Below are 55,106 nucleotides of genomic sequence, written 5' to 3'. Positions count from 1 at the left end.
AGCTGTCAAGGGACAAAGAGCTCTGACCCACTCAATCTACCTCTCAATTGTCCGATAATGATTGTTGAAGATGCAGAAGGGAGTGGAATTATTTTCTACTGAGGTAAATGGAGGGGGCTGCCAGGAAAGACTGGAGAACTGCGTCTGAGAAATTTTGAATCACAAGACTCTTGACCTCCAGGCAGGATCCTCCATCACATTGATCTGGTCCACGTTGCAACAAACCCATTCCGACTAAGCATTGAACTGAGAGGGCAGCCAAAGAGCCCCATCTGCTGACAGACCAAGGAAGTACACATTTGGAAATTAAAAGTAAATAAAAGAAGAGGCAACAAGCAGAGTAAGGAGCTCCTAGAGTCATCTCCTGCTACAGGGCAGTTTGTAAACACCCAGAGCTATCTGGTGCTAGCTGAACCACCTGTTTGGGGGCCCCAGGAGACCAGAAGAGCATCCTGCCACATCCTTGAATGAATGGAAGGAGGAGACTGCCCATCTGCAGAGAAGATTCATAAGTAGAGCACTCCACACCATGGAGGCTGGTGCCCATCCTCCACTGGAGGCACAAGCCACCTCAGGAGCTGTTCCATGGCTGGAATTGAAAGCTCTACTTCCTGAAAATAGGGGAGGAAGAGAGTGCTGGGCACCAACTTCAGCTATTGATGAATAAATTCAGTGGGCTATAGTATAATCCTGAGAACAGCTAAAGTTTGAGCCTGTCCAAGTCAGAAAGAGGCCAGTAGCTGCTATCTTAACTCTGCGCCTGGCACAAGGGGAAGCAGGGCAAACTGAAAATCACAGTGCTGGTAGAGACCAGCTTCTTTCCATCCAGATCATATTGCAGCTCTAGCATAGGCCCCAGCCCCACCTCCCACAGGGAGGAAGCTGGTGGGACCTATGCCAGCCTATCCAGGAAATTACTGGCCAAGTTTGTGCTCATTCTGGCAGCACAAGCCACACCTGGAGCAATTCTGTGGCTGCAATTGGAAGCTCCATTTCCCAAAAACAGGGGAGGAAAAGATGGTTTGGTTGGCTACCAATTTCAGCTACTGATTAGTAGACTTGGCTGGCTAAGGTATAACCCTAGGAACAACAACGGTGTGAATCTGTCCAAATTGGAAAGAGACCAGTGGCCACCATTTTGACTCTGCTACCAGCATGAGGGGAACCCAGGCTGACCAGAAATCACAGTGATAGTGGGAACCAGTTTCTTTTACCCAGAGCAGCCTGCAGCCCTAGACTAGGCTTCAGCCCCTCCTCTAGCAAGGAAGAGGCTAGCAGGCCCTGCACCAGCCTATCCAGGTAACTGCAGGTACCTTTGGCTGGCTCAGACTGAATAATTGGAAATCTAGTGGAGCAATTGTGGTCATCTTGGACCAGCACTATATAGACAGCTGCCCACACCTGCATCTCCATCTCCACACCAGAGAGGGCAGAAATGAGTGTGACGCTTCATTAGTCTTTCTGGGTAAGCCCAGTCTAGGCCTGCACAACTTGGATTATTCCACACAGCTATAACTCTGTTCCCACCCCTGGCCAAGCAATAAATTGGGAGAAGCTTCTTTGGTCCCTGGGGCAATGAGGGAAGATGGAGCCTCTACAGTTTACAGCACCAACTATATCCTTGGCTCCTACTACAAAACCAGCAAGGGAGAAAGGACAGACAGTTCTAAACTAAGGAGAAAAACTGCACCCAGACTAAACCCATCCAGTAAGCCTAATGGTAAGACACCCACAAAAAATTACAATCTGTACCAAGAAACAGGAAGCAATGGTGCAGTTAAAGGAACAAGATCAGCCTCCAGATGTCATAAAGGAGTTGAAACAACTAATCATAAATGTTCAAACAAAGTCCTTAATAAATTCAATGAAATGGTTAAAAAGATTAAGAATATTAAGAAGACACTGGATGAGCACAAAGAAGAATTTGAAAGCATACATATAAACATAGCAGATCTTATGGGAATGAAAGGTGCACTAAATGAACTTAAAAAAACATTGGTTGACCATCTTCACTTCCCTGTTAGCTGACCTGGGTAAGTCCAATGAACCAGAAAGTAGGTGTTGCAACTCTGTTCAGGCTCAGGGCCCAGCTGGCACTTGGACAGTCCAAAGATTCAAGTCTTCTGAGTATACAACAACCACAGTACCAAACACAGGTTCAGTAAAAGTAAGAGAAGAGGCATGTGTAGAAAGGTCACATCTGAATCCAACTCCATCACATTCAGGAACACAAATTCCAAAGTAGGGCCCACTGGCAAGGCACTAAACCCCAGAGCCATCTGCCATGACCATAGAACCTGTTTCTGTAGTCCTCAGGAGCACCAGTACTTGGAGTTGTATCTACTTTGGCTATTTCTCGGATCCCACTGAGACGTGTGTAATCACAACTCCTCTGATGACCTCCCAATTCATTTTGAAGTCTCTTAGCCATATAAACTCATTTGTGTTTACCATTTACACTTTTTATTCAATGGCTTTTTCTAGTTGCATTACCAGCTGGTGATTGGTAGTAATCCCTCAACTCCAGGGAGGATCATCCCTGGGGGTTATGTCCCATACTGGGGGGAAGATAATGCATTTACATGCTGAGTTTGGCTTAGAGAGTGGCCACACTGGAGCAACATGGAGGCTCTCAGGAGGTAACTCTTATGCAACCTGCAGCTCTAGGCCTAGTTCAACTTTCTGTTACACAGGCTCATAAGCATAGTCATCAGGATCAAGGGCCCATCACTGAGTCATCCTTCATCACTGGTCTTTGTCCTTGCACTTGGGGGATTATTGCTGATCCACTAGAGTAGAGAATGTGACAGAGCTCCCCTGGCTAGGAACTCAAACCTCCCTTAGTTGTCATGTGTGTAACTCTACCTACTATGACAATACCCAATAATTATTCTAACATTTTTATGTTATATATGTGCCCTGGAGAACTCCCTCCCTACCATGGGTCCCCATCAATAACAACCCACACAGTGTTCCTCCCCTGCTATAGTTGAACCCCTTTGTGGTCTAAAACTTCTTCAAAAATGAAGCCTAATATATTGCCAAATTCTATTAGTAAGAAAATGAAATAATAAGGACAGGTTTAAAGATTAGAAATAGAATACATACTAACTTAGAAAAACTAAAATAAAGTAAAAAATAAATTAAGGTATTAAAAAATGAAAAAGGGAAACGGACTTTGGCCCAGTGGTTAGGGCGTCCGTCTACCACATGGGAGGCCCGCGGTTCAAGCCCCGGGCCTCCTTGACCCGTGTGGAGCTGGCCCATGCGCAGTGCTGATGCGCACAAGGAGTGCCGTGCCACACAGGGGTGTCCCCCGCATAGGGGAGCCCCACGCTCAAGGAGTGCACCCATAAGGAGAGCCGCCCAGCGCGAAGGAAGGAGCAGCCTGCCAAGGAATGGCGCCGCCCACACTTCCCTTGCCGCTGACGACAACAGAAGCGGACAAAGAAACAAGACGCAGCAAAAAGACACAGAAAACAGACAACCGGGGGAGGGGAGGGGAGTTAAATAAATAAAAATAAATCTTTAAAAAAAAAAATGAAAAAGATCATAAAACTTTGTTTTTGACATTTTTCCGTTCATTGCTGTAATAGGTGTTGCCCAGAATGTACAATGGCAAGGCAATCTCTTCCATTCTTTCCTGAGTGTCTACATCCTTTTATCTTTAGTTTTTACTTTTGTCTTCAAAAAAGTTTTAGATCACAGTAATTCACACATACAATATAGGGAACTCCCATATACCCAACATCAAACCTTTTTTCCCCTTCCCCAGCAATGATCTTTTTACATGTGGATGTTATATTTGCTACAGCTGATGCACAGATATTGAAACAAAGCTACTAACCATGGTTGCATTTTGGTTTAAATTATGGTTTATATTTTAGACAGTACACTTTCATAAATTTTTCATTCATTATGGTTTACATTTTAGGCTATACACATTTATAAATTTTTGGTGAAATTTAACATGGCCTATATCCATCATTGCACAACCTTGTGGAACACTTCCATTGCCCTCCAGTTACTCCCTCTTCCATCTATTCTATTCCTCTCTCCCCCTCCTCCTGGGGTCCACAATGACAACCAAGCTTCTGCTTGGAGGACCAGATTCATACATACTTGCAACAATGCTGAGGGCTTGACACACTAGACTGTCCTCCTCAGTTGGGAGCCAACAATGCTCTTGGGAAACACACTTCCCTCTGTTTGAGAACATCAGACCTCCCCTGGATGGGGGTACAACACATTCCTGCTTATTGTATGGGTCTCCACACACTGAAATAACACACTATGACAAGATGAGCACTCACACACTCCCTAGAAGCCTGCCCTAGGTGCATCTGTGCCAGATGCCCCCCGTCAAACACCTTAAACAAGTAACCCTTCCTCATTATATTTTTAAAGAGTTTTCTGAACATTATAGCTTCAACCATGTACCAAGAATCTCCCATGTGTACCTGCTCCCTCAAAACCTCACCCCAATTCCATGGACTGTCTGGCCTATGCCCCATCTTATCCCTTCCCTGCACAACTACTTACCTCCACTTTATCATAGATTTTGCCCAGGTAGGCATCAGCTCACAACCTTCCTCTCACCCCCAATTTACTGTAAGCCTGCCATCTACTCCCTAGCTCTCAGAGAAAGCTTGATTGACTTAATTCACATCAGAGAGGTCGTGTAGTATTTGTAATTCAATGCCTGGCTTGCTTCATTCAACATAAGGTCCTCACGATTCATCCATGTTATCCTATGTGTAAGCACTGCATTCCTTCTTTCAACTGAGTAGTATTCCATTGTATGTATCTACCACATTTTCTTTATCCATTCATCTGCTGATGGGCTTTTGGGTTAATTCCAATGTTTGGCAATAGTGAATAATGTCACTATGACCACTGGTGTGCATATATCTGTTTGTGTCAAGCACCACACCAGGGAACTAAGACTGTCTACAACTGCAAGCAGGAGAATTGCATCCATCAGCCATGTGGAATCTAAGCCCCCTCTAGATTTAAAGGTGGAGTTGGCATCACCATCCCAGGATCCACAGGATAGAGGAATAAAATATGGATTAGAGTGGATTTACTGGTATTCTACTATTGAACTATTGTGACTCTAGCAATGGAAGAAATTGTATCATTGATGTGGAGACAGTGGCCATGGGAGTTGCTGAGCACAGGAAGAGGGAAGGAGAGGTATGATGTGGAGTCATTTTTGGGACTTGGAATTGTCCTGAATGATATTGCAGGGACAAATGCAGGACATTTTATATCCTGCCATAAACCACTGAATGGACTGGGGGAGAGTGTAAACTACAATGTAAACTATAACCCATGAGATACAGCAGTGCTCCGAAATGTAGTCACCAAATGCAATGATTGTGCCACAGTGATGAAAGAGGTTGTTATAGATGTGGAATGGACACAACCAATCCAAGGTCCACAGGATGGAGGAATAGAATATGGATTAGAGTGGATTTACTGATATTCTATTCATGAACTATTGTGATTAGTAATCAAAGAAAATGTGGCATTGGTGTGGAGAAAGTGACCATAGTGACTGCTGGGTCTGGGAAATGGAAGGAAGAGATGAGATGTGGAGGCATTTTTGGGACTTGGAGTTGTCCTGGGTGGTGCTACAGGGACAATTACTGGACATTGTAGGTCCTCCCATGGCCCCCTGGATGGAACGTGGGAGAGTGTGGGCTATGATGTGGACCATTGACCATGAGGTGCAGCGGTGCTCAGAGATGTATTCACCAAATGCAATGAATGTCTCATGATGATAAAGGAGAATGTTGCTATGGGGGGAGTAGTGGGGTGAGGGGGGTGGGGAGTATATGGGGACCTCATATTTTTAAATGTAATATTAAAAAAATGAATAAAGACAAAAATAAAAAGTAAAAAGAAAGAGGTTGTTGATGTGGGAGGAATGGGGTGGGGAGTGGGGTATATGTGAACCTCCTATTTTTTTAATGAATATTTTTTGTGATCTATGTATTTTTTAAAAACAGTCAATTAATTTTTTTAATATGACAAAACACATCCCAAAAGTGGAATCCTGGAATCACACCATTCTCCTTCCCCCATGGCCACCAGTTGGGAGGGTTTTTCCAAAAATACATCCAGGAAGTGCAACTTTGAAACAAGCCATCCTACTCCCACCAAGGACACCAGGTGGAAATGGGTTTTCTAAACTTCATCCAGGAATGAGAACCTTTCAAATCCCCCATCTGCCACCAGACATGGGCACCAAATGGTACCATGGTCCTTAACTTCAACTATATCTCAGAAGTGCAACCTGGAAACACTCTATTCTCTTTTCCTCAAGGGCTACAGGTTGGAGTGAGATTCTTTTTTTTATTTCTCTCCCCTTCCCCCCCTTCCCACGCCCAGTTGTCTGTTCTCTGTGTCCATTTTGCTGTGTGTTCTTCTTTGTCCGCTTCTGTTGTTGTCAGCAGCATGGAAATCTGTTTCTTTTTGTTGCGTCATCTTGTTGTGTCAGCTCTCCATGTGTGCAGCGCCATTCTTGGGCAGGCTGCACTTTATTTTGTGCTGGGTGGCTCTCGTTATGGGGTGCAGTCCTTGCATGTGGGGCTCCCCTATGGGGGGGCACCCCTGCATAGCACGGCACTGCTTGCACGCATCAGCACTGCACGTGGGCCAGCTCCACACAGGTCAAGGAGGCCCAGGGTTTGAACTGTGGACCTCCCATGTGGTAGATGGATGCCCTTTCCACTGGGCCAAGTCCGCTTCCCGAAGTGAGATTCTTAAACTACATCTCAGATGTGCAACTTGAATCACCCCAACCCCCTCCCCTCAAGGGCACCAGGTGGGAGCATGATTCCTAAAGGGCTTCACAGAAAGGAAACCCAGAGCTACCCCACCCTCCTCCCCTCAAGGGTTCCAGTTGAGAGCATGGTTCCTAAACTACATCTCAAAAGTGCAACCTGTAATCACTCCATGCTTCTATGCTCAAGGGCACCAGGTGGAAGCAGGGATTTAATTCTGGGAATTGCAACCATGGAATCACTCCATCCTTCTCCCCTTGAGGGCACCAGGTGGGTAGGTAGTCCCTAAACTACATCTCGGCCGTGCAACCTGGAATCACTCCATCCTCCTTCCCTCAAGAGCATGAGGTGGTAGCCTGGTTCTTATACCACTTATTGAAATGGCAACCAGGAATCACTCCACCCTCCTCTCCTAAAGGGCACCAATTGGGAGTGTGGTTCCTAAACAACACCTCAGAAGTGCAAGCTGGAACCACTCCATCCACCTCCCCCAAAGGGCACCAGGTTGTAAAGTGCTTCCTAAAGTACCTCTCCAAAGTGGAATCTGAAATCATTCCATCCTCCTCCATTCAAAGGCAACTGGTGCAAGCATGGTTCCTAAAATACATCATGAAAGTGGAAGTTGGATTCATTCCATTCTCCTCCTCTCAAGGACACCAGGTGGCAGCATGGTTCCTAAACTACATCTTGGAAGTGAAACCTGGAATCACCTCATCCTCTTCCCACATGGACACCAGCTGGGAGCATGTCTCCTAAACTACATCCAGGAAGTAGAACCTAGACTCACCCCATCCTCCTTTCCTATGGTCACTAAATGGGTGCGTTCTTCCTCTACTAGATCCAGGAAGTGGAAAGTAGAATCACTCCTTCTTTCTCCCCCATGGTCAGCAGGTATGAGTGTGTTTCCTCTAACTACATCATGGAAGTGAAATCTGGAATCACTCCATCCTCCTCCCCACATGGACACCAGGTGGAAGCGTGTTTCCTAAACTACATCCAGAAAGAGGAAACTGGAATCACCTCACCCACCTCCTGCCATAGGCACCAGGTGGAGCTTATTTCCTAAACTACGTCCAGGTACTGGAACCTTTAATTGCCCCATCCTCTTCTCCCCACTAGCACTAGGTGGGAGTGAAATTCCTAAACTACATCCATGAAGTGGAACCTGGATTCTCCCCATCCTCCTCCGCCCACTAGAACTAGGTTGGAGCATTATTCCAGAACTACATCCAGGAGTTGGAACCTGGAATCAGCCAATCCACCTCCTTCCCCGGGAACCAGGTGGGTGCATGCTAACTAAATTACATCCAGTATGTGCAACCTAGATTAAACCCATCTTCCTCCACACGGGCACCTGGTCAGAGCATGTCTCCTAAACTACGTCCAGGAAGTGGAACCTGAAATCACCCCTCCACTTCCTCCTAAGGACACAAGGTGTGAGCGTGTTTCCTAAATTACCTCCAGGAAAGGGAAGCTGAAATCACTCCATCCTGATCCCATGACTCTCATCAGGTGGGAACAAGCATGTAATCACCTCAAGCTCCTCCCCCCAATGTCACCGGTAGGGAACATATTTCCTAGCTACATCTCAGAAGTGACACTGGAATCACCCCATCCTCCTCCCGCAAGGGCAACACGTGAGGTCGTGCTTCCTAAATTACACCTGGGATATGAAACCTGGAATCGCAACATCCTCTTCCTCCCAAGAGCACCAGGTGCAAGTTTGGTTCCTAAAGTACAACCACATGTGGAACCAGGAATCACCGCCTTCTCTTCCTCCTACGTGAACCAGAGGAAGTTCTAAACTACATGCAGGGAGTATATCCTGGAATCACCCAACACTACTCACTCCAGGGGAACCAGGTGAGATTGTGTTTCCTAAAATACACCCAGGAAGTGCCATCCTACTCCCACCACGGGCACCAGGTGGAAGCGAGTTTCCTAAACTTCAGCCAGGAATTGGAACCATTCAATTCCCCCATCCTCCACTCATCATGGGCACCAGGTGTATCGTGGTTCCTAAACTTCATCTACATTTCATAAGTGCAACCTGGAATCACGATATCCTCCCTCCCTCAAAGGCTACAATTGGGAGCGAGGTTCCTAAACTGCATCTCAGATGTGCAACCTGTAATCACCCAAACCACCTGCCTTCAAGGGCACCAGGTGGGAGCATGGTTCTTAAAGGGCTTCTCAGAAGGGAAAACTGGAGTCACCACCCTGCCTCTCCTCAAGGGCCCCAGTTGGGAACATGGTTCCTAAACTACATCTCAGAAGTGTGACCTGTAATCATTCCATCCTTCTACCTCAAGGGCACCAAGTGGGAGGATAGTTCCTAAACTACATCTCAGCAGTGCAACCTGGAATCACTCCATCCTTATCCCACCAGGTGGGAGCTTGATTCCTAACCTATTTCTCGGAACTGCAACCTGGAATCACTCTATTCACCTCTGCAACAGGGCACCAGATGGTAAGGTGCTTCCTAAACTACGTCTATGAAGTATAATCTGGAATCATTCCACTCTCCTCCACTTAAAGTAACAAGTGCGAGCATGGTTCCTAAACTACATCAGAAGTGCAACCTGGAATTACTACAAGCCTCCTGCCCTCTAGGGCACAGGGTGGGAGCGTTGTTCCTAAACTATAACTCTGAAGTGAAACCTGGAATCATTCCACCCTAGTGTCCCCAAGGGCACCAGTTGGGAATGTGATTCCTAAACTATATCCCAAAAGTGAAACCTGGGATCACCCCATACTCCTCCTCCCACAGAAATCAGTTTGTAGCATGTTTCTTAAACTACATCAGGAGATGGAACCTGGAATCACCCCATCCTCCTCCCCCCACTGGCAACAGGTGACAGTATGTTTCCTAAATTACATACAGAAATTGGAACGTGGAATCAACCTGACCCCCTCCCCATTTGCACCAAGCTGGAGCATGTCTCTTAAACTATATCCAGGCAATGGAACCTGGAATCACACATTCCTGTTCCCATGGGGCATGTTTCCTAAACTATGGCCAGAAACTGTAAGATGAATCACCCAATCCACCTCTCCCAAACATCACCAGGTGAGAGTCTGTTTCTTAAACTACATCCAGGAAGTTAAACCTGAAATCAAACTGTCCTCCCCACTGGCACAGGTGGGTGCATGTCTCTTGAACTACATTCAGGAAATGGAGCCTGGAATCACCTCATCCTACTTCCCCCATGGGCACCAACTAAGAGCATGTTTCCTAAACAACAGCCAGAAAGTGTAACCTAGAATCCTCCCTTCTGCCCCGCCATGGTCAGCAGGTGTGAGTGTGTTTCCTGAACTATATCAAGGAAGTGAAACCTGGAATCACTCCATCTTCCTGCCCCCATGAACACCAGGTTGCAGCATGTTCCTAAACTATATCTAGGTACTGGAACCTGGAATCATCCCATCCTCTTCCTCCCACTGGCACTAGGTAGGAGTATATTTCCTAAACTACATCCGGGGAGTGGATCCTGGATTCACTCCATCCTCCTGTCCCCACAGGCACCAGTTGGGAATATTCTTCCAGAACTACATCCAGGAGTTGAAACCTGAAATCACCCAATCCTCCTCCCCACAGGTACCAGTTAGGATCGTGTCTCCAAAACTATATCCAGGAAGTGAAACATGGAATAACACCATCCTTCCCTCCCCATGGTCACCAGGTGGGAGCCTGTTTCCTAAACTACATCCAGGAAAGGGGAGCAGGAATCATGCAATCCTGATCCAACCACTCACACCAGGTGGGTGCAAGGATCCTAAACTACACTCAGGAAGTGGAACATGAAATTATCCCAAACCCTTCCCCCAAGATCACAACTTGGGCACGTGTTTCCTAACTACATGTCAAAATTGGGCCCTGGAATAACCCCCCCAAGGGCTCCACGTGAGGTAAATTTCACCTGGGATGTGATATTTCTCCCAAGGGCACGAGGTGTTAGCGTTGTTCTGGAACTAGGAAGGGGAAGCTGGAATTACCCCATCCTCCACCCACCACGATCAACAGGTGGGAGCAGATTCCTAAACTACAACCAGGAAGTGGATTCTGGATTCACCCCATCCTCCTCTCCCCATTGGCCCCAGGTGAGATACTCTTCCCTAAATTACATCCATGAAGTGAAACCTGGAATCAACCTGTCCTTGTCCCCACGGGCACCAGGTGGGACCATGTCTCCTAAACTACATCTAGAAAGTGGGACCTGGAATCACACCATCCTACTTCGCCCATGAGTGAAGGAAAGAGAGCATCTTTCCTAAACAACAGCCAGGAAGAAGAAACTGGAATAACCCCTTCTTCAACCCCCATGGTTAGCAGGTGTGAGTGTGTTTCCTGAACTACATCAAAGAAGTGAAATCTGGATTCATTCCATCCTCCTCTTCCATGGACACCAGGCGGGAGCATGTTTCCTAAACTACATCCAGGAAGGTGAAGCTGGATCATGCCATCCTGTTCCTCCCATGGACACCAGGTGATAGCATGTTTCCTGAACTACATCCAGATACTGGAAACTGGAATCACCCCTTCCTTTTACCCCACTGGCACTAAGTGGGAACAAATTTCCTAAACTATATCCATGAAGTGGATCCTGGATTTACCCCAACCTCCTCCCCCCACTGACACCAGGTAGGAGCATCTTTCCAGGAATACATCCAGGAGATGGAGCCTGGAATCACCCAATCCTCCTCCCCACCCCACCCCCGGGAACCAGGTGGGAGCATGTCTCCTAAACTACATCCAGGAAGTGGACCTTGGAATCACCCCATCCTCCTCCCTCCAAGGGCACCAGGTGGAAGTGTCATTCCAAAATGATATCTAGGTGGTGGAACCCGGACTCACCCAATCCTCCTGCCCCCTGGGAAACATATGAGAACATATTTCCTTAATTACATCCAGGAATTGGAATGCAGAATCAACCAATCCTGTTCCCACAAGGACACCAGCTTGTAGCATGTCCCCTAAACTATATCCAGGAAGTGGAGCCTGGAATCACCCAATCCTCCTCACTCCAGGGGTACAAGGTGGGAGCGTGTTTCCAAAACTACATCCAGGAAGTACAACCTGGAATCAAGTCATCCTATTCCCACCATGGGCACCAGGTGGAAGTGTGTTTCCTAAACATCATCCAAGAATTGGTACCTTTCAATTCCCCCATCCTCCAACCACCTGGGGCACCATGTGGTACCATGGTCCTAAATTTCATCTACATCCCAGAAGACAACCTGGAATCACTCTCTCCTCCTTTCACTCAAGGGCTACAGGTGGGAGCAAGGTTCCTAAACTACATCTCAGATGTGTAACCTTTGCACCCAAACCACCTGCCCTCAAGGGCGCCAGGTGGGAGCATGTTTCCTAAACTACATCTTGGAATTGTAACCTGGAATCACTCCATCCTCCTACCGGGTGGTGTCTTAAATTACATCTCAGCTATGCTACCTGGAATCACTGCATCCTTATCCCTCCAGGTGGGAGCTTGGTTCCTAAACTAATTCTCAGAAGTGCAACTTGGAATCACTCCATCCACCTCCCTCATAGGGCACCAGGTGGTAAGGTGCTTCCTAAACTACATCTCCGAAGTGAAATATGGAATCATTCCATCCTCCGCCACTCAAAGGCAACAGGTGCGAGTGTGGTTCCTAAAGTACATGGGGAAGTGGAAACTGGATTCATTCTATCCTCCTCCTTTCAAAGGACCAGGTGGGAGCATGATTCCTAAACTACATCTCGAAATTGCAACCTGGAATCACTACAGCCTCCTGCCCTCTAGGGCACCGGGTGGGAGTATTGTTCCTAAACTACAATTCTGAAATGAAACCGGAATCATTTCATCCTCCTGTCCTCAAGTGCACCAGTTGGGAACGTGTTTCCTAAACTACATCCTAGAAGTGGAATCTGGAATCTCTCCATTCTTCTCCCCTCAAGGGCACCATCTCTAAGCGTGGTTCCTAAACTTCATCTCAGAAGTGCATCCTGGAATCACTCTATCCTCCTTCCCTTCAAGGGCTACAGGTGGTAGCAATGTTCCTAAACGACATCTCGGATGTGCAACCTGTAATCACCCCACCCTTGTTCACTCAAGGGCACCTGGGGTCACATGGTTCCAAAAGGGCCTCTCAGAAGAGGAACCTGGATACTGCCTTCCCTCCTCCCCTCAAAGGCACCAGTTCACAGTGTGGTTGCTAAATTATCTCAGGAGCAAAACCTGAAGTCACTCCGTTCTACTCTGCTCAAGGGCACCGGGTGAGTGCATGGTCCTGAAACTCCATTTCAAAAGTGCAAATTGGAATCACTCTATCCTCCCAGCATCAAAAGCACTGGGTATGAGTGTGGTTCCTAAACTTCATCTAGGATGTGAACCTGGATTCCGTCCATCCTCCTCCCCTCAAGTGCCAGCCAACCCTGGTCAATGAATTTTAAAAACAAAACTAAATAAAAGCAACCCCCCCCAAAAAAATAGGAAATTAAAAAACACACTAAAATGCTCCAGATTGTTGTCCACAAAGGAAACATGAAACAGCTTCAAAAATTCGATTTATTCTGTTACAAGTCATCACAAGCATGTTAGAGGCACATTGCATCCAACAATATAACATATCAAATATTACATTATAAAAATTTAGCTAAGTGCTTTTTGGCAAAAGTTTTCAAAGCAATAAAAGGTTAAATATTCTTTAAGCTTACAGATCTAAATATATACCCACATCACAACAATACAATGACCCATTACAAAACCTTTCAAGACCCCAGGTCATACAGGCTGCTGATTATTTTTGCCCACTTGCAACAGTCTGCTTACTAGATCTCTGTGTCTGTGGCAGAATTTCCACAGAGTCATTTTCATTATAAATTAGTCATCATAAGGTTTGGGGGAAATGCTTAACCATCTACCTACCCCAAGATTTTCAAGGACTATTCTTATCTTCCAAATATAATTTTAAAATGGGCATGGCCAAATTGGCTTCGGTCAGCTCAGAACACAGGTACATTCTTTTTCTCCCATTACACACTATTTAATCTCTTCCCTTTTTTTCCAATGTTTTTTCTCTTTATTTTTTTTAAATGTCACATTCAAAAAATATGAGGACCCCATATACCCCCATCCCCCTCACCCCACTCCTCCCATATCAACAACCTCTTTCATCATCATAGGATATTCATTGCATTTGGTGAATACATTTTGGAGCACTGCTGCACCTCATAGATAATGGTTTACATTATAGTTTACACTTTACTCAGCCCACCCAGTGGGCCATGGCAGGACATACAATGTCCAGCAACTGTCCCTGCAGTACCACCGAGGACAATTCTAAGTCCTGAAAATGCCACCACATCCTATCTCTTCTTCCCTCTCCCTATCCTCAGTGGCTACCATGGCCACTTTCTCCACATCAATGCTACATTTTCTTCCTTTAATAATCACAATAGTTCCATAGTAGAATATCAGTAAGTCCACTCAATCCACACTCTATTCCTCCACCCTGTGGACCCTGAGATGGTTATGCCCACTCCACCTCTTTTAATCTCTTCTTAATTCATTATGCCCCACTTTCTCCCTTCTGTAAATATGAGGATCTGAACTAAACTATGTAGGACAAAAGTTGAACATAGCTTTCTATGCTATTGTTTAACATTAGCTGGAAGATACATACACTACTGCCCCTCAAAAATAAGGTTAGAAATAAGAAGAAATTCAATCATTATTTAAAGAAAACATAATTCACTCCTTTTTAAACCAAAAATATTCATAGGAAATCTATAAGAAATCCCTATCAATTAAGCAAGAAGAAAATATATCAAAGAAATATTGAATATTAATAGATTTCTTCTCAATCAGCAATAAACAAAAAGCAATTAAGTAAAATATATGATATCAATAAAGATAAACTTAACAAGATACTGGAATAATTTCATGAGAAAGTATTATTTATCTTTACCACAAGAAAAAAGAAAACTTGAATAAATTGAGGCAAATAAAAATAAATAAAAATGATTATTTAAAATGTAAAGCTTAATGCAGATATTTCCATTCCCTACTTTATTTTTGAATTGTAAAAAATTTATTTCAAAATTTATTTGGAAAAATAGGTTAGAAGGGGCAAGACATTTTTAGAAACAGTAATAAGGAAGGATTTGTTCTGCCAGGTACTGAAATGCTTCATCAAGCACTAATTATTAAAAGAACTGACTTGAAGATGACTAAAATGAAATGGAAATCTCCAAAACAGTCTTGGTAGATTTTACCTGAGACTATTGACTATGAAAAGAGTGGCATTACAAATTAATGAGTATTGAAGGACTATTTGTTAAATAGCTTGGGAAAATTGATGAAATGTCTAGAAATATTTGCCAAGTTATATCTAATATCAAAAATATACATTTATATAAATTTAAATCAAATTTTTAAATGTATAAAATTTAATACACAAAAAGATATAAATGTGTATGTTCATATTTATTTGGCAAAATGGAAAATAGATTTCTAAGAATGGAGCAATGAAAAAATCACAATGGAAGTAATATATTACAACATAAAAATAATAGAAACACTTCAGTTGGTCAAAAGCCACCATAAACACTTTGTATTTTTTTCTCTCCCCTTCCCCTCCCCCAGTTGTCTGCTCTCTCTGCCCATTCACTGTGCATTCCTCTTTGACTGCTTCTATCCTTATCAGCAGCTCCAGGAATCTGTGTTTCTTTTTGTTTCATCATCTTGTTATGTCAGCTCTCCATGTGTGTGGTGACATTCTTGGGCAGGCTGCACTTTCTTTTGCACTGGGTGGCTCTCCTTACAGGGCACACTCCTTGCATGTGAGGCTCCCCTATACAGGGGACACCCCTGTGTAGCACAGCACTCCTTTCGCACATCAGCACTGCACATGGGCCAGCTCCACACGGGTCAAGGAGGCCCAGGGTTTGAGCCGCAGACCTCCCATGTGGTATGCGGATGCCCTATCCATTGGACCAAGTCCGCTTCCCCATAAACACTTTTTAAAATCCTAACTTGCAAAACTTGGCATCTTATAAAACAGACAAAACCATTTTATAAAAATCAAAAAGAAAAATCTAAAACATCCAATGGGTAAAATGAACAAACATATGAAATATATAATCCAGGGAATAAACAACAGCTAAATCAAGCTGATTTCAGCACCACTGGAATCAAAGGAATGAAAACTATGAGTAATAAGATAAGTTTTCAACTATCAAATTAACAAAGATTTTTTTATCAGTCACTTTTCATTTTTATTACTGGTCATTTAACAGTGAAATTTTAAACACTTTCTTAATAAGATGTTTCATCAAAGAAACATTTAAGAGGACAATTAGATTACAGAAAAAAGACTGACATTTTATTTTTTTAATTCTTTATTATCTTTTTTCAAGATACATAGATCACACAAAATGTTACATTAAAAAATGTAAGAAGTTCCCATTTACTCCACTCCCCACACCCCCTACTCCTCCCACATTGACAACTTCTTTCATTAGTGTGGTATTTTCATTGCATTCATTGAGTACACTTTGGAGCACTGCTACACAGCATGAATTATAGTTTATGTTGTACTTTACACTCCCTCCTAGTCCATTCAGTGGGTTATGGCAGGAGATATAAGGTCCAGCATCTGTCACTGAAATATCATTGAGGACAACTCCAAGTCCCAAAAATGTCCCAATATCACACCTTTTCCCCCTCTCCCTGCCTTCAGCAACTCCTGTGGCACTGTCTCCTATCAATGATATAATTTCTCCATTGCTACAGTCATAATAATTCTATAGTAGAATATCAGTAAGTCCACTCTAATTCATATTTTATTCCTCCATCCTGAGAACCCTAGAATGGCAATGTCCACTCCACCTCTAAATCATGAGGCTTGGATCCCACATGGCTGATGGATGGGATTCTTCTGCTTGTAGCTGTAGACTCTCTCTGTTCCCAGGTGCTCACCTCCCTTATGGATATTTTAAATATATTACTTTAACATGCTTCCTGTGGCTTGCTCACTCTTTGTCTGAAATTATTATAAAGAACTCTAGTAACAAGATTAAGACCATCCTGATTGAGGTGGGCCATACCTCAACTGAAGTAGCCTCATGCAAAGTCCTACACACAATGGGTTCACACACACAGGAATGTACTAGATTTAAGAAACATCTCTCTGGGGTACACACAGCTTCAAACCACCACATTATGTTACTTGGCAATGGGGAATTGAGGTTGCTAATCAGAAAACCTTAAGATATGGATACCATCCTGAGTTACCAGCATGGCCCAATGCAGTGTAAACACAAGGACCTTAAAAGATGGGATTGGGAGCCAGTGTCAGAGTAATGCCATGTGAGGAAGATTCACCCAGTCATTGCTGTGAAAATGGAAGGTGGAGCCTCGAGGAACTAGAAATGGCAAATGCAAACAGATTGTCATTTTGCTGATAGGATCTTTATGTGGATGCCAAGTGCAGCAAGGATGAGCCACACCAAAGTTCTATGGTGAGAAATATAACACTCACAGGACCTAGAACTAGAGAAGAAGGATGCCTCACAAGCCAGGGAGCTGCATGGTGGAGTTTAAAGCTCACAGGTCCCAGAACGAGAGGAGCAGCATGCCTTGCAGGCCACCGGTGTCCATAGAGGCATTGCTCACAATTGCTAAAATGGGGGAAATAGCTTGAATTTGAATGTGGGAACCTGGCTTGAAGTTGAAATGTTTCCATAATGCAGATAAGAAGTGTGGGCTTAGGAACACCAGTCTTGACTAGATGGAATGCTGTCTGGTCAGCAAGAAGATTATTTGCGTGTGAAGGTGTTTGCACCTTGTATGACCTGCTCCCTAGCATTGCAGGTGCTACAGCTTTAATAACAAGTGGGTTTGAAAGTAAACAAAGAGGGAAGCAGACTTGGCCCAGTGGATAGGGCATCCGTCTACTATATGGGAGGTCCATGGTTCAAACCGCAGGCCTCCTTGACCCATGTGGAGCTGGCCCATGTGCAGCACTGATGTGCGCAAGGAGTGCTGTGCCACGCAGGGATGCCCCCATGTAGGGGAGCCCCACATGCAAGGAGTGCACCCCATAAGGAGAGCTGCCCAGCATGAAAGAAAGTGCAGCCTGCCCAGGAATGGCACCACACACACTGAGAGTTGAGGCAGCAAGATGATGCCACACACACACACAAAAAAAAAAAACCACACACACACAGATTCCCATGCCACTGACAACAATAGAAGCAGACAAAAAAAAAGAACATGCAGCAAATGGACACAGAGAACAGACAACTGGGGAAGGAGAAGAGGAGATAAATAAATAAAATAAATCTTTTTTAAAAAAGAAACTAAACATAGATAACTACTGCTTTGTAATTTCTAATAAATACAATGTGGAAACTAGGGTCAAGGCTCTCAGTTCCAGAAGCCATTGAGTCCCCTGGTCCCATCTTTATTTTCTCTCTCATGTCTTTCTTTCTGTCCTTTTATTTCTTCAGTTCTGCATTGCCTTTCCTTCGTGCAGACCTATTGCTGAGCTGGTCTCAGCAACTGGCACCCAAACAGGGACTTGAGGGGGAGAAGAATCACTTTGAGGTTTTGTCATGGTGCAGAGCCCCAAGTGGTTTAGAATGTTAGTGAAATCAGGCTTGTAAGAAAATTCTCTGTTAAAGTGTTGACTGAGATGAGGAAAATATTCTGGCAGCAACTGTGCAAACCCCCTGTGTCCTACATGATAATGTGACTGTGGGCTAGTGGGGGCTAAGAGAAATAAGCTGCTGGAAGAGGAGGAAGCTATGGCAACATTGGTGTTCTGTTTTGTTTCCATGCTGATTTTGATTGGGTCTATTTAGCCAAATTAATAAAATTAGTATAAAATTTTTATCAAGGTATTAAAAGGAATTTTTGGTTTTGAATCAATAGCTTACTCCTGAACTTCAAGTATCAATGTAGTCTTAAAGGGTAGTAATCCAAAAGATGTGTGTTAACTGTCTGTCCAAATAATAAAAGCTTAACTGCATTTATGCTGCTGAAGTTATCCTAACTGGTTGCTGATTACTAATAAAAGTGTTTCCAAGAAAAAGCTTGCATATTACAGGCAGCATAGATTCCAAAAGAAATCTTAAAAGCAGTAAAATCTAAGATGTGAAATGATGGAGAACTTAAAAACAGCTATACCAGGAAAGTAAGAATTATGAATCAAAGAGTAAACTTTTTGTTTCTGTTGGTGTGTTGTAACTGTTTTGTGTTTGTCTATTTGTTCAATGTCAGTGTATATTTTGATACCTCTGGATGGTAATATGAATTAATAAATAAAAATTTCTTAAAAAGCTCTATTCAAATGGCCAAAATTAAATAAGTGCTCATATTAATATGCAAGTTTAAATATTAATAAGATCTCTACAATGATAAAAATTGTGAGCCTTGATTAACAAAATTACTATAAGTCTCTTCATAAAGAATAGTTCTTGCCTAAATTTAAATAAATAGTTTATTTTTCTTCACAGGATAAAATGAAGGATGTAAAACTTAAATGAATATTAAAGAAGGTAAAAAGTTTGTGGGAGTGCTGACTGAAATTTAATAAATTTGTTCAAAAAAGTTTATTTTGTCCTAAAATAAGATGGCTGGTTTTCATAAAATCAGAATAAACATATGCAGGACAGGATTTGAATGTATGTGGCAAGTTGTAGAAGGTATTGTGTTAACACTGAGTAAGGGAATGTGTTCTGTGAAGGTGAAATTTGTCTTAAAATAATTATAGTCTATATGATTATAAATAATTATAAAAAGTTTACAGAAGCATTGTTTGAATTAAAGTATTTACACAGCTAATTCCAAGAAGTCATTATTAAACAGAAACTGAATTGATAATAATAACAAAAAGTAATTTTATAACAGGAAAACTTGTTGCCAACTTGTTTTTAAAGACTGTTTCTAGTAGTACATGCTACTAGGTATTTGAAATTTTTTAAAAAGTTGTATTTGCATATAGCCATACTTAATTATTATTTTAACAAGTTTGTTTAGTGTTGATGGTAATTGTATGTTGTAAGAAGTTTGCTTGGAAACAGTTTCCAAACTCTTTTGGTAATTTATGTATGTAGGGTGTATAGAATGTGTTTTTATCATTAAAGAAACAGAAAATAATTTTGTCCTAAGATAAAATGATTGATTATTAAGAAAGAGTAAAATGTGGGACAAAACGTGAGTGGATACTGAAAATGCAGAAGGTTCATTGGAAAGGAATTTTTGTGGTTAAAGTTGAGTAACATTTGATGGGCCTATCTATAAAGTTTTAAAAGCTTTAGGATCAGCAGTGGACTTGGCCCAGTGGTTAGGGTGTCCGTCTACCACATGGGAGGTCTGCAGTTCAAACCCCAGACCTCCTTGACCCATGTGGAGCTGGCCCATGTGCAGTGCTGATGCACGCAAGGAGTGCCCTGACACTCAGGAGTGTCCCCCGCATAGGGGAGCCCCACGTGCAAGGAGTGCACCCCATAAGGAGAGCTGCCCAGCATGAAAGAAAGTGCAGCCTGCCCAGGAATGGTGCCACACACACGGAGAGCTGACACAACAAGATGACACAACAAGATGATGCAACAAAAAGAAACACAGATTCCCATGCCACTGACAACAACAGAAGCAGACAAAGAAGATGCAGCAAATAGACACAGAGAACAGACAACTGAGATGGGGGCAGAGGGAAGGGGAGAGAAATAAATAAATAAATAAAATCTTAAAAAATATAAAAAATAAAAGCTTTAGGATCAAATAGTATACTGATGCAAAGTTAAAATTTTGTTCTTTCTCTGTTAGTGTGACAAAGTTTCTCAAGTCATTAGTCTGTTTTAGTAAAAGTTTATAGAGTTTTGCTACTGAATAATCAGTATACAAAAAAAAAGTCTGTTTTATCAGAATAGCTTCTTGTAGTTTAACCTTATCATTTCCTTGGTTGTTTAAAAAGAAGCAAGTCTTATCACTTTTAAGGGAACATAATGTTCAAACCTGCTTTCTCAAAGTCAAATCCTGAAAAGTATGTTTTTATTTCAAACTCTTAAAAAAGATTTTTCCTTTTACCTTAAAAAAATTAAAATAATAAAATAGTTAAGGTCCTTTAATATGTTATAAGTTAAATGAAAAGTGTTTAAAAGTGTTATAACATTAAAAGGATTTTTTAACCCTCTGTTAATTAAAGTTGTATGAATAAAAAGTTCATATGAATACTTAAAGAGTGTATAAAATTCCTGGAAATTTACCAATGTTTCAGCATAATATTAGACGAAAATACAATATTATTAATCATGCTTGTAATTATTCAATAGTATGTGTCACAGAAACAACCTCTTATCATAAATTAAAGTAACACCATTGTAGTATGCCGCAGTCCCAAGAATTGCTAGTTTGTTGCAAAAAATTAACATCCAACTGCATCACTATCATTTTGTTTTAAAACTTGCTAAGACTTTCTTTAATATTCCCTTAGGCAAGTGAAGCCAGCCCGCATTCTCCTACCTGTAGGAAAGTCAACAATGGACTTTTATAGTGCTTCCCCAAGGCCATGTGCATAGCCCAACCACCTGTCCTGGCCTGGTGGCAAAGATTCTGGCTGAGAAGAAGAAATCTGTGGCTGAAACCCTACTGAAAACATTGCATTAACCAGTAATCCTTTTTTCAAAATTAAAAGAAACATCAGAGACAATAGTATCTTAAGAGCGTAAAATAGGCACACAATTGGGACAGGCTAAAAGGTCCCTGCTGCTCTATCAAATTTTTAAATGTTGTTTGGTTGGGTAAGACAAAACTATACCCTCTGCTGTAATTGATAGAGTATAATGTTCCTTCATATTAATGTAGTTTGTAATATTGTTGGAATACTAAAAACCTTACATCTCTCACTTAGCTCAAATATTAAAACCATTGTATGTGTTAATTAGGATAGGTCCTTCACGGGAGTAGAAGGACCTCCAGCAGGCTGCTTTAAGAAATTTTTTTAAAAAATTAAAAATTAAAAATAATAATAAAATTTAATTAAATTTAAATTTAAATTTAAAAAATTTAAAAAGAGGGAGAAGGTAGACATTGACTTAGGCTGTGAATTGCATATGGCCAGCACCCATATTGACTTTGGGTGGGGTTCATGGCAAAGGCAGCATTCTAACCAAGTACACCTTGGATTTTAGTCACAACTCTGGGAAGGGGCCAAAAGTACAATATTTAAAAAAGCAATTGTGTGCAGCATAAGAAGCCCTGCTGAAAGTAAAAGGCTTAACCCAATAGTGTCTGGTCACTCTGAAGACTGCCATCCCTATCTAGGCATGGATAGTCTGTTGTGGCTCACCCTCTGGGGAGAGATCTTTGGAAGAACATCTAGGATGCCTGCCAACAGTGACAGGTAACTGTCTATCATGTCCCTGCCTACTCCTCTAACATCTCTCCTAGGACTGTTGAGGCAGATGCCTTCATGAAGATCCAGACCCATACCATTGAGACCTGAGAAGAAGCAGAGTGGCTCCATCAGAAAGGAGAACATCATGAGTACCAAACCTTGGACTTCACCCATGAGTGTCCTTCATGCTCACTCCAATCACTGTGACATCAGACCCCTCCTGCTCTTGGGAGGGATGAGGTATGCTTTCACTGCTACAGACACTGCATTAGGTCTCTTATAACAAGACAGCTACTATTTTCTGATATAAAATGAATCCTCACAACAACGGACTAAGTTTAAATTCACCACTGAGTTGTAGCCCTGGGCCCAATAAAGATGCTAACAGCAAGACCAATGAAAGCCCTGAAATTAAGAGTTAAAGTTTCAGGTGACCCACAGCCTGAAATGGGGGAGTAACAATAATTTGTCACTGCCTATGCCTCAAACTATACAAACTGGGAGAAATGAGGTCATTTTTGGTTGAGTACTGGCCTAGATAGCCTTGCTGGTTGGGAATCTTAAGGCCATGAGAAATGGAAGTCTATTCATTAAATGTCTGCTAGTTGGAAGTTTTATTGTTTATTGTTGTATAATCTACTGCAGTTATAGATTATGTATAAAATGCAAGGTTTTTTGTTTTGTTTTTTAAGATTTTTTTTTTTTACTTATCTTCCCCTCCACCCCCCAGTTGTCTGTTCTCTGTGCCCATGTGCTGCATCTTTTTGTCCGCTTCTGTTGTCAGTGGAACAGGGAATCTGTGTCTCTTGCTGTGTCAGCTCTCTTGGTGTGCGGTGCCATTCCTGGGCAGGCTGAACTTTCTTTTGTGCTGGGCGGCTCTCCTTAAGGGGCACACTCCTTGCACATGGGGTTCCCCTATGTGGGGGCACCCCTGTGTGGCATGGCACTCCTTGCACACATCAGCACTGTGCATGGGCCTGCTCTACATGGGTCAAGGAGGCCTGGGGTTTGAACAGTGGACCTCCCATGTGGTAGATGGATGCCCTAACCACTGGGCCAAGCCCCCTTCCCTAAAATGCAGTTTTGAGCTTGGGAGAATTGCTAACTATAAATATGTGCTTATCCCTACAATGTGATTGGAATATATCTCGTTTTTGTGTGACACCTTATGTATATAATAGCAGTGATATTCCTTAAAAATCAGTGAAACATCATTTCCATGGTCTTAAAAACAATTTAAGCTTAGATATTTCTCAATTACAGGCCCAAATAACAAGCATTCAACATGCTCATTTGCAATTTCTTTCTGTCTCACAAACTTCGACAGGTATTGAGGATGGATTAAGATCCCTGAACCCTATGATATGGATTAAAAGTTGGGGAGGGGGTCTTCTAGGAAATATTGTTATAGGCCAGCGATATTGACTAGACTCAGATTTGAATAAAGTTCTAATTGAGAGCTTGATTAGTCCCGCGGTGACTGTCTCATCCTACACAGAGGAGAGAGCAGCCCCGAATCTCAGGGAAGAGGTGTTTTTATAGCCTTTCAGGAGGGAGGGCGTTACTAGCAAGCAAGCAGGCACAGAAGCAGAACACTGTGGTTAGCTGAAGATAGCGTATCTATTTTCTTTTCAAAAAAGCCCCTTCTTGTGAGCAGCCCCATGTTATTTATTGACACTCTCCTTGGAGGCTGCCCTAAGTTATTTATTGACACTCTCCTTGGAGGCCACCCTAAGTTATTTATTGGCACTCTCCTTGGAGGCTGCCCTAAATTATTTATTGGCACTCTCCTTGGAGGCTGCCCTAAGTTATTTACACTCTTTTTGGGTGCCACCTTAAGTTGTTTACACTCTTCTTATGAGCAGTCCTAAGTTATTTATTTATCTGAAGGCACACTTGCAATTCCTATTTCCTAATGTAGTTCTATTCTTATTTTCCCAATGTGGCCTTACCCTTACATTTCTCCCTTTCCTTTATGGTAATTCAAATCTTTGAATTTCTTCATGGGTAGGCACTAACTGGTAAAACCATAAATTTAACAGTTTGGAATTTCTTTGTACTAATTTTTTTTAAATTACTGATTATATATGGGCCACGGATAAGCAGTACAAGGAGGATACACAGGGGCCTTGCTAAAGCAGTGATGAGGGTTGTGAGCCAAGGGGACCAGTTAAAAAGGCTGTGATACCAGTTGGCAGGCATTTCCTGGGTTTTGTTATGCTCTTTCAATTGCCTGGGAACTAAGGCTAGGCTTTCTTTAATAACTCCCGAATGGTTAGTATAAAAACAGGTTTTTCCTAGGGCTACACACAGGCCTCTTTGCTGGAGGAACAGTAAATTTAATCTTTGCCTATTCTGAAGAACTACTTCAGCGAGGGAGTCTAAGGCTTGTTTCAGATGGCTTATTTGATATTCAAAGTTTTTAATGTTTTGGGTAACTAAGGAGGACAGGGTATTTAAGTTATTGTTTCTTTTCACTAGGGCTGCTAATTTTATTGTGACAGAGCTTGTTACTCTTAGACTTACTAGCAGTGGAACAAGAAAGGGGGCCCTCTTATATATCTGGTGACCTGGTTTTGGTACTTCTAGCAAGTTGAAGAGTGCCCTGCCCTTAAGCCCTGGATAGTAATAAACCTGGGGGACTATATTTATTAGGACACAGAAGTTGTTGGAGTTGGGGAGAATATAAGGGGTTAGACTTGAGATGCAGGCAAACTAAGTTCCCAGGAGGGGCGGGCAACCAGCACCCAGAATTTGTCCAAATTTGTCTGGTTTATAATTGCATGGTGTTTATAGGAGTTAGCAGAAGTTTAGAAGTTTTTATTCTGGACAGCAGAATCCCGGGGTGGGGGCTCTCCTGCAGTCATCCTGGGGCCACCGGCACTCACATGGATCTCCAGTCAGGCTCCAGATCCATCCATTAATTTTGTTTTACCTTTAAAGAGTTTACACCTTTAATTTTAAAGTGGTGCTGAAGAGCAATGATCTCTTTTCTGTAACTGCTTCCTGCTGGCCATGGGCTGTAGTTATTGCCTAATAAGGTATAAAACTCTTATTTTGACTAGAGAAAGTTGGATCTGGCATTCTGTATGAAGCTGGATGAAGTTTTTATATGGCTAATAAGATGTTCATTCTGAAAGAAACAAACTTAATTAAAATTTTGGAATACCCATTTTTAAAAGAGGACATTAGATTACAGAGGTAGACAAGGTTAGGTGCTTATAAAGATGGCACCCCTTTTTAAAAGCTGGTGGGAGCAGTATATATATACATATTTCCAAGTCATCTATTTTCAGAGAGAAATTGCAATAGATATACTTAGTTTTGTTTGAAGATACATTTTAAGCTGTTTAATGATTGGCACTCATGTGCTCTGTCAGATGCTCCTGGTGAAATGGCACCCTTTGGGCAATTGGTTTCATTCAGGATTAGTACACTAAATTGAAAATTTTTTTAGTTTTTAGCTGTGGAAGTGATAATTATTAGGCATATATTTAGTACAGGATAAAAGTACAGCACTTAATATTAACTAATGTATTACTTAATGCATGAGGATTCAGAGTTGCAATTCATGGGTTTAAGTTTCAGGTTTGTAATACTTTACATGTTCTCTCTCCATGGGAGCAGGCCATAATGCCAATTGTGCTTAAGTTTTACCTACAGTATCCTGATATTATGGCTCCACTTAGAATGTTCTTTATACAGTGAGCAAGTTGCAGCACTATGGATCCTCGAGAGAGTTTCCAGTATTTTACTAGCCTGGTGCATAGTGCTCTTTGGCACTATGGAACAGTGCCAGTCTGAAGGTGATATCCATTGTACACTTGGCTGTACTGAGTCATCATTGGCTGCTGCAGGAGCTTGAAACTGCAATGTAGTTTCCATCGACTTCAGGAGCAGAACCAGAGGCTGATATAGCAAATATTTCTAATTTAGGGGTCAGTGACCAGCCTAGCCAATAACTCACATGGAGAGGCAACCTGTAATGTATTCAAGGCCTGGTTTGAATGAACAAAAGAGTTTGGCAATGTTAAAGTTTATTCCTTGTTTTTATATATATTCTAAACAATTTAATGCAATACCTCATATATTAATTGACTGTTTACTTATACAATTTTACCATTAAGATAATATAGGTATTTTACTTTAGTAATAGAGGGGGAAAAACTATATTTTTCATTGTTAAAATGAAAACAGAAGATTTCCAACAGAACCAAGATAACTTTTTATTACCATTTACTTAAATATGCACCTTGTGGTGGCCTTCGGACAGGTTTTATTACCACGAAGTTATTTTTTGTAATTAATATTAATTCAAGTTTTTAGTTAACAATGACTTTTAGAACTAGAACTATTTAAACATTTTTAGCCCAGAAGATGCTCTACGAACTTTTTATAATTGACTATAACTACACTGACCAGTTACTTTGTCTTAATAAACTTATTAAGTTACAATTACTAACCAAAGAAATTTACTTTATTTATTTAAGAGAGCACATCCACAATCTTTTTTCTTTAGCTTAATTTTATCAACATAAACATAATTTTTATTACTTAAAAGACCCTGTACATACAATGTCAATTTATTTAATGGGCACTTTATAATCCGAGGGAGATTACACTCAAGCTAAACAAAATCGAAATTACTATAGTTTATGCAAAGAATGTTTTTTTTCTCTACAGGAAGCTAAAACTTCTTTTCTTTGTTTAAGCTATGAAAATGAACAATTTTGAAAAGCATACAGACTAGCAGGTTTTAAGACACATTATACTATTCCTTAATTTGTTTAATTATAATCCCAGAAAGATTTTTCCATAGTTTTTATGGATTTTTTTACTTGTTGGAAACTGAGGCATGGTGGTCTCACAAAGGGAGATGCACTGTTTTTATGGCTATGCTTTTAACATAGGAATGCAGCAATTAAGCTTTTCAAGTTAACAGGATAGAGCTGTCTGGGGCAGGGAGAAATATGAGTAAACACACTTTGTAGTTTGAAAGGAATACTGAATCTTTGTACTTTGAGATAAGTTCTTTAATTTACAAGTCTTGTTAATGTGTAGTTACACAGCTTGTTATCTCTATAGTTTGAGTATATATAATGCCACATGTAGAAAATAAAGTTGTTTGAGGAGTCATTACTTGCAGACCCCTTGATCCCAGCTTGTGAGTTCTTCTCTTTTTTGTTGTCTGTTTCCTCCCCCCTTTTTCTTTTTCTTTCATTTCTCATACCCTTCAGGTTCAAATTTCCAACATTTACTTACTGAAATTTGTTAACAGAACTATTAATTACTCTTATTTTATGGCCATTAAAAAGTCTAAACTGGGAATTACAGGGCAAACTGATTTCTAATTCTCCAGCCTAGTAGATAGGTTCAATATGCCAAACCTAGTCCCACCCTTAAAACTCTTGCAGAGAGGAGGCTCTTTTTTAATAGTTCTTATAATTAGACTTTTATAAGACTCTTTTCATCCTGCTCAGTTTAATTTGGGCTCCAAGAATATATATTCACATATATAACAGCTATTTAATTTTTAACAATTTGAATAGAGCTTTTTTAAGAATTCTCACTTGTTAATTTGATACTATCATTCTGATGTATGAAGACATACACCGAGCAAATGGACAGACACAAATAGAGTTAGACACAGAAACACAATTCATTGATGTTACTTATAATTTGCATTATTTTATATACTGTTTAGCTTAATTTGGGTTCTAGAAATATATATCACTTATATAACTGCCTATTTAACCTCAACAATTTGAGCAAATAGGCAGACATGAATAGTTTGACACAAAAACATAAATTTAGTTACTTAAAACTTCCATTTTTTACAAAAAAAAAGTGTGACTGCAAAACATTTTAAAGATTCCTGAAAATTTTTTAATTTGCACTATGACTGTGCTATTTTTTATTAATGGCTTATAACTAAAAGGTGTTCAATGCTTTAGCACCATATTTTTGTTTCAGAATTTTATATTTTACTTTGAATTTAGCAGATTTTCAGGTAAGCAACAAGATGAATTTTATGTATATTTACTTAGGTTATTCGAAGTCTCAGGGAGACAGACTGATTTCTCTCATGAATCGCCAGTCTTAGGAACACTGATAGTTAAGGCAGGAGATTTCCTCTTTTTTTTTTCTCCAGTCCTTGGAGATAATAAAACTCCAGTGATCATTTAAACCCAAGGGCTAAGAATTTCACTAGGCAGCAATTTAGTTTATACTTGGATTCATGAGAGAAAGCAAGGTTACTAATACCAGGACAGGAGATAGGGATGTTCCAGCTTTTTTCTGGACTGTAGGGGCAGAAGCTATCATGAAATAACCATAGGCAAAGACAAGGGGAGAGGTCAGGCTTGAAGCAACTATAAACAAAGGAAAGGTTAGTTTAGAATTTACACTTACAACAACAGTTTCAGGCCAAATCTACTCAGCTACAATCTCAGTCACTATTCCTCCACTGTTTCACAATACAAATGCATTTATAAATGATCTCAACTTTTTTTTTAAAGATTTATTTATTTATTTAATTCCCCCCGCCCCTCCCCTGGTTGTCTGTTCTCTGTGTCTATTTGCTGCATCTTGTTTCTTTGTCTGCTTCTGTTGTCATCAGTGGCACGGGTGCACTCCTTGTGCGTGGGGCTCCCCTATGCAGGGGACACCCCTGCATGGCACGGCACTCTTTGCACGCATCAGCACTGAGCATGGGCCAGCTCCACACGGGTCAAGGAGGCCCAGGGTTTGAACCGTGGACCTCCCATTTGGTAGGTGGACACCCTATCCATTGGCCCAAATCCTCTTGTATCTTCCAACAGTGGGAAAATTTACAAAGATAAGCTTCACTGTGATAGCCCCATAGTCATAAATTAAAAGGAATTCACACAGTAGTTCTCATTAGTTCTATTTTTTGTTCTGTGGATTTGAATACATCCATATATTTTTAATTGCCTGCTCTGGCCTTTCTCCCCCAATTTCCCACCTCCCCGTTCCCTACAGTGAAACTGCACATTTCTTGGAATACTGAGGACACCCAGCTCTAGAGATTAGCAGGGACTTGGCTGTGAGAAACCCACACCATCCCTCAGTTTGTTTCTGAGGATGAGCTCAGCTACTTCAGGTATCTTCATCTTTGACCTCTCAGGCACAGATGATATAAACAATAGACTTGGAGTTGTACTCAATGTATTACAGGGACAGATGGGGGCATTATATATCCTGCCATAACCCACTGAATGGACTGGGATATAGTGTAAACTACAACACAAACTATAATCCATGTGGTACAGCAGGGTTACAAAAGGTATTCATCAAACGCAATGAATGCACCACATTAATGAAAGAAGTTGTCCATGTGGGAGGTGTGGAGATGTGGGGAGTGGAGATAATGGGAAGCTCTTACGTTTTCTTTTTGTCTTTTAATGTCATTTATTAGCATTTTCTAAGGTTTATGAAGAACTCATTTTGGGTTTTTACTTATAAAATATTTTAGACCTAAAACAAGTGCTCTAAGGAACCTAATGAATAACCATGTATCCAACACCCAAGCACATTCAATCCATATCTTTTGACTAATGGGATTTAGTTTTTCCCTAGGAGATAAAGCATTGCAGTTATGCCTTTCCAACCCATATCCGTCCTACCTTCCCTACCCAATGTAACTTCAATGGCTTGTTTTTATGCTATTAGTACCTAAATATTTCCCATGAATAATATGTAGCATTGTTTTGCATGTTTTCAAACTTTTACAGTAAGAGCTATCCATATGCCTAACTTGCATTTTTGGTTGTTCAATGCTGTGTTTTGAAATGTATCCATGCAGAGACATGTAGCTGTGGTTCATTCATTTAAACTACTGTATGTTGGTGTACTTTATGAATAGAATGTAATTTATTGTCCATTCCATAATTTAAACTGTGCTGTAGTACTGAACAATTTTGAATTTATCTCCTTATACACATGCATGAGTATTTCTCTAGTGGGAGAATTACTGTGTGATATGTGTACTGCTATGTATTGCCAAGTTTTCTATGGAGAATGTTTCAAAATCCTACTAAAAGTTATCAAACTAGATCTAATATATGGGGAGAAGCAACATGCTTATTAGATAAAATAATATCTATTTTCTCCAAATCTAATAAAATATGAACCTGTGTCGATATAACTTCAGTTATCTACAGCAGGATTTTTTTTTTAATTGACAAACTAATTCTAAAGTTTACATGGAAGCAAAAAGTGTATGACTACCTAAGATACATTTGAAAAAGAGAGCCAAGAGAGGTCTGTAACCTACTGGATGCTCAGCCATGAAACAGGATGCACTGGTCAGGAAAAGAAGGATGCAAAAGAATAGAAGGCTAAGAAACATTTTTTTTAAAAAGCAGCTTTAGATTACAACTGTTACATCAAAAACATGGGGAAGTAGGGAGCAGAGAAAAGGGGCCACTGCTTGCCCCCATTCCCACAGGCATTCTTCAGCAGGAGCTATTGGTTATCCTGCCCAGCCGCTGCCTCCATTCCTATGACCAGGTCAAGGCACTGAGAGGCCCTGCCATGGCCATGTGGTGGTGACAGGAGCTGCCCAGATGCACGGGCCCTCCCCCTCATCTCTTGCTCACTCCCCGTCTCTTCTCTTCATCTCCCCCAGGTCCCCACCCCCAGCCCCAGTGCTGCCTGGAGAGGGCTGCTCTCTGGAATCTTGGCCCAAGCAGCAGGGTCTCCCCTGCCTGTTGATGATGAGGAGTGTGGGGAGAGCAGGATGTGGTTCCTTCCTCACATCTGCTCTGGAGTCTGTGCGGCCAGCCTTGCAGAGGATGACACAGACATGTTTGTTGTTGGAACCAAGAAAGGATGTGTTACTGACAAAGCCAGGGTGGATTTTCAGAATGTGTCCATAAAAAACCTGTTGAAGGAGAAGAAAAGGCTGCAGGGATGCACAAAATGAAATGTACAACCCAGACAAATGGGATGAGTGTGGATAGTGCAGAAATCAAGGATCTCAGAACACTTGAGGACTGTTTCCACTTTTGCTGTGGAAAAACTTTAGGTAGATCAGCAGAGGTTCTACCCATTCCATACAGAAGATGTTAGGAGACCAGTTGGCTGTGGTCGTTCAGGTCTTCCTGAAGGAGCTGCCTTTAAATGCCCTGAGAATTTTGATTTTGCAACCCTGAAATGGATTCTGGAGAACTAAGCAGGGATTTCATTTATTAAGAGACTTTTCTTAGAACCAAAGTAGCATGTAAGTGTTCATGTGGTGGTAACACATGGTGAAAGGTCAATATGGTCTCCACATGGAAGTTGTGGCCCCATCAAAGTGAAGACTGAAGCCATGGAAGATTCTGAAATTTCCCTAGAAATAGCAGCTGTCGACCTAAAGAAGAATCTGGAGACCCTGATTGCTCTCACTCCAACATTCAAGGAAGCCACCACTCTTTAGAAGGCAATGATGGAACAGAAATGGAACAGAAACAGAACCAGCCAAAGGTTCTACCCAGCACATCCTTTCAGAAACAATTGAGGACCACGAGGTTGAAGATGATGCTCATTCTCCATCTACCAAGAGACAAAGCAAAGAACCACTACAGTCCCCCATTACTGAGCCTGCCAATGCCTGAAAATGGAGAGTGAGGGAGTTTATCTTTGAGAAATGGAATGTTCAAATTACTGATCTACATAAACAAGCTAAAGATTTGCTTGAAAGAAAATACACTCAAGCCATAAAAGCCGAAAGTCCTGTGATGATCCGATAACTCCTTTTCCAGTCACATGTTACAGATCTTTTTGTGGAAGGACTTCCTGAAGGCATTCCTTTTAGATAGCCACCTACTTATGGAACTCCTTGCCTTGAGATGATATTATTAATACTTGCAAAGGAAAGTATTCATTTTGTGATTAAGAAGCACGAACTTCTGAAGTCATCACATGTAGGTTTACAACTTAATAAACCAGCATCGAGATTAAAGGAAGAAGGGTAAGTCAGGATCATGAAATTAGGAAAGATGGTACATCAAATTTTCTGCAAAAAATTTTAAAAATTTTGAAAACTTCAGGAACACTGAAGCCAAGGCTGTACCTTACCAGAAATTTGAGGCACATTTTAATGATTTCTATGTGGAAGCTGTACCAGAAAACATGCCTTTTAGAAGTCCCTCATGGTATAGAATTCCAAGACAGAAAAAAATCATTCAAGTGGTCAACCAAGTTAAACTTGTCATTTAAAGAACAGAAGAAAGTGGATGTGGCCCAAGGGATTTGGCAACTCCCTCCCACATAAATGGTCCCAGGTTCAGTTCGCTGTGCCTCCTAAAAGGATGGCAAGCACTCAGCTAGCATAAACAATGGGGGGGGGGAACTAGAAATAAATAAATCTTTCAAAAAGATTTTAAATTATTATTTAATTTTCTTTTCTTTAAAAATACATAGTTTACAAAAAATGTTACATTAAAAAATATGAGGTTCCCTTATAACCCACACACACACCCCCACTCCTCCCACATCAACAACCTCTTTCATCATTGTGGCTCATTCATTGCATTTGGTAAATACATTTTGGAACACTGCTGCACCACATGGATTATAGTTTACATTGTAGCTTACACTCTCCCTCAGTATATTCAGTGAGTTATGGCAGGATATATAATGTCCTGCATCTGTCCCTACAATATCATTCAGGACAACTCCAATTTCTGAAAATGCCCCTACATCACACCACTTCTTTCCCACCCTGTCCTCAGCAACTCCCATGGCCACTGTCTCCACATCGATGATACAATTTCTTCCAGTGCTAGAGTCACAATATCTCTTTTTGAAAACCAGTAAGTACACTCTAATGCATATTTTATTCTTTCATCCTGTGGACCCAGAGATGATGATGTCTACTCCATCTTTAAATCAAGAGGGGCATAGATCCCACATGGCTGAAGGATGCAATTCTCCAGCTTGCAGCTGTAGACACTGTCAGTTCCCTGGTGTGGTGGTTGACCATCTTCACCTCCCTGTTAACTGACCTGGGTAAGTCCAATGGACCTGAGAGTGGTGTAGCAACTCTGCTGAGAGTCAGGGCCCAAGTGGCACATGGCCAGTCCAGAGATTCAAGTCCCCTGAATGTACACCAGCCCCAGCATCAACCCGGGTTCAGTAAACATGACAGAAGAGGCATGTGTAGAAAGGTCACATCTGAATCCAACTCTATCACACTCAAGAGTACAAATTCCCAAGGAGGGCCCACTTGCAAGGTTCTGAATTCCAGACTTATCTGCCATGACAATTAAAATCTGTGTGTCTCTGTAGCCCTCAGGAGCACCAGTACCTGGGGTTGTATCTACTTTGGCTGTCTCTGGGATTCTGCTTAGATGTGCATAAGTGTGACCCCTCTGATGACCTCCTGACTCATTTTGAAGACTCTTAGCCATATAAACTCATTTTTCTTTACCATTTCCTCCTTTTATTCAAAATCATTTTCTAGTTGCATCACCAGCTGGTCATTGGTATTAATCCCTCGGCACCAGGTAGGCTCATCCTTGGGAGTCATGTACCTCACTGGGGAAAATGTAATGCATTTACATGCTGAGTTTGGGTTAGAGAATGGCCACATTTGAGCAACATGGTGATTCTCAGGAAGTGACTCTTGGGCATCCTGCAGCTCTAGGCCTAGTTGGAACTTCAAACACCCTGGCTCATAAGCATAGTCACAGTATCAAAGGCCCATCACTGGACCATCCTTCTTCCCTGGTCTCTGCCCTTACACTTGGGGGATTGTTGCTGTTCCATCCTCTGGCTAGGAACTCCCACACTTGTCATGTGTAACTCTACTTACTATGACAATACCCAACAAATATCTGAACATTTTTATATACCCTCTATATATGCCCTGGAGAACTCCTTCCCAGACATGCATCCCCATCAATGACACCCTAAACCAGTGCCCCACCACTGCCATAGTTGAACCCATCTGTGGTCCAAAAATTGTTCAAAAATAAAGGCTAATATATTGCCAAAATACTATGAAATAGTAATCATAGATTTAAAGATTGTAAATAGAATACACTTTAATTTAGAAAAACTAAAATAAAGTAAAAACTAAATTGGGGTATTAAAAATGAAAAATATGTTAAAACTTGTTTTGGACATTTTTCCTTTCATCACCTTGATAGTCATTGCCCTGTATGTACCGTGGCAAGGCAATCTCTACCATTCCTTCATCTGTGTCTACTACATCCTTTTCTCTTAATTTTTAATTTTGTCTTCAAAAATGCTTTAGATCACAGTAAGTCACATATACAATATGGGGTCTCCCAGATGCCCAACATCCAACCATTTTACCCCTTTCCAGCAATGATCTTTTTACATGTGGATGGTAATTTTGCTAATGCTAATGTATAGATATTGAAACATAGTTATCATGTTTCCATTTTGGTTTCCATTATGGTTTATATTTCAGACTGCACACTTTTTAAAATTTTTAGTCACATTTTGGTTTACATTTTAGACTATACACTTTTATGAATTTTGGGTGAAGTTTAACGTGGCCTATATCCATCATTTCATGATCTTGTAGAGCACTTCCATTGCCCCCCCAGTTTCCCCCTCTTTCATCTATTCTGTGCCTTTCTCCCCCTCCCCTCAGGGCCCACAGAGACAACCAAGCTTCACTGCTTGAAGGACGAGATTCATAGATACTTGCAACAGTGCTGAGGGCTTGACACACTAAACTGTCCTCCACAATTGGAAGCCACCAATGCTCTCAAGAGACACTCTTCCCTCTATTTGAGAACATCAGGCCTCCCCAAGATGGGGGTACACCTTCCCACACATTGTATGGGTCTCCAGCCAATGGTGTAACACACTAAGACAAGATGAACACTCATACACTCCCTAGAAGCCTGGCCCAGATGCACCCTGTGCCGGATGCCCCACATCAAACACCTTCAACAAGTAACCCTTCCTTATTGTATTTTTTAAAGAGTTTTGTCAACATATTTTCAACCATTAAAAACCTCCAACTAAGAAGAGCCCCCAGCCAGATGGCTTCACAGGTGAATTCTACAAAACATTCCAGAAAGAACTAACACCAATCTTGCTTAAATTCTTCCAAAAAATTAAAATGGAAGGAACATTGGGTAACTCATTCTATGATGCCAACATTACCTTAATACCAAAGAAAAACAAAGACACACAAGAAAATAAAATTACAGATCAAACTCTCTAATCATCCTAGATGGTAAAATCCACAAGAAAATTGTATTCAACAACACGTCAAATGATATACACCATGATCAAGTGGGTTTCATCTTTGGTATGCAAGGATGGTTCACCATAAGAAAATCAATCCATGTAATACACCACATAAACAGATCAAAGGGAAAAATCACATGATCATGCCTATACATGCAGAAAAAGGATCTGACAGCACACTTTCTAGATAAAAACACTGCAAAATAAAGGAATAGAAGGAAACTTTCAGAAAAGGATAAAACCCACAGCTAACATCATTTTAAATGTGAAAGCCTAAAATCTTTCCCTCTAAGATTAGGAACAACACAAGGATGCCCACTACCATGCCTCCTATTTAACATCATGGGAGAAGTACTTGCTTGAGCACTGAGGCAAGAACCAGATATAAAATGCATCCGAACTGGAAAGGAAGAAGTCAAAATTTCACTATGTGCAGACGACATGATCCTATACATAGAAAGCCCTGAGAAATCTACAACAAAGTCTTTAGAACTTATAAATGAGTTCCATAAATTTATAGGTTGTAAGATCGATGGGCAAACATCAGTAGCATTTCTGTACACCAATTATGAGCAATCTGAGGGGAAAATCAGGAAACAAATACCACTTACAATAGTAAATTAAAAAATCAAGTACATAGGAATAAATTTAACTAAAGATGTAAAAGACTTATTCACAGAAAATTACACAATCCTGTTCAAGGAAATCAAAGAAGACTTAAATAAATGGAAGAATATTCCCTGTTCCTGGATAGGAAGACTGAATATCATTAAGATGTCTATCCTGCCAAAACTGATGTATAGATTTAATGCAACCCCAATTAAAAATTAACCCAGCATTTTTAACTGAACTAGAAAAAACTAACTATGAAATTTATTTGGAAAGTAACCAAGCCCAAATAGACAAATACATTTTGAAAAGGAAAAATTAAGTTGGAGGAGTCATACTACCTGACTTTAAAATATACTACGAAGCTACAGTGGTCAAAACAGCATAATATTGGCACAAGAATAGACATAATGAGCTACTGAACCAAATTGAGAGTTCTGAAATAGATTCTCACATATATAGTCATCTAATATTTGACAAGTCCACCAAGCCCACTCAACTGGGAAAGAATGACCTCTTTAACAAATGGTGCTTGGAGAACTGGATATCCATATGCAAGAGAATGAAAGAAGATTACCATCCCACACCTTATACAAAAATCAACTCAAGTTGGATCAAAGACCTAAATGTAAGAGCTAAGACCATAAAGACCTTGGAAAACAATGAAGGGAAGCATCTACAGGACCTTGTATAGGAAATGGCTTCATGCACTTCACACACAAAGCATGAGCAACAAAAGGACAAATAGATAAATGGGACCTCTTCTAAATTAAATCCTTTTGCACCTCAAAGCAGTTTGTCAAGAAAGCAAAAACAGGGAAGAGGACTTGGCCCAGTGATTAGGGCATCTGTCTACCACTTGAGAGGTCTTCGGTTCAAACTCCGGGCCTCCTTGACCCATGTGGAGCTGGTACATGAGCAGTGCTGATGCACACAAGGAATGCTGTGTCACTCAGGGGTGTCCCCATATAGGGGAGCCCCATGTGCAAGGAGTGCACCCCATAAGGAGAGTCACCCAGCATGAAAGGAAGTACACCTTGCCCAGGAATGGCACCACACACATGGAGAGCTGACACAGAAAGATGACACAACAAAGAGATTCCTGTGCTGCTGACAACAACAGAAGCAGGAGGAGGCAGGGAAAGATGGCATCTGAGTGAGTGCACCTTATAATCTCTCCTGCAAAGAAGTGGCTGAGTAGGGTTGGAATCCTGCTGGACCGGACTGTTTCAGGTGTTTGCAGGGCAGGAGGTGTCTGGACGTCTATTTAGTGGGACAGTGGCAGAGAAGATTCTTGTAAAAGGTAGAATTTTGGGTCTCTTTCACGGAGATCGGGATTGCATGCTGGACGCTTCCCCCTGGGTCTGGTGGCCTGGTGGCAGCAATTCCTGGAGGCTTTGCTGTACTGTGGAGCTCACAAGCCCTGAGCGGGCTACTTCAGGGGCTTGCAGGCTGGGAGGTGTCTGGAAGTCAATTTGGTGAGACAGTGACGGAGGAGATTCTTACGAGACGTGGAATTTTGGTTTTCTTGACATGGAGATCAGAGCTTCTGGCTAGAGCCCCTCCCCTTAGGGCTGGCGGCCCATCTGCGGTGGTCCCTGAACAGTTTGTAGTACAGCTGGCCCCAGCAGGTGTTTTGGGGGCTTGCAGGGTGGGAGATGTCTGGAAGTCGATTTGGTGAGACAGTGACGGAGGAGATTTTTGCAAGACGTGGAATTTTGGGTTTCTGACACAGAGGTCAGAGCTTCTCGCTAGAGCCCCTCCCCCAGGGCTGCAGCCCATCTGCAGCGATCCCTGAACTCTTTGTAGTAGAGCAGCGTCCCCAGCAGGTTGTTTCAGGGGCTTGCAGGGAGGTGTCTGGAAGTAGATTTGGTGAGACAGTAACAGAAGAGACTCTTGTGAGAGGCAGCATTTTGGGTTTCTGACACAGAGGTCAGAGTTTGCAGGTGTGACCCCTCCCCCTAGGGCTGGTGCCCAGCTGTGGGGATCCCTGAAGTCTGTGTTGCACTGTGGTGCTCCCAGGCTCCCTGTTAACCAGATGCACGGTTCCCAGGTCTTTGTCCCCTAAACCCTGGTGGCCCACACTCCAGAGACTCACACCTCTTGAGTCTGCAATATCACAGACTTTCCATCCCTGAATCTACCATGCCCTGAGGTCCATCTGAGGTCCTTGATTGTCCTAGCCCTCGGCGTTTGTGGGTTTTTTTCTTTTTCTCTTTTTTCTTTTTTTTTTTTTTTTATTGTCTTGGTTGCTAATATTGCATTATCTCTGGGTCTTTTCTCCCATTGTACCCGCCAAAGGCCTTTTTTGTTTTTTTAGGGTTTTTTTTTCTTTTCTTTTTCTTGCTTGTTTCCCTCCCTTTTCTTTGCCCACCCCCCTTTTTTTTCTTCTCTTTTTTTCTTTACTCTCTTTTTCTTCTTATTTTATTTTATTTTATTTATACAATAGGTGTTGCAGGGAGCGCCTCACATTTGCTGTGTTTCCTCATCCTCCATTTCCTCGTTTCTGTGTGAATTGATTTTGGCCACCTACACTATCCTCTTTCCCCCACATCTTGCTATCCCCCATCATCTACTGTCTTTCTTACATTCCACCTCCCTTACTTTGGTCCCCAAATTGTCTAACTTTTAATTTCTAATACCTTTGTTCTGTTTTCCATCTTTTATCCACTCGTGATATTATTGTCTTTCTTTTCTCTTTCCCTCTCTCATGAAAACACTGGCTTTTTAATTCACACTATATTCCTCCCCATATTCAGTTGACTATCTCATTATAGGTACTCTTCTTACTGCTATAACTCTACACAACTTACATGAGTCTAAAACCCATCCTCCCAGATCTCATATTGTTGCTCTGGTAACATTTATTACCAATACTACTTTACACATTTTCCTTTTTTACACAATTGCCTATCTCTGGCCCTAATATTTTCCTTCAAAGTGAACTTAGCCAGCAACAAGAAATTAGAGTATGAAGAACAAAGTGACAAAGAGAAGACATAACACTTAGGCAAGAACAACAACTAATTAATCCCCAAGACTAGACAAGCTAAGGAACTGATTAAACTCGTCAAGATAAAATGATGACGAGACAGCAACAAAAAACTACAAACCAAACCAAGAATCAGGAAAACATGGCTGAATCCAATGAACAAACTAAAAACCAGGAAGGGGAGCAGAACATTGAACAAGTAATTAAAGTTCTCAAAACATATATTAGAGACCAACTTAATGAAGTAAAGGAAGAGATTTACTATATGAAGAAAACACTTGGAGAGGAAATTGCAAACATACACAAACAGATAACAGATATGATGGGAATGAACACCACAGTTCAAGAAATCAAAAATACACTCTCAGAAAATAGCAGGAGATTAGAAGAGGCAGAGGAGAGAATTAGTGATGTGGAAGACAGTATATCTGGAATCAAACAGATAGTAGAATTGATCGATAAAAAGAAAAAATCCAGCTAGGACGTAGGGACCTGAATGACAATGCAAAATGCACAAACATATGTATTATAGGCATCCCAGAAAGAGAAGAGAAGGGAAAGGGGACAGAACGGGTGTTGCAGGAAATAATGGCTGAAAACTTCCCAAATCTACTGAAAGAAATGGATGCACATGTCCAGGAAGCACAACGCACACCAAACATCATAAACCACAACAGGCCCACCACAAGACATATACTTGTCTAATTATCCAGTGCTCAAGACAAAGAGAAAATTCTAAAAGCAGCAAAAGAAAAGATAACCATCACATACAAGGGAGGCTCCATAAGATTAAGTGCTGATTTCTCATCTGAAACCATGGAGGCAAGAAGGCAGTGGTATGATATAGTCAAGGTATTTAAGAAAAAATTTTCAAACCAAGAATACTCTACCCAGCTAAACTAGCATTCAAAAATGATGGAGAGTTCAAAATATTCATGGATAAACAGAAATTGAAAGAGGATGCCAAAAAGAAACCTCCCCTTCAAGAAATACTAAAGAGAGTTCTGCAGGAAGCAAGGAAAACACAGGAGAGGCAGAGTTGGAGGAGAGTGTAAGACCAACAAAAAAGACAAAAAGAGAAGGAAAAAAACAAACAAAATATTACAAACACAAGTCCAATCAAAATATGGCTAACATAAATAATTCCTTGAAAGTAATAATGCTCAGTGTCAATGGATTAAACTCACCAATCCAAAGATTCAGACTGGGCACTGTGGGCCCCAAGGGGAGGGGGAAATAGATATTGAATAGATGGAACCAAAGTAAATGTGAGGGCAAAAGAATTGTTTCACAAGAGTACACAAGGATGGATATAAAACACGTAATATTACACCAAAAGCATATAGGGGATGACAGACTAATAATGTAAACCATAATGTAAAACATAGGATAACTAAAAAATTTAGAAAACTGTATAGCCTAAAGTATAAACCACAATGTAAACACAGATGTCACCTTGTTTGAAAGCTATTGTCTCGGAGTCTGTACATCAGTTTCAGTAAATATGATATGAATAAGTTAAAAGATTATCGCTGTGGAAGGGAAAAGGTTTTATGGTGGATGTGTGGGAGTACTGTATATTGTATATATGAATTACTTGATCTAGGGCTCTTGTGAAGAGAAGCTCAATAATTAGGAAAAAAGAAAAGAAAAAGATAGGAAGTAGAATTTTTCCAAATCAATATGTATTCTATATCTAACCTTTAAACTCACTGCTATATTCCATTTTACTAGTAAGGGAACCTGACATTATATTGGGCTTCACTTTTCAGAAAGTTTTGGATCACAGAGTGGTTCAACAATGGCAGCAGAGGAATACTGGTATGGGATGTTATTCACAGGTGATATATGGTTGACAGGGAGTTATACAGGGCATGTGTCCAGGGTGCATGGAAATGTTTCAATATACTCATAGTGGAAACAATTAAAAACAACAGCTGGGGGGTGCTCTGTCGTGGTCCCTAGGGGAGCAGCGGCAGTCCCCCAGGTGCAACAGTAAGGACCAGGAAGGAATGAGGGCCCAACAGTGAGCCCCTGATACTAATGACTATGCTTGTGAGCCTCTACACCTGAAATAAGAACAAGGCCTAGAGCAATACTCTGCCTAAGCGTTCCCTCCTAACAGCCTCCATGTTACTCAAATGTGGCCAGTCTTGAAGCCAAACTCAGCATGTAAATGCAATGCCTTCCCCCCAGCATGGGACATGACACCCAGGGATGAGCCTCCCTGGCACCGAGGGATCACTATCAAGTACCAGCTGATGATGTAACTAGAAAATGAACTTGAATTAAAGGTTCAATGCAGACCAGCAGAATATCCCTGTCTACATACAATAACAGGAGTTAAAAATACTGTTTGACTGAAAGTAAGGGGGAAATGGAAAGGACAAATGAGTTTATATGGCTATGAGTCTCTAAAAAAGAGTCTGGAGGTTGTCAGAAGGATTGCCCTTATGCACACCTGAGCAGAGTCTCAGAGACAGATAAAGTAGATACAACCCCAGGTATTGGTTCTTTTGAGGGCTAAAGAGACCCACAGGTTCTATGGTCATGGCAGGTGGAGTTCACTGCCATGTCAGTTGGCCCTTCTTTGGAGCTGGTGTTTCTGTGTGATGGAGCTGGACTCAGATGGGGTCTCTTTTCACAAGACTTTCATGCTTCTTTTCTGGAATTGTAGTTGGTGCTGGGATTTAAGATATATCTAGGGGATTTGAATCTCTAGACTGACAATATGATAGCCAGGCCCTGAGCCTCAACAGACTTCAGCTCCTACACTCTGATTTATTGGACTTACCCCACTCAGCTAACATGGAGTTGAAGAATGTCAACCACCACACCATGGAGCCTAGAGTGTCTACAACTGAAAGCAGGAGGATTGCATCCAGTATCCATGTGGAATCTAAGCCCCCTCTTGACATAAATGTGGAATGGACACAACCAAGCCAAGGTCCACAGGAAGGAGAAATACAGTAAGGATTAGAGTGGACTTAATGATATCCTATTCATGACCTATTGTGGTTAATAATTGAGAAAATGTGGCATTGGTGTGGGAAAAGTGGCCATGGTGGCTGCTGGGTGTGGGGAATGGGAGGAAAAGATGAGATGTGGAGGCATTTTCAGGACTTGGAGATGTCCTGAGTGGTGCTGCAGGGACAATGCCGGACATTGTATGTCCTCCCATGGCTCACTGGATGGAACGTGGGAGAGTGTGGGCTATGGTGTGGACCACAGGCCATGGAGTGCAGTGATGCCCAGAGATGTACTCACGAGATGCAATGGATGTGTCATGATGATGGAGGAGAGTGTTACTGTGAAGGGAGTGGTGGGGTGGGGGCAGTGGGAGTGAATGGGGACCTCATATTTTTTAATGTAATATTTTTTTAAAAATGAATAAATAAAATAAAATTTTTTTAAAAAGTGAAAAGAAAAGGAAATACACATTACAGTGAAAAAGCCCTCAGTTGGTTCCCTGCTAGCCACTGGCTGGTGACCTTCTCAAGCACTTCATCCACTGGGGCTGTTTCCCCAGGAGGCCCAAGGCCTTTCCAGACTCCTGGATGAGCAGGTGAGAGGCGCCTCCTGACTCAGTGGTACCTGGTTCAGCCCCTCCACTCACGGAGGGCACACAGCACATGGCAAATATTCTCTTCCCCTCCCAAGGCAGACGGCTAATGCTTGAGCATGGAGAAAGGAAAACACCTGTATTCCAGAACCTGTCAAACCCTGAAAACTGCCCTTCCACCCAGCATTTGAAAGTTCTGGAGGAAAAAGGGGAGTTGGGTGGGAAAGAGGAATGGAAGGCATCTCTGGTCATCTCGGGTTCCATATTTATTATATTCTATAGAACACAGTTCCAGTTATAATTTTACATTTTAAATGGTGTTAGATACTGGCTTCAGTACTAATCATTTCATAGATTAAATAGATGTCCCAGGACGAGTTTAAAAACGTGATTATTATTTATAATTACTTCCAGCAGGGAAGTGTTCCCCCAATACCAAATAATCAATTTTTAATGATGTGAACCTTGAACAAAGCCCTTTAGTGGCTTAGGTGTTTGTGTGAGTGATTGAGATGGTATGTATATCAGAGGACCCATGCTTTTCTGTGGAGTCGTCCTCATGGGCAGGTGGAGAAAGCCCCCTTTTTTGGAAATGCCCCCTTCCCTGGAGGTGAGGCTGGGGAACAGGCCTCCCTGGTTGGGGTGACTTCGACGTCCTACAAAAGCAGACAAGAGCAGACCTTAGTTCCACGTGCCCTTCCCTGGTCCTGCACATCCTTTTCACCTTGAAGTTCCAGCTCAAAGGCTCCTCCTGAGAGAGCGCCACCTGCTGAATTGCCTGCTCCTGGAGCTCTTTCACCTTGACTTTCCTCACTAACTGGAGCTGCCCGTTCCTCTGTGCAGGTTCCTGTCTCCATCTCACCCTGGCAAGTGTTCTGCCTCCAGCAGTTAAGTGTGTGGAAATCAGGAACTGGACCTTGAGTTTTCAGTTGGGCCTTGGGATGTAAACTAGCTCTGCCAACTGTGTGGGATGATGCTGTTGATACCCAGCAGCCACCACCTCCTGCAGTCTTCCTGGGTGCTGGGACCACACTGAGCATTTACCTGGGTTAGTTCTTATAATTCTGCAACACGGTGAGCATTTACCTGGATTACTTTTTCTTCTTCTTTTATTTAAAGATTTATTTATTTATTTCTCCCCCCTTCCCCTGTTGTCTGCTTTCTGTGTCCGTTCACTGTGTGTTCCCCTGTGTCTGCTTGTATTCTCATTAGGCAGCTCTGGGAATCGATCCTGGAACTTTCCAGAGTGGGAGAGAGGTGACCCTTCTCTTATGCTACCTCAGCTCCATAGTTTGCTGTCTCTTATTGTCTCTTCTCTGTGTCTCTTATTGTTGCATCTCGGTGCATCAGCTCTCCATGTGGGTGGGACTCCTGGGAGGGCTGCACTACTGTGTGGGTGGCACTCCTTGCATGGGACAGCCCTCAGCATGTACCAGCTTGCCACACGGGCCAGGAGGCCCTGGGTATTGAATCCTAGACCTACAATATAGTAGATGGGAGCCCAATTTCTTGAGCCACATCTGCTTTCCTGAATTAGTTCTTATAATCTTAGCAACACACTGAGCATTTACCTGGATTAGCTCTCATAATCTCTGCAACACACTGAGCATTTACCTAGATTAGTTCTTATAATGAGCAATACGCTGAGCATATACCTGGATTAGTTCTCATAATCTTAGCAACAGCCCTGTGAGGAAGTGCTATTTGTACTCCCTTGTCCACAGAGACTAAGAAACTTGCCAGGACCACAGAGCTAGAAGGGCCATCTCAGTCCCAAGAGTCTCGCCAGTGCCCTAAGAGGACACAGTGTGACCAGGGCAGTCACTGCATCATCATCCTTGTCTCCTCTCTGGGCAGGAGTCAGATATCCTTCAATCTCCCATTAGAAATAATCTCCAGCCCCTCCTCCCTCTCTCCAGCATCCCCCCAAAGGGCTTTCTGTCTTCCTCTTCTATCCCATGTGGCAAGGAGTCCCTCACTTTTAGGGGTTCAAGTGCTGGTGAGTGCTGGTGGCCAACATTTCTCCAGCTCCTTGACCAAACCAGTGACTTCCTCAGGGACCTTCCAAATTTAGTCCTTGAACTCCTGCAGGACCTGCTCCAGCTCCCTCGGCTTGGCCGGCAGGAGGCGCTGCTGTCCCCAGCTCCAGCTGCAGCCTCTCCACAGCTGTTTCTACCTGTTGTTTCTTGAAATCCATCTGATCCTGTGAGGGGTAGAAAGACAGGCATGGTTGGAGGGGCTCAGAGAGCTGGGATCCAAGAGGATCACAATATATTTACTATCATTTAAGGTGATGGGTGATGGAAGAGTTTTAGTAAGAGGTGGAAGTTATGGCAGCACAACCTTGTGGTGTAATAAATGTCATGATTTGAGAGTGGTTAAAATAGAAAATTTTGTTCTGTACATATGTTGCCAGAATAATAACATAAAAAGCAAACAAAACTGTATTCTACAAAGACTGAACTCTAATGTAAACTGTGGAATATAATTAGTGATATAATTATAGAGACACTGGTTCATCAATGATACCGAACTACCACAGTATTGGAGAACATTAATATGGAAAGATGCATGAGGGGTGGGGCAGTGTATGGAAACTCTGCCTGGTCAAATAGAAATAAATTTAGTTGAGGACATAAAGATCTGTATTCAGAAACCCATAAAACAATGCTGAAAGAAACCAATGATAATAAATGGAAGGACATTTCCATGTTCATATGTTGGAAGACTAAATATCATTAAGATGTCAATTCTACCCAAACTGAGCTACAGATTTAATACAATCCTAATAAAAATTCCCAAACCCTTCTTGGTAGAGTTTGAAAAGCCAATTATCTGAAGGAGTCAGGGTCCCCAAATAGCCAAACATATTTTTAAAAAGAAGAACAAAGTTGGAGGACACTCACTTCCAGGCTTTAAGCATATTATCTAGCTACAGGGGAAAAAACAGCATGGTCCTGACATAAAGATAAAAGGATTGGCCAATGGAACCAAATCTAGAGTTCAGAACAGACCTTCCCATCTACGGTCAAGTGATCTTTGACAAGGCTGTCAACCCACTCAGCTGGGTCAGAACAGCCTGTTCAAAAATGGTGCTGGGAGAACTGGATATCCATATCCCAAAGAAAGAAAGAAAGAGGACCCTTATCTCACAGCTTATTCAAAATTAATTTAAAGTGAATCAAGGGCCTAAATGTAAAAAGTAGAACCATAAAACTCTTAGAAGAAAATGTAGGGAAACATCTTCAAGATCCTGTTCTTGGTGGTGGTTTCTTGGACCTTACTCCCAAAGCAGAAGGAACAAACGAAAAAATAGATTAATGGAACAGCCTCAAAATTGAATACTTTTGTTCTTCAAAAGACATTGTCAAGAAAGTAAAAAGGCAGCTAACTCAATGGGAAAAAGTCTTTGGATACCATATATCTGATAAGGGATTTCTCTCCATGTTATATAAAGAGATTGCACACCTTAAAGACAATATGACCAACCACCCTATTAAAAAATGGGCAATGAGGGGGGTGGGGGGTGTATGGGGACCTCATATTTTTTTAATGTAATATTAAAAAAATAAATAAAGACCAAAAAAATGGGCAAAATATTTGAACAGACATTTTTCCAAAGTGGAAATAGAAAAGGCCAAAAGATACATGAAAAGAAGTTCACATAATTAGCTATTAAGGAAATGTAGGTCAAAACCACCATGAGATATCATCTCTCACCATAGGGAATGGCCACTCTTAAAAGAATAGAAAACATCAAGCCCTGGAGAGGATGTGGAGAGATGGGAACACTCCTTCAGTGTTGGTTGGACTGTAAAATGGTGCAAACTCTGTGGAAGATGATCTGGCGGTTTCTCAGGAAGCTAAATATGGAACTTTCATATGATCCAGCAATCCCACCACTAGGAATATATTCAGAAAAACTGAAAGCAAGGACATGAACAGCTATTTGCACTCCGATATTCATAGCAGCTTTATTCACAATCGCTAAAGGATGGAAACAACCTAAGTGTCCTGAACTGATAAATGGATAAAAAACAAGTGGTGTATTCATACAATGGAATACTTCACAGCTGTAAGAAGAAATCAACTGGGGAAGCAATGAAAACATGGAGGAACCTTGAGGATATTATATTGATTGAAATAAGCCATTCACAAAAGACAAATATTGTATGGTCTCACTAATATTAGCTAAATATAATGACTAGAATTATGGATTTGCACTCTGAAGTATAGATTAGTGGGAAATGGAAAGTGGGGTGAGAAGGAGTGAAGATGTTGGATGTATGTAGATTGTTTAATAAAGTCCAGTATAAATATTGGAAATGGTTGGACTTGATGGTAACATATTTTTTTTCTGTATTCTTTTTTTTTTATTGATTTTGTAAAAATATTACATTAAAAAAATATGAGGTACCATTCGACCCCACCACCCCCACTGCACCCCTCCCCCCCCAGCAACACTCACTCCCATCATCATGACACATCCATTGCACTTGGTAAGTACATCTCTGGGTATCTCTGCACCTCATGGTCATTGGTCCACATCATGGCCCACACTCTCCCCCATTCCATCCAGTGAGCCCTGGGAGGATCTACAATGTCCGGTGATTGCCCCTGAAGCACCATCCAGGGCAACTCCAAGTCCCAAAGGCGCCCCCACATCTCATCTCCTCCTGCCATTCCCCATACCCATCAGCCACCATGTCCACTTTTCCCACTCCATTGCCACCTTTTCTCTGAGGTCCTTGGATTGGTTGTGTCCATTGCACCTCTATGTCAAGAGGAGGCTCAGATTCCACATGGTTACTGGATGCAATACTCTTGCTTTCAGTTGTAGGCACTCTAGGCTCCATGGTGTGGTGGTTGTCCTTCTTCAACTCCATCTTAGCTGAGTGAGGTGAGTCCAATAATTCAGATTGTAGGAGCTGGAGTCTGTTGAGGCTCAGGGCCTGGCTATCATATTGTCAGTAAAAAGATTCAATCCCCTAAATATATCTTAAACCCCAATACCAACTACAATCCCAGTAAAGTAGCATGATAGTCTTATGAAAAGAGATCCCCTCTGGATCCAGTTTCATCACGCAGAAACACCAGCTCCAAAGAAGGGCCATCTGACATGGCAGTGAACCCTATCTGCCATGACCGTAGAACCCGTTGGTCCCTTTAGCCCTCAAAGGAACCAATACCTGGGGATTGTATCTACTTTATCTGTCTCTTAGACTCTGCTCAGTTGTGCATAAGGGAAATCCTTCTGACAGCCTCCAGACTTTTTTTTTTAGAGACTCATAGCCATATAAACTCATTTCTCCTTTCTATTTCCCCCTTACATTAGATCAAACAGCATTTTAAAGTCATATTATTCTATGTAGACAGGGATATTCTACTGATCCGCATTGAACCTTCAATTCAAGGTCATTTTCCAGTTGCATTATCAGTTGTTAGTTGATAGTGATCCCTCGGTGCCAGGGAGGCTCATCCCCGGGTGTCATGACCCACGCTGGGGGGAAGGCATTGCATTTAGATGCTGAGTTAGGCTTCGAGACTGGCCACATTTGAGTAACATGAAGGCTGTCAGGAGGAAATTCCCAGGCACAGTGCTGCTCTAGGCCTTGTTCTTATTTCAGGCATATAGGCTCACAAGCATAGTCATTAGTATCAGGGGCTCACTGTTGGACCTTCATTCCTTCTCGGTCCTTGCCGCTGCACTTGGGGGACTGCTGCTGCTCCCCTAGGGACCACGGCACAGCACCCCCGGCCAGGGACCCAGTACACCCCCAGCTTTAGTTTTTAATTGTTGCCACTATGAGTATATCCAAACATTACCATGCACCCTGGACATATGCCCTGTATAGCTCCCTGTCAGCCATATATCCCCTGTCAATAGTATCCTATACCAGTATTCCTCTGCTGCCATTGTTGGACCAATCTGGGATCCAGAACTTCCTGAATATTGAAGCCCCAATATCATGTCAGGATCTCTTACTAGCAAAAGGGGATATAGCGATGGGTTTAAAGGTTAGATATAGAATACGTGTTGACTTGGAAAAATTCTACATCCTATCTTTTTCTTTTCCTTTTTTTTTTTCCCCCTAATTATTGAACTTCTCTTCACAAGAGCCCTAGACCACAGCAATTCATGTATGCAATATACAGCACTCCCACACATCCACCACAAAACCTTTTCCCTTCCACAGCGATACTCTTACAACCTATTCACAACATATTTACTTAAAGTGATGTGCAGAGTCTGAGACAATAGCTTTCAAACCAGGTGACATCTGTGCTTACATTGTGGTGCATACTTTAGGACATGCAGTTTTCTAACATTTTTAGTTATCCTATGTTTTACATTATGGTTTACATTATCATTCTGTCATCCCCTATATGTTTATGATGTAATATTACATATTTTATATCCATCCTTGTGTACTCTCACGAAACTCCTCTCTTACCCCACATTTACCTTGGTTTCACACATTTAACATCCATTTTCCACTCCCCTTGGGGCCCACAGTGACAGCCAACCTCCGTTTCCCGAGGAGCCATGTCCAGAGATACTTGGAACAGTGTTCAGGTCCTAAATTGCTCAGCTGCCCCAATGCCCTGGGAGCCACCCTTTCTCTCGAAAGATACAGTTCCCTCTATTTGATGGCATTGGGCCTCCCCAGGATGTGGGTCCACCCCCACTCTCACTACTTGGGTCTCTACCCAATGGTATCACCCACTCTGGCAAAATGAGCATTCAGACATTCCCCCGGAGCCCGTCCCGCATCGGACCATCCCTTCCGAGCATCCTAAACAGGTAACCCTCTTAATTATATTTTGATATGATTTTTTCAGCATTTTACTCTCAACCAACACCTGACACTCTCCTGTGTTCGTATGCTACCCCTCCCTCCCCCCACTTTTTGGGCAATATTACCCATCCGCCCATCCCCAGCCCCCCTCAAACCCGCAAAGCCCCACCCAAAGGCAACCCCTTGCCCCCATTTTATCTCTTCTTTGTGTTCATACTTACCGCCAGCTCATCATAAATTCCACCCCTGCAGACATCGGCTCACATCCTTCCTCCACCCTCCGATTTCCTGTAAGCCTATCGTTCAGTCTCTAGCTCTCTGAGGCAGCTTGTTTATTTCATATCATTGAGGTCATGTAGTATTTGTCCTTCAATGCCTGGGTTGCTTCACTCAACATAAGGTTCTCAAGATTCATCCATGTTATCACGTGTGTTTGTAGTGTATTTGTTCTTACAGCCGCGTAGTATTCCATTGTGTGTATATACCACATTTTATTGATCCACTCATCTGTTGATGGGCATTTGGGTTGACTCCAACTTTTGGCGATAGTGAACAATGCTGCTATGAACATTGGTGTACATATATCGGTTTGTGTCCTTGTTTTCAGTTCTGCTGGGTATATACCCAGCAGTGGTATTGCTGGATCATATGGCAAATCTATGGTTAGCTTTTTGAGAAACCGCCAAACTGTCCTCCAGAATGGTTGGATCCTTCTGCATTCCCACCAGCAGTGGATGAGTGTTCCCCTTTCTTCACATCCTCTCCAGCATTTGTATTCTTCTGTTTTTTTTATAGCTGCCAATCTTATGGGAGCAAGATGGTATCTCATTGTAGTTTTGATTTGCATTTCCCTGATAGCTAGAGATTTGGAGCATTTTTTCATGTGCTTTTTAGCCATTTGTATTTCTTCTTTGGAGAAGTGTCTGTTTAAATCTTTTTACCATTTTTTAAATGGGTTGTTTATCTTTTTATTTTCAAGATATATGAGTTCTTTATATATGCAAGTTATAAGTTTCTTATCAGATATATGGTTGCCAAATATTTTCTCCCACTGTGTAGGCTCCCTTTTTACTTTCTTAACAAACTCCTTTGAGGTGCAGAAGGCTTTAATTTTGAGGAAGTTCCATTTATCTATTAGTTCTTTTGCTGCTCGTGCTTTTGGTGTGATATTCATGAAGCCATTTCCTATTATAAGGTCCTGTAGATGTTTCCCTACACTGCTTTCCAAGGTTTTTATGGTCTTGGCTCTTATATTTAGGTCTTTGATCCATCTTGAGTTGCTCTTTGTATAAGGTGTGAGATGGTAATCCTCTTTCATTCTTCTACATATGGATATCCAGTTCTCCCAGCACCATTTGCTGAATAGGCCACTCTCTCCCAGTTGAGAGGGTTTGGTGGCTTTATCGAATATTATATGGCTATATATGTGAGGTTCTATATCAGAGTTTTCAATTCAATTCCATTGGTCTGTGTGTCTCTCCTTATGCCAATACCATGCTGTTTTCACTACTGTAGCTTTGTAGTATGTTTTGAAGTCAGGTAGTGTGATTCCTCCAATTTCGTTTTTCTTTTTCAGTATGTCTTTGGCTATTCGGGGTCTCTTTCCTTTCCAAATAAATTTCATATTTAGTTTTTCTAGTTCCTTAAAGAAGGCTGTGTTGATTTTTATTGGGATTGCATTGAATGTGTAGATCAGTTTTGGTAGGATAGAAATCTTGATAATATTCAGTCTTCCTATCCATGAACAAGGAATATTCTTCCATTTATTTAGGTCTTCTTTAATTTCCTTGAACAGTCTTGTATAGTTCTCGGTGTATAAGTTTTTTACCTCTTTTGTTAAATTTATTCCTAAGTATTTGATTTTTTTATTTTCTATTGTGAATGGTATTTGTTTCTTGATTTCCTCCTGATCTTGCTCATTATTGGTGTACAGAAATGCTACTAATTTTTGCGCATTGATCTTATAACCTGCAACTTTACTAAACTCATTTATGAATTCTAGAAGCTTTGTTGTAGATCTCTCAGGGTTTTCTATGTATAGGATCATGTCATCTGCAAATAATGAAATTTTGACTCCTTCCTTTCCAATTTGAATGCCTTTTATATCTGGTTCTTGCCTCAGTGCTCGAGCAAGTACTTCTAAGACAATGTTAAATAGGAGCGGAGACAATGGGCATGCTTGTCTTTTCCTGAGTTTAGAGGGAAGGATTTTAGGATTTCTCCATTGTAAACAATGTTGGCTGTAGGTTTTTCATATATACTCTTTATCATGTTCAAAAAATTTCGTTGTATTCCAATCTTTTGGAGTGTTTTTATCAAGAAAGGGTGCTGTATTTTGTCAAATGCTTTTTCTGCATCTATAGATATAATCATGTGATTTTTTTCCTTCAATCTGTTTATACGGTGTATTACGTTGATTGATTTTCTTATGTGGAACCATCCTTGCATACCTGGAATAAATCCCACTTGGTCGTGGTGTATAATTCATTTAATGTGTTGTTGAATACGATTAGCAAGTATTATGTTAAGTATTTTTGCATCTAGGTTCATTAGAGAAATTGGTCTGTAATTTTCCTTTTTTGTGGTGTCTTTGTTTGGCTTTGGTACTAGGGTAATTTTGGCGTCATAGAAGGAGTTCGGCAATGTTCCATCTGTTTTGAATTTTTGGAATAGTTTCAGCAGGATTGGTGTTAGTTCTTTCTGGAATGTTTTGTAGAATTCACCTCTGAAGCCGTCTGGCCCTGGGCTCTTCTTAGTTGGGAGATTTTTAATGACTGATTCTATCTCTCTGCTTGTAATTTGTTTGTTAAGATCATCAATTTCTTCTTTCGTCAATATGGGTTGCTTATGTGTTTCTAGGAATTTGTCCATTTCCTCTAAATTGTCATTTTTGTTGGAATATAGTTTTTCAACGTATCCTCTTATGATAGTCTTTATTTCTGTGGGGTCAGTGGTGATATCGCCTTTCTCATTTCTTATTTTGTGTATTTGCATCTTCTCTCTTTTTTTCTTTGTTAGTCTTGCTAAACGTTTGTCAATTTTGTTGATCTTCTCAAAAAACCAGCTCTTGGTCTTCTTTATCTTTTCAAGTGCTTTCTTATTTTCTATTTCATTTAGTTCTGCTCTTATCTTTGTTATTTCCTTCCTTCTTCTTCCTGTTGGGTCACTTTGTTGTTGTTTTTCTAATTCCTTCAAATGTGCAGTTAATTCTTCAATTTTTGCTCTTTCTTCTTTTTTGATATATGAATTTATGGCTATAAATTTCCCTCTCAGTACTGCTTTTGCTGTATCCCATAAATTTTGGTATGTTGTGTTATCATTATCATTTGTTTCAAGGTAGTCATTGATTTCTTTTGAGATTTCCTCTTTGACCCACTGTTTTTCTAAGAGTGTGCTGTTTAATTTCCAAATCGTGGTGTGAAACCTGGGCCTCTGTCCCTTGCAAATTTCCAGCTTGACTCCACTGTGGTCAGAGATATTGTTTTGTATGATTTCAATCTTTCTGAATTCATTCAGCCTTTCTTTGTGGCCTAGCATATGGTCTATCTTGGAGAATGATCCATGTGCACTTGAGAAGAATGTATATCCTGCTGTGTTTGGGTGTAATGATCTATATATGTCTATTAGTTCCAACTCCTCTAATATACTGTTCAAATGTTTTGTTTCTTTAGTGATTCTCTTTTGAGATGTTCTGTCCAAGGTAGATAGTGGTGTATTAAAATCCCCCACTATAATTGTAGATGCATCTATTGTTTCACTTAGTTTTTCCAGCGTTTGTCTCATGTACTTAGAGGCACCCTTGTTAGGAGCATAAATATTTATGATTGTTCGATCTTCTTGACAGATTTTCCCTTTCACTAAAATGTAGTATCCTTCTCTGTCTCTCACAATTGTTTCACATTTAAAGTCTATTTTGTCTGATATTAATATAGTTACTCCTGCCTGTTTTTGGTTATTGTTTGCTTGTATGATTGTTTTCCAGCCATTCACTTTCAATCTTCATGCGTCTCTGGGTCTAAGATGTGTCTCTTGTAGACAGCATACAGATGGGTCATATTTCCTTATCCAATGTCCCAGTCTGAATCTTTTGATAGGTGAGTTTAATCCATTGACATTCAGTGTTATTACTTTCAAGGAATTATTTGTGTTAGCCATATTTTTATTGGATTTGTGTTTGTCATATTTTGTTTGTATTTTTTCCCCGTCTAGTTTGTCTTTTTTTGTTGCTCTTATACTCTCCTCCAACTCTACCTGTCCTGTTTTTTCCTTTCTTCCTGCAAAACTCCCTTTAGAACTTCTTGAAGGGAAGGATTCTTGTTGGTATACTCTTTCAGTTTCTGTTTATCTGTTAATATTTTGAACTCTCCATCATGTTTGAATGTTAGTTTAGCTGGATATAGTATTCTTGGTTGGAAATTTTTTTCCTTTAGTACCTTTACTATATCATACCACTGCCTCCTTGCCTCCATGGTTTCAGATGAGAAATCAGCACTTAATCTTATGGAGCTTCCCTTGTATGTGATGGTTTTCTTTTCTCTTGCTGCTTTTAGGATTTTCTCTTTGTGTTGAGCATTGGATAATTTGATGAGTATATGTCTTGGGGTGGGCCTGTTGGGGTTTATGACCAGTGGAGTGCACTGTGCTTCTTGGATATGTACGTCTGTCTCTTTCAGTAGATTTGGGAAGTTTTCAACCATTATTTCCTGCAACACTCCTTCTGACCCCTTTCCCTTCTCTTCTCCTTCTGGAATACCTATAATATGTATATTTGAGCATTTTGCATTCTCATTCAGGTCCCTAAATCCTAGCTGGATTTTTTCTATCTTTTTATTGACCCCTTCTACTATCTGTTTGATTTCTGATGTACTGTCTTCCACATCACTAATTCTCTGCTCTGCCTCTTCTAGTCTGTTGATATTTGCTGCAAGTGTATTTTTGATTTCTTGAACTGTGGTGTTCATTCCCATCATGTCTGTTATGTTTTTGCGTATGTCTGCAATTTCCCCTCCCAGTGTTGTCTTCATGTTGTTAACCTCTTTCATTACTTCATCAAATATGTTGGTGATAAATGTTCTGAGGTCTTTCATTGCTTGTGCGAAGTTCTGCTCCCCTTCCTGATTTTTAGTTTGTTGATTGGATTCAGCCATGTTTTCCTGATTACTGATTTGGTTTGTCAATTTTTGTTGCTTTCTGGTCATCCTTTTATCTTGACGGGTTTAATCAGTTCCTTAGCTTCTTTGTCTAGTCTTGGAGATTAATTAGCTGTTATTTTTGCATAAGTGTTATATCTTCTTTTTGTCACTTTGTTCTTCTTATTCTAATTTCTTGTTGCTGGTTAAGTTCACTTTAAAGGAAAGTATTAGTGCCAGGGAAAGGCAATTGTGTAAGCAAGGAAAAAGTGTAGAATAGTATTGGTGATATACGTTAACAAAGCAAGAATATGAGATCTGGGAGGATGGAGGTTAGATTCATGTAGATTGTGTAGAGTTATAGCTGTAGGTAGAGTACCTATTATGAGGTAGATGACTGAATATGGGAGGAATATGGTATGAGCTACAAAGCTATTGTTTTCATGAGAGAGGGAAAAAGAAAAGAAAGGTAATAGTTTCAAGAGTGGATACCAGACAGAAAACAAAACAAAGGTATTAGAAATTAAGAGTTAGACACTTTGTGGATCAAAGAACGGGAGGTGGGGGGTGGAATATAGGAGAGACAGTAGATGATAGCGG

The 55,106-nt window shown here is 41.2% G+C and overlaps 1 pseudogene; it reads left to right on the top strand.

Annotated features, from left to right (window-relative positions):
• Positions 1-10,076: 10,076 nt before the first annotated feature.
• LOC101427003 (general transcription factor II-I pseudogene) lies at positions 10,077-31,808 on the top strand (annotated as a pseudogene).
• The last annotated feature ends 23,298 nt before the right edge of the window (positions 31,809-55,106 follow it).

The sequence above is a fragment of the Dasypus novemcinctus genome, chromosome 22 (genome assembly GCF_030445035.2).
Source record: "Dasypus novemcinctus isolate mDasNov1 chromosome 22, mDasNov1.1.hap2, whole genome shotgun sequence".
Lineage (NCBI taxonomy): Eukaryota > Metazoa > Chordata > Mammalia > Cingulata > Dasypodidae > Dasypus > Dasypus novemcinctus.
This window is presented reverse-complemented; position numbering and strand designations above follow the sequence as displayed.